The sequence below is a fragment of the Oncorhynchus tshawytscha genome, linkage group LG33 (genome assembly GCF_018296145.1).
Source record: "Oncorhynchus tshawytscha isolate Ot180627B linkage group LG33, Otsh_v2.0, whole genome shotgun sequence".
In the NCBI taxonomy this organism is placed as follows: Eukaryota; Metazoa; Chordata; class Actinopteri; order Salmoniformes; family Salmonidae; genus Oncorhynchus; species Oncorhynchus tshawytscha.
The window spans coordinates 4255889-4327977 of record NC_056461.1 but is presented as its reverse complement, the minus strand read 5'-3'; the positions used below and the strand labels follow the sequence as shown (position 1 = coordinate 4327977).

At 43.9% G+C, this 72089-nt stretch overlaps 2 protein-coding genes and 1 pseudogene across 2 annotated transcripts; all 3 read right to left on the bottom strand.

Moving 5' to 3' along the window:
• Window positions 1-12831: 12831 nt before the first annotated feature.
• Window positions 12832-19080, bottom strand: LOC112230778 (peptidyl-prolyl cis-trans isomerase A). Its single transcript, XM_024397063.2, has 5 exons — window positions 18911-19080; window positions 16514-16544; window positions 15694-15782; window positions 14994-15166; window positions 12832-13266 (listed from the first exon to the last, which is right to left on the bottom strand). Exons 1-5 carry the CDS (start codon window positions 18977-18979, stop codon window positions 13134-13136), a joined length of 495 nt encoding a protein of 164 aa, XP_024252831.1. The 5' UTR covers window positions 18980-19080; the 3' UTR covers window positions 12832-13133.
• LOC112231513 lies at window positions 15272-15371 on the bottom strand (annotated as a pseudogene).
• Window positions 19081-20235: 1155 nt separating the features above from the next.
• Window positions 20236-55618, bottom strand: LOC112230777 (zinc finger MIZ domain-containing protein 2-like). The gene is given in 23 exon segments (XM_042310986.1): window positions 20236-22008; window positions 22846-23082; window positions 28135-28250; window positions 28328-28566; window positions 28817-28885; window positions 28986-29053; window positions 29176-29333; window positions 29471-29576; window positions 29785-29937; window positions 30950-31028; window positions 31209-31359; window positions 31776-31829; window positions 31832-31858; window positions 31861-31951; window positions 32387-32473; window positions 33095-33280; window positions 33395-33643; window positions 34242-34413; window positions 36366-36556; window positions 36936-37050; window positions 38209-38299; window positions 38473-38525; window positions 55118-55618. Coding segments are annotated over 21 exon segments (2706 nt in total). The 5' UTR covers window positions 38259-38299; window positions 38473-38525; window positions 55118-55618; the 3' UTR covers window positions 20236-21900.
• Between the last annotated feature and the right edge of the window lie 16471 nt (window positions 55619-72089).

Below are 72089 nucleotides of genomic sequence, written 5' to 3'. Positions count from 1 at the left end.
TTACAGTGTGTGTGTAGAGGGCATGTGCTAGCATGTCTCGTCAGTGCGCTTTGTTCCATAAGGATTCATTTTCTGTTTTCTTTCTGATTATACTGGTTGAATGAGTTGCTTGATGTGGAATAGTTCCACGTAGTCATTGCTCGGTGTAGTACTGTGCGTTTCCCCGAGTGTTGTGGACTTGGACTGTGAAGAGACCCCTGATGGTATGTCTTGTGGGGTATGCATGGGTGTCGGAGCTGTGTGCACACACAGCTCAGTGCTTTCAACATGACAATACCTCCCACTGAGACGAGTCATGATGAAGTCAATCTGTCCCCAACTTTAAACCAGGAGAGATTGACATGCATGCAATTGATGTTAGCTATCTTTGTACATTTAAGGGCCAACTGTAATGTGCCTATGTCCCTCTTTGTGGCACTACTGCCCAGTAGTGACTAGGCAACAGTCAACAGTTTTTATTTAACCATTATTTAAACTGAGTCACATTGAGATTAAAAATCTCTTTTACAAGAGAGCCCTGTACACATTACAATAAAAACAGAATATTTAAATAGACGTGTATAAAACAATATAATTCAGCACAAAATTAACAAAAATAAACATTTAATAAAAGAAATCACATTCAACTACATAGAGGTCCTCAGTCAATCATTTAAACTGCCTGAGTGGCACCAGTACGTACGGCTAGCGGCAGTGAACCCTGCATATTGTTCCACAAATTAGGGGCAAAGAAACTAAAACGCAGATTTTCCTAAATCTGTGGAGACTGAAGGGATCTAGTGTTATCCATTCCTATGAACGTGTTTGGTAACTTATTATTCTTATCAAAATGAATGAAGTTTCATACGGAGGGAGTCTGTCAGATTGCTTTGTAAATAAATAAGAGAATGCAGCTCTCTTCTTGTAGAAAGATCCATCCCACATTTTTTACAGACTACAACGAGTCCTAAAATTGTCCCGTGATAAAACGTATTGCTGAATGGTAGACTGCATCTAAGGGTTTTAAAACAGAGGTTGCTGAATGGTAGACTGCATCTAAGGGTTTTAAAACAGAGGTTGCTGAATGGTAGACTGCATCTAAGGGTTTTAAAACAGAGGTTGCTGAATGGTAGACTGCATCTAAGGGTTTTAAACAGAGGTTGCTGAATGGTAGACTGCATCTAAGGGTTTTAAAACAGAGGTTGCTGAATGGTAGACTGCATCTAAGGGTTTTAAACAGAGGTTGCTGAATGGTAGACTGCATCTAAGGGTTTTAAAACAGAGGTTGCTGAATGGTAGACTGCATCTAAGGGTTTTAAAACAGAGGTTGCTGAATGGTAGACTGCATCTAAGGGTTTTAAAACAGAGGTTGCTGAATGGTAGACTGCATCTAAGGGTTTTAAAACAGAGGTTGCTGAATGGTAGACTGCATCTAAGGGTTTTAAAACAGAGGTTGCTGAATGGTAGACTGCATCTAAGGGTTTTAAACAGAGGTTGCTGAATGGTAGACTGCATCTAAGGGTTTTAAAACAGAGGTTGCTGAATGGTAGACTGCATCTAAGGGTTTTAAAACAGAGGTTGCTGAATGGTAGACTGCATCTAAGGGTTTTAAACAGAGGTTGCTGAATGGTAGACTGCATCTAAGGGTTTTAAACAGAGGTTGCTGAATGGTAGACTGCATCTAAGGGTTTTAAACAGAGGTTGCTGAATGGTAGACTGCATCTAAGGGTTTTAAACAGAGGTTGCTGAATGGTAGACTGCATCTAAGGGTTTTAAAACAGAGGTTGCTGAATGGTAGACTGCATCTAAGGGTTTTAAAACAGAGGTTGCTGAATGGTAGACTGCATCTAAGGGTTTTAAAACAGAGGTTGCTGAATGGTAGACTGCATCTAAGGGTTTTAAACAGAGGTTGCTGAATGGTAGACTGCATCTAAGGGTTTTAAACAGAGGTTGCTGAATGGTAGACTGCATCTAAGGGTTTTAAACAGAGGTTGCTGAATGGTAGACTGCATCTAAGGGTTTTAAACAGAGGTTGCTGAATGGTAGACTGCATCTAAGGGTTTTAAAACAGAGGTTGCTGAATGGTAGACTGCATCTAAGGGTTTTTGCTGAAAAGACTGCAGGGTTTTAAAACAGGGTTGCTGAATGGTAGACTGCATCTAAGGGTTTTAAACAGAGGTTGCTGAATGGTAGACTGCATCTAAGGGTTTTAAAACAGAGGTTGCTGAATGGTAGACTGCATCTAAGGGTTTTAAACAGAGGTTGCTGAATGGTAGACTGCATCTAAGGGTTTTAAAACAGAGGTTGCTGAATGGTAGACTGCATCTAAGGGTTTTAAAACAGAGGTTGCTGAATGGTAGACTGCATCTAAGGGTTTTAAACAGAGGTTGCTGAATGGTAGACTGCATCTAAGGGTTTTAAAACAGAGGTTGCTGAATGGTAGACTGCATCTAAGGGTTTTAAAACAGAGGTTGCTGAATGGTAGACTGCATCTAAGGGTTTTAAAACAGAGGTTGCTGAATGGTAGACTGCATCTAAGGGTTTTAAAACAGAGGTTGCTGAATGGTAGACTGCATCTAAGGGTTTTAAAACAGAGGTTGCTGAATGGTAGACTGCATCTAAGGGTTTAAAACAGAGGTTGCTGAATGGTAGACTGCATCTAAGGGTTTTAAAACAGAGGTTGCTGAATGGTAGACTGCATCTAAGGGTTTTAAACAGAGGTTGCTGAATGGTAGACTGCATCTAAGGGTTTTAAACAGAGGTTGCTGAATGGTAGACTGCATCTAAGGGTTTTAAACAGAGGTTGCTGAATGGTAGACTGCATCTAAGGGTTTTAAACAGAGGTTGCTGAATGGTAGACTGCATCTAAGGGTTTTAAACAGAGGTTGCTGAATGGTAGACTGCATCTAAGGGTTTTAAACAGAGGTTGCTGAATGGTAGACTGCATCTAAGGGTTTTAAACAGAGGTTGCTGAATGGTAGACTGCATCTAAGGGTTTTAAAACAGAGGTTGCTGAATGGTAGACTGCATCTAAGGGTTTTAAACAGAGGTTGCTGAATGGTAGACTGCATCTAAGGGTTTTAAACAGAGGTTGCTGAATGGTAGACTGCATCTAAGGGTTTTAAAACAGAGGTTGCTGAATGGTAGACTGCATCTAAGGGTTTTAAACAGAGGTTGCTGAATGGTAGACTGCATCTAAGGGTTTTAAACAGAGGTTGCTGAATGGTAGACTGCATCTAAGGGTTTTAAACAGAGGTTGCTGAATGGTAGACTGCATCTAAGGGTTTTAAACAGAGGTTGCTGAATGGTAGACTGCATCTAAGGGTTTTAAACAGAGGTTGCTGAATGGTAGACTGCATCTAAGGGTTTTAAACAGAGGTTGCTGAATGGTAGACTGCATCTAAGGGTTTTAAAACAGAGGTTGCTGAATGGTAGACTGCATCTAAGGGTTTTAAACAGAGGTTGCTGAATGGTAGACTGCATCTAAGGGTTTTAAACAGAGGTTGCTGAATGGTAGACTGCATCTAAGGGTTTTAAACAGAGGTTGCTGAATGGTAGACTGCATCTAAGGGTTTTAAACAGAGGTTGCTGAATGGTAGACTGCATCTAAGGGTTTTAAACAGAGGTTGCTGAATGGTAGACTGCATCTAAGGGTTTTAAACAGAGGTTGCTGAATGGTAGACTGCATCTAAGGGTTTTAAAACAGAGGTTGCTGAATGGTAGACTGCATCTAAGGGTTTTAAACAGAGGTTGCTGAATGGTAGACTGCATCTAAGGGTTTTAAACAGAGGTTGCTGAATGGTAGACTGCATCTAAGGGTTTTAAAAAGAGGTTGCTGAATGGTAGACTGCATCTATAGGGTTTTAAAGACTGCATCAAACAGAGGTTGCTGAATGGTAGACTGCATCTAAGGGTTTTAAACAGAGGTTGCTGAATGGTAGACTGCATCTAAGGGTTTTAAACAGAGGTTGCTGAATGGTAGACTGCATCTAAGGGTTTTAAACAGAGGTTGCTGAATGGTAGACTGCATCTAAGGGTTTTAAACAGAGGTTGCTGAATGGCACTGACTGCATCTAAGGGTTTTAAACAGAGGTTGCTGAATGGTAGACTGCATCTAAGGGTTTTAAACAGAGGTTGCTGAATGGTAGACTGCATCTAAGGGTTTTAAACAGAGGTTGCTGAATGGTAGACTGCATCTAAGGGTTTTAAACAGAGGTTGCTGAATGGTAGACTGCATCTAAGGGTTTTAAACAGAGGTTGCTGAATGCATGTAAACAACATCACCAACATTCAATACAGGAAGAAGTGTTGTTTAAACAATCTTCCTATTTTGAATACTAAGGCATAATTTATTTCGATATAAAAAAATAATCTTGGATCTTAGCTTCTTATATTGTTTTATATGCGTTACGAAGGATAACTTGTCATCAATCCAGACACCCAGGGAACTTATACTGAGAAACAAGCTCAAATTGGGCTCCATGTATAGAACAGATATGCAGGTACTCAGGGTCAACATTTTGTGACCTAGGGAACAGCATGAGCTTGGTTTCACTTGTATTTAACACCAATTTAGGATCTGTAAGGGATTTCTGAATGGAATCAAAGTCATGCTGAAGTTCACAAATGGCCTGCTGCACTGAGGTGGCACAGGAATACAAAACTGTCATCTGCATAGAGATGAATGGCCTGCTGCACTGAGGTGGCACAGGAATACAAAACTGTCATCTGCATAGAGATGAATGGCCTGCTGCACTGAGGTGGCACAGGAATACAAAACTGTCATCTGCATAGAGATGAATGGCCTGCTGCACTGAGGTGGCACAGGAATACAACACTGTCATCTGCATAGAGATGAATGGCCTGCTGCACTGAGGTGGCACAGGAATACAACACTGTCATCTGCATAGAGATGAATGGCCTGCTACACTGAGGTGGCACAGGAATACAAAACTGTCATCTGCATAGAGATGAATGGCCTGCTACACTGAGGTGGCACAGGAACACAAAACTGTCATCTGCATAGAGATGAATGGCCTGCTGCACTGAGGTGGCACAGGAACACAACACTGTCATCTGCATAGAGATGAATGGCCTGCTACACTGAGGTGGCACAGGAATACAACACTGTCATCTGCATAGAGATGAATGGCCTGCTACACTGAGGTGGCACAGGAATACAACACTGTCATCTGCATAGAGATGAATGGCCTGCTACACTGAGGTGGCACAGGAATACAACACTGTCATCTGCATAGAGATGAATGGCCTGCTACACTGAGGTGGCACAGGAATACAACACTGTCATCTGCATAGAGATGAATGGCCTGCTGCACTGAGGTGGCACAGGAACACAACACGGTGTCATCTGCATAGAGATGAATGGCCTGCTACACTGAGGTGGCACAGGAACACAACACGGTGTCATCTGCATAGAGATGAATGGCCTGCTACACTGAGGTGGCACAGGAACACAACACGGTGTCATCTGCATAGAGATGAATGGCCTGCTACACTGAGGTGGCACAGGAACACAACACTGTCATCTGCATAGAGATGAATGGCCTGCTACACTGAGGTGGCACAGGAACACAACACTGTCATCTGCATAGAGATGAATGGCCTGCTACACTGAGGTGGCACAGGAACACAACACAGTGTCATCTGCATAGAGATGAATGGCCTGCTGCACTGAGGTGGCACAGGAATACAACACTGTCATCTGCATAGAGATGAATGGCCTGCTGCACTGAGGTGGCACAGGAACACAACACTGTCATCTGCATAGAGATGAATGGCCTGCTACACTGAGGTGGCACAGGAACACAACACTGTCATCTGCATAGAGATGAATGGCCTGCTACACTGAGGTGGCACAGGAATACAACACTGTCATCTGCATAGAGATGAATGGCCTGCTACACTGAGGTGGCACAGGAATACAACACTGTCATCTGCATAGAGATGAATGGCCTGCTACACTGAGGTGGCACAGGAATACAACACTGTCATCTGCATAGAGATGAATGGCCTGCTACACTGAGGTGGCACAGGAATACAACACTGTCATCTGCATAGAGATGAATGGCCTGCTCACTCTGCAACACGGTGTCATCTGCATAGAGATGAATGGCCTGCTACACTGAGGTGGCACAGGAACACAACACGGTGTCATCTGCATAGAGATGAATGGCCTGCTACACTGAGGTGGCACAGGAATACAACACTGTCATCTGCATAGAGATGAATGGCCTGCTACACTGAGATGGCACAGGAATACAACACTGTCATCTGCATAGAGATGAATGGCCTGCTACACTGAGGTGGCACAGGAATACAACACTGTCATCTGCATAGAGATGAATGGCCTGCTACACTGAGGTGGCACAGGAACACAACACGGTGTCATCTGCATAGAGATGAATGGCCTGCTGCACTGAGGTGGCACAGGAATACAACACGGTGTCATCTGCATAGAGATGAATGGCCTGCTACACTGAGGTGGCACAGGAACACAACACGGTGTCATCTGCATAGAGATGAATGGCCTGCTACACTGAGGTGGCACAGGAATACAACACTGTCATCTGCATAGAGATGAATGGCCTGCTACACTGAGGTGGCACAGGAACACAACACGGTGTCATCTGCATAGAGATGAATGGCCTGCTACACTGAGGTGGCACAGGAACACAACACAGTGTCATCTGCATAGAGATGAATGGCCTGCTGCACTGAGGTGGCACAGGAACACAACACGGTGTCATCTGCATAGAGATGAATGGCCTGCTGCACTGAGGTGGCACAGGAACACAACACGGTGTCATCTGCATAGAGATGAATGGCCTGCTGCACTGAGGTGGCACAGGAACACAACACTGTCATCTGCATAGAGATGAATGGCCTGCTGCACTGAGGTGGCACAGGAATACAACACTGTCATCTGCATAGAGATGAATGGCCTGCTACACTGAGGTGGCACAGGAATACAACACTGTCATCTGCATAGAGATGAATGGCCTGCTACACTGAGGTGGCACAGGAATACAACACTGTCATCTGCATAGAGATGAATGGCCTGCTACACTGAGGTGGCACAGGAATACAACACTGTCATCTGCATAGAGATGAATGGCCTGCTACACTGAGGTGGCACAGGAACACAACACGGTGTCATCTGCATAGAGATGAATGGCCTGCTACACTGAGGTGGCACAGGAACACAACACGGTGTCATCTGCATAGAGATGAATGGCCTGCTACACTGAGGTGGCACAGGAATACAACACTGTCATCTGCATAGAGATGAATGGCCTGCTACACTGAGGTGGCACAGGAATACAACACTGTCATCTGCATAGAGATGAATGGCCTGCTACACTGAGGTGGCACAGGAATACAACACTGTCATCTGCATAGAGATGAATGGCCTGCTACACTGAGGTGGCACAGGAATACAACACTGTCATCTGCATAGAGATGAATGGCCTGCTACACTGAGGTGGCACAGGAATACAACACTGTCATCTGCATAGAGATGAATGGCCTGCTGCACTGAGGTGGCACAGGAACACAACACGGTGTCATCTGCATAGAGATGAATGGCCTGCTGCACTGAGGTGGCACAGGAATACAACACGGTGTCATCTGCATAGAGATGAATGGCCTGCTACACTGAGGTGGCACAGGAACACAACACGGTGTCATCTGCATAGAGATGAATGGCCTGCTACACTGAGGTGGCACAGGAACACAACACGGTGTCATCTGCATAGAGATGAATGGCCTGCTACACTGAGGTGGCACAGGAATACAACACTGTCATCTGCATAGAGATGAATGGCCTGCTACACTGAGGTGGCACAGGAACACAACACGGTGTCATCTGCATAGAGATGAATGGCCTGCTACACTGAGGTGGCACAGGAACACAACACAGTGTCATCTGCATAGAGATGAATGGCCTGCTGCACTGAGGTGGCACAGGAACACAACACGGTGTCATCTGCATAGAGATGAATGGCCTGCTGCACTGAGGTGGCACAGGAACACAACACGGTGTCATCTGCATAGAGATGAATGGCCTGCTGCACTGAGGTGGCACAGGAACACAACACTGTCATCTGCATAGAGATGAATGGCCTGCTACACTGAGGTGGCACAGGAATACAACACTGTCATCTGCATAGAGATGAATGGCCTGCTACACTGAGGTGGCACAGGAATACAACACTGTCATCTGCATAGAGATGAATGGCCTGCTACACTGAGGTGGCACAGGAATACAACACTGTCATCTGCATAGAGATGAATGGCCTGCTACACTGAGGTGGCACAGGAATACAACACTGTCATCTGCATAGAGATGAATGGCCTGCTACACTGAGGTGGCACAGGAACACAACACGGTGTCATCTGCATAGAGATGAATGGCCTGCTACACTGAGGTGGCACAGGAACACAACACGGTGTCATCTGCATAGAGATGAATGGCCTGCTACACTGAGGTGGCACAGGAATACAACACTGTCATCTGCATAGAGATGAATGGCCTGCTACACTGAGATGGCACAGGAATACAACACTGTCATCTGCATAGAGATGAATGGCCTGCTGCACTGAGGTGGCACAGGAATACAACACTGTCATCTGCATAGAGATGAATGGCCTGCTGCACTGAGGTGGCACAGGAACACAACACGGTGTCATCTGCATAGAGATGAATGGCCTGCTGCACTGAGGTGGCACAGGAATACAACACGGTGTCATCTGCATAGAGATGAATGGCCTGCTGCACTGAGGTGGCACAGGAACACAACACGGTGTCATCTGCATAGAGATGAATGGCCTGCTGCACTGAGGTGGCACAGGAATACAACACTGTCATCTGCATAGAGATGAATGGCCTGCTGCACTGAGGTGGCACAGGAACACAACACAGTGTCATCTGCATAGAGATGAATGGCCTGCTACACTGAGGTGGCACAGGAACACAACACAGTGTCATCTGCATAGAGATGAATGGCCTGCTGCACTGAGGTGGCACAGGAACACAACACGGTGTCATCTGCATAGAGATGAATGGCCTGCTGCACTGAGGTGGCACAGGAACACAACACAGTGTCATCTGCATAGAGATGAATGGCCTGCTGCACTGAGGTGGCACAGGAACACAACACTGTCATCTGCATAGAGATGAATGGCCTGCTGCACTGAGGTGGCACAGGAATACAACACTGTCATCTGCATAGAGATGAATGGCCTGCTACACTGAGGTGGCACAGGAATACAACACTGTCATCTGCATAGAGATGAATGGCCTGCTACACTGAGGTGGCACAGGAATACAACACTGTCATCTGCATAGAGATGAATGGCCTGCTACACTGAGGTGGCACAGGAATACAACACTGTCATCTGCATAGAGATGAATGGCCTGCTACACTGAGGTGGCACAGGAACACAACACGGTGTCATCTGCATAGAGATGAATGGCCTGCTACACTGAGGTGGCACAGGAACACAACACGGTGTCATCTGCATAGAGATGAATGGCCTGCTACACTGAGGTGGCACAGGAATACAACACTGTCATCTGCATAGAGATGAATGGCCTGCTACACTGAGGTGGCACAGGAATACAACACTGTCATCTGCATAGAGATGAATGGCCTGCTACACTGAGGTGGCACAGGAATACAACACTGTCATCTGCATAGAGATGAATGGCCTGCTACACTGAGGTGGCACAGGAATACAACACTGTCATCTGCATAGAGATGAATGGCCTGCTACACTGAGGTGGCACAGGAATACAACACTGTCATCTGCATAGAGATGAATGGCCTGCTACACTGAGGTGGCACAGGAACACAACACGGTGTCATCTGCATAGAGATGAATGGCCTGCTGCACTGAGGTGGCACAGGAATACAACACGGTGTCATCTGCATAGAGATGAATGGCCTGCTACACTGAGGTGGCACAGGAACACAACACGGTGTCATCTGCATAGAGATGAATGGCCTGCTACACTGAGGTGGCACAGGAATACAACACTGTCATCTGCATAGAGATGAATGGCCTGCTGCACTGAGGTGGCACAGGAACACAACACGGTGTCATCTGCATAGAGATGAATGGCCTGCTACACTGAGGTGGCACAGGAACACAACACAGTGTCATCTGCATAGAGATGAATGGCCTGCTGCACTGAGGTGGCACAGGAACACAACACGGTGTCATCTGCATAGAGATGAATGGCCTGCTACACTGAGGTGGCACAGGAACACAACACAGTGTCATCTGCATAGAGATGAATGGCCTGCTACACTGAGGTGGCACAGGAACACAACACGGTGTCATCTGCATAGAGATGAATGGCCTGCTACACTGAGGTGGCACAGGAATACAACACAGTGTCATCTGCATAGAGATGAATGGCCTGCTGCACTGAGGTGGCACAGGAATACAAAACTGTCATCTGCATAGAGATGAATGGCCTGCTACACTGAGGTGGCACAGGAATACAACACAGTGTCATCTGCATAGAGATGAATGGCCTGCTACACTGAGGTGGCACAGGAATACAACACAGTGTCATCTGCATAGAGATGAATGGCCTGCTACACTGAGGTGGCACAGGAACACAACACTGTCATCTGCATAGAGATGAATGGCCTGCTACACTGAGGTGGCACAGGAACACAACACGGTGTCATCTGCATAGAGATGAATGGCCTGCTACACTGAGGTGGCACAGGAATACAACACTGTCATCTGCATAGAGATGAATGGCCTGCTACACTGAGGTGGCACAGGAACACAACACGGTGTCATCTGCATAGAGATGAATGGCCTGCTACACTGAGGTGGCACAGGAATACAACACAGTGTCATCTGCATAGAGATGAATGGCCTGCTGCACTGAGGTGGCACAGGAACACAACAGTGTCATCTGCATAGAGATGAATGGCCTGCTACACTGAGGTGGCACAGGAATACAACACTGTCATCTGCATAGAGATGAATGGCCTGCTGCACTGAGGTGGCACAGGAATACAACACGGTGTCATCTGCATAGAGATGAATGTTACAAGAATGTGTTTCTATGTTCCTAATATACAAAGTGAATAATGGACCCAATATCAAACCTGAGGAACACCTTTTTGAACCTCAAGAAATAGTGATTTAACCCCATCTATCAAGATGGCCTAAGTTCTGTCGCTAAGATATGACTGGACAGTAGTCCAGGTGCGACAAAACTAAGGAGTGTAGGACTGGTTTTGTTGATAGCAATGTCAAGAAAGCCGAGCAGTGCTTTATTACGGACAAATCTCTCCATCGTAGCCACCATTGCAGCAATATGTTGACCATGACCGTTTACCATCCAGGGTTATACCAAGCAGTTTAGACTTGCTCAAGTTCCACATTACAAGATTTAGTTTAAACGGTTTGTCCCCAATACAAATGCGTTTCATTTTTTGAAATATTTAGAAATAGCTTCTTACTTGCCACCCACTCTAAAACTTACTACAGCTATTTAAGCATTGCCGTGATTTTAATTGCTGTGGCCCAATCCAGTAGATTCAGGTCACCTAAACAAGTGTAGACCATGTAGTAAGAGGTCGTCTTTATTGCAGTCCTGCTGTGCATCAGTTACTGAGAAGTGAAATCTTTATCACCCCCCAAAAAAAAAAAAAAAAAAGTTACCATAGTCAGCCAATGTACCATCAGATAAAGCTCTTGAATTTATGGTTAGAGACAAACCTCGTGGTTACCGGGAGGGTCAAATCATTAATACCGCACACATTTTCTATTTTGTGGAACCATTTACAAATATTTGGGGGAAGTTCACTGGGTTCACACCAGCTGTGTGATATTCCCAACCAGGGAAGCATGCAACAGTAACATGCTTTTGTCAGAGACCTCATTTGGGTTGTTGAATAACTTCACATTACCAGAACATTCTGGTGTGGTAGTTATGTATAGGGGTATGGTGACTAGGCATCAGGGTATATAAGAGTAGCAACAGCTACTATGATGGTATCTGAGTGTGTGTAGTCAGCATGAGTACATATGCACAAAGTGTGTGTGTGTGTGTGAAGTGTGCATAGTCAGTGATAAAAGACAAGGTCAAGGAATATAGCCTGATACCATTTTGTTAGCTATTTAGCAGTCTTATGGGTTATAGGGATAGCAGCTGTTCAGGGGCCTGTTAGGGTCAGACATGCTCCGGGAGCATTTGCCATATGAAAAACAGTCCACGGCTTGGGTGGCTGGAGACCAACAAGTCCAGGCCTTCCAATCACGCCGCCTGATAAGAGGTCCTAGATGGCAGGGAGCCCAGCCCAAGTGATGTACTAGGCTGTCCTCACCACCCTCTGTAGCACCAAGCGATTGATGGTGGTGCAGTTGACATACCAAGCAGTGATGCAGTCAGTCAAGTGCTCAATGGTGCAGCTGTAGAACTGAGGATTTGAGGGCCCATGCCAAATCTTTAACATTGAGTGGGAAGAAGCACTGTTGCACATTCACGACTGTTTGCATGTGGACCACTGAGTCCTTAATGATTTGGACACAGGAATATAAAGCTCTCGACACACACCACTGCTACCCTGTCAACGTGGATGTACCCCCAACCAAAACCTGGCATCAAGAAGATAACTAGCCACTTAAAATCCCCCACATGGCACCTTAATTGTTGCTAACCATACAGAGTCACAACACAGCCTTCTGCCCCATTGAAATGTGTGCATCATTTGTGACCTCAGCTCACCGGTCTATACTGGAGAAGGACACTTAAAAAAGGTACACATTTGATCCACTCTTACTCAATGACACACAGTTAAGGAATCTTTTGCCACTTTATTCAGAATTTGCTAAACAAATGTGGTCCTGATGGAACAATCCAAAAAATAAATTACAAAAAGCAAGCCAAATGAAACTAGTTCAGACAGGACAACCCGTTCAGTAAGGGAGAGGAATGGTTGAAAAAAAATCTCACTTAAAGGGAATGTTTCTGATTATGGGGGAGTGGAGAGCTTAAGGGAGGGGTAGAAGGAAGGAGAGCTGTGTGGAGGGAGGGACCAAGGGACGAAAATCTCAAAGCAGGGTGGAAAGGAGGGATGAAAGCGGAAAGAGCGAGAGGGTGCTCAGAGCTCTCCACAGTCAGCGATGACGACCTTGGCAGAGCATTTGCCACTGCTTGAGCCCTTCTTCTCCATGTTAGCGACAATGCTGAGCCCCTCCACGACCTTGCCGAACACTACGTGCTTGCCATTCAGCCTACAGAGGGAGAGAGTAAGATCAGTGCCTCTAAGGAGTAGTTCCTAACAGACAGAAGTAATCCTGAGGCTTGGGGCAACCAGGAACACAAAAATATGTTTGTAGTCACAGGCTGTGACAATCATGGACTTCTGGGTAAGGATGATTTGTTAGTCAAATGACGGGCATCGCTATAACCGTTCAAAACGCACTTCCTCCTGTCCTTCTGCCTGGCACTAGCAGGCGGCACTAGCAGGCGGCACGGCAGCGGGGCCATTAGGTAAAGTATACCGAACAAAAAACATTTTAAAAAGCAGCATGCAACCATTTCAAAGACATCACTGCGTTACAGTTCATAAGGAAATCATTCAATTGAAATGCATAGATTAGGGCCTAAATTCATCTATTTCACTGGGAATACAGAGACACATCTGTTGGACAGATGGATTAAATAATAATTAAAGTGGTGAGGATCAGAAAAGCAGTCAGTATCTGGTGTGACCATTTGCCTCATACAGCACGACACATCTCCTTCGTATCGAGTTGATCAGGCTGGTGATCGTTGCCTGTGGAATGTTGTCCTACTCCTCTTCAACGGCTGTGCGAAGCTGCTGCATGTTCCAGTTCCCACCCAACACGGCAACCAAGAGCCTCCCAAACATGCACAATGGGTGACATGTCTGGTGAGTAGGCAGGCCATGTATTAACAGGGACAGTTTCAGCTTCCAGGGATTGTGTACAGATCCTTGCAACATGAGGTGACGGCGGCAGATGAAATCCACAATGGGTCTCGTCACCATCTTTATCGATGGCAATTGTGCTCATTGTCCGTAGCTTTTGCCTGCCCATAACATAAGCCCACCGCCACTATGGGGCGCACAACATTGACAAACTGCTAGCCCACAACACCATACACATGGTTTGCAGTTGTGAGGCGTAAAAACTACACTGAAGCAGCTTATAGTATATAAATTAACATTCAATTATTTGGCAACAGCTCTGGAGGACATTACTGCAGTTAGCATGCCATGCTCCCTCAACTGGAGACCTCTGTGGCATCGTGTTAACAAAACTTTACATTTTATAGTGGCCTTTTGTCCCCAGCACAAGGTGCACCTGTGTAAACGATCATACTGTTTAAATCCGCTTCTTGATATGCCAAACCCGTCATGTGGATGGATTATCCTGCAAAGGAGAAATGCTCACTAACAGGGATGTCATTTTAATGAAATTGGAGAGAAGCTTTGTGCATATTGAACTTCTGGGAGATTTTATTTCAGCTCATGAAACCAACATTTTACATGTTGCATTTACATTTTTGTTCAGAGTATATCTACTTAAAGTAGATGTTATTTTCTTTTCTTATCCATCTTCATCAATGATCAGCTACACAATTACTGTACCAGACCCACCATTGGTAAGAACATATTCACAGACCAGTGGTGCACTGCCCTGAAGGGCACTACTTTACCAACCTTCCTCACACATCACTAGTGAGGATGCGTCTGAGTTTCCACAGTTTGTGTGCGCATGTATCAGAGAGAAAACATTGAAGGGTCTGAGGCGTGTTGGGAAAGGTGGACAGCATCAGTTGTTTTACCATTAGGCAGTGTCGTCACAACCACAAGGTTAGGAAGACCAGATAAACATCACATGCAGAGTATGCATGGAAATTATTCACTAGATCTCAAATGAACCAGTCTCACCAATTCGTGTCAACTTTGTGTGTGTGTGTGTTCGCCCCTCACCAGTCGGTGTTAGCAGTGCAGATGAAGAACTGGGATCCATTGGTGTTGGGGCCAGCGTTGGCCATGGACAGACAGCCCATGCCTGTGTGCTTCAGGGTAAAGTTCTCGTCGGGAAACTTGTTGCCGTAGATGGACTTGCCCCCGGTTCCATTGTGGTTGGTGAAGTCACCACCCTAGGGGAAGGCAAAGCATAGGGGACATCATTTATTTTGTATAGCTTTCCACTTTCTCTAACAAGGCCACTGACAAGGCTCTGGTATTCGACAAGAACCCCCAACTTTGAGGCATGTTGGGGACTGCTTCAGTGTTGTCGCCATTAGGCAGTGTCATCACAACCACAAGGCTCAGAAGGCCATTGTGAGAAAAACATCACTTGCGTGTAAATTAATCACTCAATGAATAATATGGCTGGTAGGGGCCCAGCATTGGGCCTGGTTACACCAGTCAGATGTAAATCAGATCAGGGCCCATACTCAGAAAGTCTCAGGGGATAACTACCAATCTAGGTTCAGTCCCCCCCCCCCCAATTTAATTCATTATTCTCTAAAAGGCAACAACTGATCCTAAATCAGCACTCCTTGTCTGAGACACTATGAATATCAGTGCAGATTGAGGAGCAGACGCACTAAGTTTAGCACTATTGAGTGGAGTCTGGAAACAGTGACCCAGATTCTGCTGCCACCCCCACCCCCCCACTCACCTGGCACATGAAACCGGGGATGATGCGATGGAAGCTGGAGCCCTTGTAGCCGAACCCCTTGTCCCCGGTGCACAGGACACGGAAGTTTTCTGGGGGGGGGGGCACACGACACAGGTACCTTGTTATTATCAGCGATGTGTGCATAGCTGCTTAAAGGGATATTTCCAAACATTGCCATTGAGGCCCTTTAGCAACTTCCCCAGAGTCAGATGAACTTGGATACATCTTTTTTTTTTTATATATCTGTGTCCACTATGACTAGCATTAGCGCAATGACTGGAAGTCTATAGGTATAAATGCTAGCATGCCGATACCACCAACTTCCTTCATACTGGACAGAGACAAAACTGGTATCCACAAGTTCAGCCGACTCTGGGGAAGTAGTTTAAGGGCCTCATTGGGATTTTGGCAAAGTATCCCTTTAAAGGCTGCATGAAGTCAAAATAGTGGTTCTGCACCCGATCACTGATATCTAATCAAGACTGACCAGGTAGACCAGGGCCACTCAATGCTACTTAATTACAAACAGGAAGCTGCCTTGCATCAGCTGTTGCATTGTATATGATATCTGATCATGCAGCGATGCGTTTGTCATGTCACGTAGATGGATCTAAATGCATGTTGCTTTGGGGACCAGGGCTCACAGATAAGGTGCCGTTGAAGGGGGTGAGGAGTGTGAGGAAGGTTGGACAGCATCAGTTGCTGCCATTAGTGGGTGTCATTCCAACCACAAGGCTTGGAAGACTATCGTGAGATAATCACTTGTAGAGTGTGTGTTTATTAATTATTCAGGAATTGTCAATCATTGAAGCGGTCTTACCTGCAGTCTTGGGGACCACATCAGCAAAAAGCTGAAAGACGAGGGTTTTTCATTAGTATACTCAATCAATCAAAGAAGGGGAAATGGCATGCAGATCAATGGAATTGGAGCTCAAGTTGTCACTAATGAATAACGTTATTATAAAAATCAGGGTAATAAAAGACTACCGCTAAAGTATTGACCACAGGACCCAAAGCAGACGGAGTCTAACCCTCTTCGGTTCTAGGTGTTGCTTCTAGACTTGTTCTGTTCCAATCTAGAACAACTCCCATGTGAGAACCACGAGACAGTAGGCAGGTTTCCATTGACTAAGGTTAATTAGACAAACACAACATCAAATTGTGACTTGTGTAATGGAATCAGCAGATAGAAATGGTTGCTCTTTAGAATCTCTGTTCAACCAACATAATTCTGACAAATTAAAGTGTTCTTCCAATAAATGATTGCTATCACGTAACTATAAACTCTACTTCACATTTAATTCTAAATGCCTCCTGCTTGCAAAATCCATCTATAAAAACCGTTATTCGCAGGACGAGGATTGTCCCAACTTTCTCAAGAATGACTGAATTGCTTACTTTTCTGGTAAGCTGACAAGTTTAAACCAATTATTTCAGCTCTACAGGTGTCACCATAGCACAGACCTTGATGTGTTCCCACAAATATTAGATTGCATTCTATGCTGGCTTTCTCAGGCTACCAGAGGTATGAAACACAGATGGCAGGGCATACAGGCTACCACCAATTTATTATGGCACTCTTCCCTCAAGGCACTGATTAAAGATCAGTTCACACAAAAGCCTTTTAAATCCCATCCCTCCTAATGCATTTATGTTAGAGCCAATTGGGCTATATTCTATTCCTGCCAAGTGTCAACCACCTGTGAAATGTGAATGTTGACATATAGGCCCTTTACAACATGCCTTTCCCTCCACCAGGTTCCAGCTGACACAGCCACTATTCTCACTTCCCTCCTCCAGCCTGACACACCCCAGTACTTTTCCACTCCTTAGATGAGGAACAACTTTAGGAAAAAAGGAAGTCACCACTGCAGTCATTGGGCCAACGCTGTAGAGGCTGGTCTGAGGTCAGTTTTGAGTCTCACATGCCCTAATGTGGAAGGTAAAGATTTAGGGAGCATAGACTTCTCCTGGATCTGTGATTTTGCCCAACCTCTGTACTACACTAGGCTGGATAGGCTAATGTTTATCTTAGCAAGCAGTACCAGAGCTACTGGCACCATGGCCTATGGGTCATAAACAATGGAATCATCTGCACGGCCACGTGCTCCCTCCCACGTGATGACAAAAGGCTTGAAGATCAAATTGTCACTACAGTCCATTTTGCTATTTGGAAGCTACTGTGTAATGGTTCATCTTAAAAAGGGAAAGGCAAATTAGCGTTTTATCATCCTGGATTTCGCGCTGGCCTTAAATGCTTTTCGTGTCCGCCACAGCACCTAGTCAACAAAATCTGAGATGAATACCATTCACAATATCCTCATTATTTAGGAGGGAACGGGCATCCTGGCTCTCTAGTGCCACATGCTGTTTGAATGGAAAACATGATTGCAGTAGCTAACAGCAGCAAGGTTTTACCGCATAGAGAGAAATGCCAGGCAGCTGAATGTAGGACCTTTACAGCATATTTCATAACAATAAACAGCATAACGTTACACCGCAGTACATTTGGTTTGCAGAGGGACCATGGTCCACATTCTCCCTGGTGCCTTAGAATGCTAATGGAGATGGGTGAATTACCAGATTATTCAATTCATTGATCGAAGCCAATACTTTGATTTGGTGCAATGTGCTTTTGAGGTACATTGGTTCCCGGCCTTCCAACCCCACATCCCTTCTTTCTCAAAATGGCATCTAACGCGATGAAAAAAATACGCTGAAAATGGCGACTGGTTTAAAAATGTCATGTCCGGAAAACACCAGTGAAACAGAAACTAACGTTATCTAGCCATGTTAATATAAACAACGCAATTGATCATTAACGCATTTTGGAGTTCCAAGATCGCAGTAATTATCGAAAACTATGGCCCGTTATTTTACGTCACGATTTAGATACCGATAAGAAAACAATGCCAAAGTAAAACGTAAGATGAGCAAAAAAACAAGGCACAATCCTTGTGGAACATTTTTGCAGATCAACTGAAGTTGGAGCAAAATTGGGGAGCTTTCAATGAAACAAAATACAATAGCAAGTTAACATTTGCTAGTTAATCAACATGTCAAAGACGAAAGCACGTGGACCCGAGTCTGACAGCATCCCGGTTGCATGCAACTACTGGGCAGCTAGTTAAAGCAGACCCTAACGAGAAGTAAGCAATCCTTTTAAAGTTAAAAAGCACCTTTACCCCCAAACAAGACCAGTTGTTCTGCTCCTTACCTCAATTTCAATCCTGCCGGCGGGGGAATCGCCGATAGTGATGTCGAAGAAAACTCTGGGGTTAGGCATGATTGGGATTAAAGGATTTTAATTTCGTGACAATACACGCGTACAGGCCAAGTTAACTGGACCGTGCCGCAGCTGACTCGGAACAGAAACACTGCTGTGTACACAAAATATATATGCGCACCCCAGGGAAGCCTCAGGAGCCAATGCAAACCAATTAGAAGACTGGGACCACTGAGTGGCATGAGTTTAAACCAATTAGATGTCTCGGGGGGAATAAATTAGAACAATGGTCCCTTCCCTGCACGCCGGTTTGATCAGCGAGGTTTGGGGACGTACTCGTGATTGGCTCATTATGGTGCATACAAATGACGATAACACATACTGCCCAATGTTCTGCCAGGGAAAGTCTAGGCGTGGACTGTCGCTGGCTGGATTGTACAGGGCGTCTCCCGTGGAATAACGTCGCCACTATGGCTCAAATATAAAACGGAGTTACTAATGGCATTGTATGGCGCAATGTATACGAACTGGCAAGTGTTTGTCTTTCACCACTGGACAAAGCGCTCGTGGAATGTATGCGGCATGATCACGAATTATTGCAGGTTTAATAAAATACACCGCTATTTTGTATGTATGCCGGATTAGCAAGTGTTGTTTGTGTGTCTGGGAAACTACCGTGTGTGTGTGTGGGGGGGGCACGCCTAAAATGTTGCGGTTGTAGCGTGTTGGTAATATCTAGATGGGATGCAGTTGATCAAATTTACGCTCAAGTTTTGTTTATTTGCATTTTAGCTAACCTTAACCGGCCGCTTAAATTCTAAACCTGCAGTAGAAATTAAATTATGACAAAAGCTGGATCCTTTCTAGCCATGACCGTTATATTGGCTAGAAGGGTTTTGTTTACTTTTGTGAAACGGATGTCGCTGGCAATTCATGTGTAGTCATTTGTATTATTATTTTTTGCTTCATTTATTTTATGCTTCATAAGAAAATATATTTGTAGCGATGTCCTGTTTTGTGTTGTAATATATAAAAAAGGGATGCTGCGAATATCAAAGTAACAGGTTCGAGTCGCGTCAGAGTACATTTTTGCATTTTAGCAAACCCCAAACCGTTTCCTAACATAATTCTCCTAACCTGCAACATAAATTCTCCTAACCTGCAACGAAGTGTCATTGCTGCATCCTATCTAGAAAAACCCTGGTTTCTGCTCTGTGGTTCTACTTGCACATGGGATACGTAAAGGGTGTTTTTTCCTGTAGCTTGCACCTGCTAGCTAGGAGGACCAAATACAGTAAAGAACTAGGGAAACATGATCAGAAGTGACATTTTTTACTTATAAAACATAATGGAAATATTTCACATTTTTAGAAAAACTGGGGTGCAGTTAATAGGACAATTTAACAGTGTATTAATTGTATTCACTGACATGGGCCTCTTAATCATCATCTAGACAATAAAACATGAACAATTGTTACCTAGCAGATGTGGTGTTGTCTCTGAAATCCCTTGTACAGTCTCGTATAGTAACCAGGGCCTGTATTCACAAAGCATCTCGGAATAGGAGGGCTGATCTAGGACCAAGACCCCCCCCATATAATTGTATTAATTATGGTCTGAAAAGGAAAACTGATCCTAGATCAGGACCTTGAGACATTTTGTGAATGCAGGCCCCCGTAAGTTGACTGACATCATGAATTTGACATATTTCTGAACTCATGACCTCTGCTAGTTTAAACAAATATCAGACAGATGTGCACAGCTTCACCACCTCTGGAATTACTCTAATAACAATATGGTCATGATTATAAAAATTTATATCGTACAGATTTTAAAAAACATTGCACATCCAACTTCTGGTGCCATGAACAGTAAGGCCTATCATACAAACACTTTACAAACCAATGACAACCTCAGAAAGGAGTGGGGACAGGTAGATAAAGACCAAGAGAGAGGAAGCAGAAAGGTCGTTTAAACCGTGGTATTCTTTCAAATGTGTGTTACGGGGCTGGAAACAGATGGGCTGGAGAGGAGGAAGAGAGAGAATACACATTCACTCCCTGACATAAGGGAAACAACTTCTCCCCCTCTCCATCAACGCACAGGACTTTACTGGGGATCCCTTCTTGAAAGTGTATGTGTGTACAATTGTGCATGTTTAAATGTCTCAGCAGTATAGTTGTTATCTTGAAGGAGGGAGAGCAAGAGAGAAGGGAGGATTACCAGAGACAGGGTGTGAATGGAGGTGAGAGTTCCCCATCTGGCTTCGGACTCATCCGACTAACCCTCTTCTCCTCCCACCCCCCTTACCTTCTCTTTGTGCCCTACCCAGTAGAAAAATAACACCTCTCTCTCTGTATCTCTTGCTCTACAAGTCTAGATCAGTGTAAGTAAGTATAGGTACAGTAAGCCGAGTACTGTATGTCCTGCCCAGGTGTGAGGCTGCATATCCTGATTTCAGCATTCATAACTCCCCTTTAGGATGAACACCACCTCTTACTTTCTTTATGACAAGTCATGTCAACAGAGATCCACAATCATAAATACACAATGGAAAGTCAACATTACACTTTCTTTTTCTCATTTCTAAAAATATCCTTTAAAAAGTTAAATCCTTCGGCTTGTGATTTTTTGAGAACATTGAATTACAATTCTAGCGGCTGGCCTGTGCAGGCAGTCCCATGTGTCAGACAGTCATTCTCTTTCTCAGAATTTTTTAAAAACGTACTTGATGGATCCAGAGTGCAATGGGACGCTTTACATTAAGTCTAAAAACACTATAGTCTTGACAGAGTTCCCAGACAGAAACAGTCATGTCTCTCTCACTACCTACACCTTCCTTTGGAAAGCCTGTTGGTCTGGTCCACAGAGACACAAACATGGATCCCTCGGTCTGTACCCGCTCTCTTCTTTTAGCCCCCCTCTCCTCTGCTCTTCCCCCTCTAGAAGGATGAAGCTGTCCCTTAACGAGAAGGGCGTCTTCAGTTGTTCTCGAACAGAGAGAGCAGGTCATCGTTGTTGTTGCTAGGTAGATCTGGAGGACCTAGGTAGGACAACAGCTCATCTGGATTGGTCAGCTCAGGGAGAAGCTGGAAAGGGGAAAGAGAAGAGGGAGAGAAAGTGTTATTGTTGTCATTGTTTGCTTTGACATGTTCCTTCGCTTTTCATGCCAATAAAGCCTCTAGAATTGAAATGAATTAATTTTAGAAAAGCAGAGAGAAAGGGGTAGAGAGGGAGAACAAAGAGAGGAAGGTTTGTTTGTGGCACATGGATGTGGCAAAAAACAAGCTCTTTCCAAGAGTGAAGGTAGCTTCAGATAGCTTCAGTTCCACATGCCCAATATCACTCAATCCACATTATCGCTGAACGAGCAGCTAGCTGGCTCTGTGTGGTTGCCTTACAGTTGTCTAACGGTTGTCTTACGGTTGTCGTAGTAGATTGATCTGTGGAAGTTCCTCCCCTGCACCCGGTTCGCCCCGTCCCCAGTAAAAGAGGGAGGGTGGGGGTTAGTATAAGACCACCCACATGGGCACAGGGCCACAGTCCAATATCCACACTAGTAATATCACTTAGGATGCATGCGCAGCATGCCCAATATAGGACTTCAGTCTAAGTGATATTGCTAGAGTGAATATTGGAACAGAGCCCACGGCTAAAAATCATAATGGCATCGCATGCATCATATGTACACTCTTAACTCACACCTGCATGAATTATCACCACTTCGTCATTGGTGGTGAATCTTCAAACTGGTTGTGTAAATTTGCAAAAAAGTGACTGTTTTCTATCGCGGCTGTTGCCCGAATATCACAAGGGAAAAATGTGGTTGTGCCATATCTGTATTAGCTACCATGGTCAAGAACATATCAATATCGGACCGCATTTCCATATGGGTGTGTCTAGACAGGGCTGAGGTGGTGACTTACATCCAAGGCGTGATCCGCTCCCTCTCCTCCTCCCGCTACCCCCGTTCCTCCTGGACCCCCCTGGCCGAACGAGCCCTCCGCCTGTAGCCGGGCATTCTGGGTATTGGAGTTCCGCTGCTGCATCTGTCCGCCAACGCTGCTTCCGAGACTCTGGTTACCGTGGACACCCTGCTGGTGCTGCTGTTGTTGTTGCTGCAGGGCATTATGGGAAGGGTCCATTCGGCCAGAATGGGACATCTGATGGTGAGAGAAAGAGGCAGAGAGAGACAGGAGAGCGAGCAAGAGAGTGATAGGAAGGGGGAAAATAAAGGGAAGAAAAAGAGACGATATAGAGTTTCACATTGTATGACGTTACATGGAGGTTAAGTTCACCATTGCTGAACAGTTGTGAACGCGTTCAAAATGGTGCAACAAAGTGCAATCCTGTTCGACTCCAGTGTGTGTGTGTGTGTGTGTGTGTGAGAGAGAAGTGAAGAGAGGGAATGGTGGACATTTTGTGTTCCTCTAAAAAGCTTTCTTGTACAACTGAGCGCCTGTGTGTGTGTAAGAAGGTGTGTGGGTATGAGTGTAAATGCTGTCTCCTCCAGGCCCTGTCAAAAGGCTCTTTACTGTGCATACGAGCAAGGGCATGACAGTCACTCTTACATAACTAACATAGATGAATACATCACTTTATATAAAAACAACACAGTAAGTGGCTTCAGGAAAATGAATTTAATAACATGGTCAATCAGCTGATGCTTTTATTCAAAGTCACTTATGGTGAACACAGACACACAATCTTCGCCCTACTCAGAAATCCACCCAACTGGTGTTGCTTTAACCAACTGTGCCACTGGAACCAAAGGAAGACAAAATGTCTCTGACTACTCTGTCCTTGACACAGTAATGGCTGGATCCCAAATGGCACCCTTTTCCCTATATAGTGCACTCCTTTTGACCAGGGCCATAGATCTCTGGTTAAAAGTAGTGTACCTTTGGGAATAGGGTGCCATTTGGGACATAAACAATGTGAGTAATTGGAAGCAGGAGACGGTAATCTGATATGGGACACATTCCTAGCAGTAACTCCCTTACTATACTAGCGTGTTTCTACCCTATGTGAAGTGCCACTTTTACTCTACTGTTAGGCACTTCAAGATGCCCAATATGTTCATATTTTAAAAAGTGTACTATGCAAATATAAAATATAGAGGATTCTTAAACCCTAACAAGTGTGCATCTGATAAGGGAACAATTCAATTTAGGTTTTGGGTTGTGTGCCAGTATCCATGCAAATATATTATTTCATGCATCTGTATAATTATATGCTTCGGTTAAGTGACTGTATCACTAGGGTTTATTATGCACATAATTTAAAATACCAGGTAAAGAATCAAAATAGTACCGTAAAATGAAGCTGAGGTACCCAAAATATTGTGGTTTGGTTCACATTCCCAACACAGGAACAAATGTGTATGTTTTACTTATTTCAGTACAGATAACTTTATTTGCATTTGAAATGTAACTAATTCCATTACCTGGGCAGATCACGATGGGAAATAAATAAAAAGATTTCAAGTGCTTGAGGATGAAAATGTAGCCAATGCTTTCCGAGTACTCCAGAGTCCATTTGCACATGTTGACCATTAAACTTTTATCTTTAATTTTTTTAAGTGACCTACTTGGAGTCTGTGATTTGTCTCTATAAAGAGACCTGAGAAGCCCGATGTAAGAGCATCAGGTGAGTACTTTGGCCCTGTATGTGTGCTCATTCCCTCCCTTTCTCTGACCCTGACTGACTAGAAATGGAATTGACCCCTGAACAGAGTCACTGTATGTGTTTGTGGTGAGCTGATCAACCACATGTGAGCTAAAACTGCAGTGTCTCTAGTCATAAATCAGATCAAGCCCCAACTTTGTAATAGGGAGTTGTATTCTACATAGTTTAGCGCAGAAAGGGTGGTAATTAACTACACTGAACAACAATAATAATGCAACATGTAAAGTCTTGGTTCTGTTTCATGAGCTGCATTTCAAAAGACACCAGAAATGTTCCATAAGTGCGAATTTCTCTAATTCTGTGCACATCCTTGTTAGTGATCATTTCTACTTTGCCAAAATAATCCATCCACCTGACATCCACCAAAATTGCCCTCACTAGAAGCCTGTGTTTCAGACATAATGAAGTGGATGGCTGCAAACTTTCTACTTTTAAAACTCGGACAAAACAGAGATGCTTGTTCTAGGTCCCAAGAAACAAAGAGATCTTCTGTTGAATCTGACAATTAATCTTGATGGTTGTACAGTCGTCTCAAATAAAACTGAAGGACCTCGGCGTTACTCTGGACCCTGATCTCTCTTTTGACGAACATATCAAGACTGTTTCAAAGGCAGCTTTATTCCCATCTACGTAAAATTGCAAAAATCAGAAACTTTCTGTCCAAAAATGATGCAGAAAAATTAATCCATGCTTTTGTTACTTCTAGGTTAGACTACTGCAATACTCTACTTTTTGGCTACCCGGATAAAGCACTAAATAATCTTCAGTTAGTGCCAAATAAAGCTGCTAGAATCCTGACTAGAACCAAAACATTTGATCATATTACTCCAGTGCTCGCCTCCCTACACTGGCTTCCTGTTAAGGCAAGGGCTGATTTCAAGGTTTTATTGATAACCTACAAAGTATTACATGGGCTTGCTCCTACCTTTCTCTCTGATTTGGTCCTGCCGTACATACCTACACCTACACTATGGTCACAAGACGCAGGCCTCCTAATTGTCCCTAGAATTTCTAAGCAAACAGCTGGAGGCAGGGCTTTCTCCTATAGAGCTCCATTTTTATGGAATGGTCTGCCTACCCATGTGAGAGACGTAGACTCGGTCTCAACCTTTAAGTCTTTACTGAAGACTCATCTCTTCAGTGGGTCATCAGTGGGTCATAAGATTGAGTGTAGTCTGACCCAGAAGTGTGAAGGTGAACAGAAAGGCTCTGGAGCAACGAACCGCCCTTGCTGTCTCTGCCTGCCCGGTTCCCCTCTTTCCACTGGGATTCTCTGCCTCTGTCCGGGGGTATCATCGGATGGGGCCACAGTGTCTCCTGACCCCTCCTGTCTCAGCCTCCAGTATTTATGCTGCAGTAGTTTGTGTGTCGGGGGGCTAGGGTCAGTTTGTTATATCTGGAGTACTTCTCCTGTCTTATCCGGTGTCCTGTGTGAATTTAAGTATGCTCTCTCTAATTCTCTCGGAGGACCTGAGCCCTAGGAGCATGCCTCAGGACTACCTGACATGATGACTCCTTGCTGTCCCCATTCCACCTGGCCATGCTGCTGCTCCAGTTTCAACTATTGTGCCTTCTTGCCCTTTGTGCTGATGTCTGTGCCCAGTAAAGTTTGTACCCTGTTTTGTGCTGCTACCATGTTGTTGCTACCATGCTGTGTTGTCATGTTTGCTGCCATGCTATGTTGTTGTCTTAGGTCTCTCTTTATGTAGCATTGTCTCTTGTCGTGATGTGTGTTTTGTCGTATTTTTTTTATTTAATACATTTATATTTTAAATCCCAGCCCCCATCCCCGCAGGAGGCCTTTTGCATTTTGGTAGGCCGTCATTGTAAATAAGAATTTGTTCTTAACTAACTTAGCTAGTTAAATAAAAAGTTAAATAACAAAATACACAGGTGCACCTTGTGCTGGGGACAGTAAAAGGCCACTAAAATATTATGCTTTGTCACAACACAATGCCACAGATGTCTCAAGTTAAGGGAGTGCTCAAATTGGCAAGGTCCACCAGAGTTTCTCATTTCTCTACCATAAGCAACATCATTTCAGAGAATTTGACAGTACGTCCAACCGGACTCACTACCTCAGACCACGTGTCACCACGCTAGGCCAGGACCTCCACATCCAGCTTTTTCATCTGCAGGATCGTCTGAGACCAGCCACTGGGAAAGCTGATGAAACTGTGGGTTTGCACAACCGAAGAATCTCTGCACCATCTGTCAGAAACCATCTCAGGGAAGCTCATCTGCATGCTCTTAATCCTCACCAGTGTCTTGACCTGCAGTTCAGCGTCATAACTGACTTCAGTGGGCAAATACTCACCATTGATGGCCACTGGCACGCTAGAGAAGTGTGCTCATGGATGAATTCGGGTTTCAACGTTGTGAACAGAGTGCCCCATGGTGCGGTGGGGTTATGGTATGGGCAGGCATAAGCTACGGACAACAAACACAATTGCATTTAATCAATAGCAATTTGAATGCCGAAAGATACCGTGACGAGATCCTGAGGACCAATGTAGTGCCATTCATCCACCGCCATCACCTCATGTTTCAGCATGGTAATGCATAGGCCCATGTCGCAAGGATCTGTACACAATTCCTGAAGCTGAAAATGTCCCAGTTCTTCCATGGCCTGCAGTCATCCATTGAGCATGTTTAGGATGCTCTGGATAAATGTGTACGACAACGTGTTCCAGTTCCCGCCAATATCCAGCAACTTTGCACAGCCATTGAAGACGAGTGGGCAACATTCCACAGGCAACAATCAAAAGCCTGATCAATTCTATGCGAAGGAGATGTCATGCTGCATTAGGCAAATGGTGGTCACACCAGATACTGACTGGTTCTCTTATCCACACCCCTACTTAAAAAAGAAAAAAAAGAAGTCAATTAGGGCCTAATGCATTTATTTAAATTGACTGATTTATTGTCCCCAGCACAAGGTGCACGTGTGTAATTTATTTTATGTAACTAGGCACGTCAGTTAAGAACAAATTCTTATTTATAGTAAAATCTTTGAAATTGTTGCATGTTGCGTTTATATTTTTGTTCCGTGTATAATGACCATAATCCATTGCCCGCCTACTTGTCCCGTCTGTTTCTTTTACGCCTGCTACCTAAAAGAGAGAAAATTACTGGATATAAAGCAGATAGAGATCAGTTGATTCGGGATGCATCTCTACCTGAAAATACACGATCTAAGTGATTGATAGTTGGTATTCAGCAGTCATAAACGAAGGCCGAAGTGATTGTCAGGCTCAAATGTAACTGAAATATTAAAGTAATGTGAATATATTATGGTTAATAAGCAGTAATGGGCAGTCTCTACCATCATGGGACTTGTATTAATTGTTTTATTCTGTGTTGTAACAGCATTCAATCCACATAAAACATTTTTAAAAAGTGCACATTTTTTAAATAATCGAACCGACCTCAAAAAGCACTAAATCGCTCAGCTCAGCACTACTGCCTGTTTATTGCTGTGAGTGTTTTCCTGTGCATTAGTGTGTGCCTATCTGTGGGTGTGTTACCTGGTCCTGTTGGTAGATGTTAGGGGGCCCGGGGGAGGTGAAGTCTCTCAGGGTGGGAGTTCCAGGGGTGTTGGGGAAGTCAGAGAAGCCTGACTGGCTGGAGTATCCTGTGCCTGCTGGATGAACAACACAAATATAAAGGACACTTTTGTGTGCGTGTGTGCGCACGTGCATCTGTCTGTCTCCTCCCTACCTTGGCTGCTGTAGTCAGGTGTGTTCCTGCCCCCTGGTGGTTGACCCTGGTAGGGTGAGGCTGGTCCCAGGGAAGCGATCATCTCCATGACGCTGGGCATCATCATGTGACTGGGGCTGACCGTCCGGCAGCGCTTCAACACCGGTCCGTCTGCTTCCTCCTTTATGTGGATATCTGGTTTGACGGGCACCGGCCTCCAGCCACACACTGGGTCAATGGTGATCTCCTCATAGTCCGAACTGAGGGAAGAGGTTAGACAAGGAAGAGCAAGATAAGGCAAACTGTAGACCTAATTATGGTTAAGCTAAAGAAAAACTAAATATGAACATAGTAGGGCAGGCAAAATCAGTTGATTTTCATTCTTCCCCTCGACATCAGATGGGTTCCATTAATCATCAGGTAGAACAGAAAACCAGCGAGCAGTACTCCGGACCTCCAGGCTCAGATTTAAATACCCATGTAGTAGCGGATTTGCAGACAGACACTTACTTCTGTATGTATATTAGAATGCCCAGCATGTACTGGTCCACTTCTAGGCCCTCCAGTAGCGCCGTCTTACTGTGGTGGAGAGACACACATGGTCCGGATGACTAAAAAAACAACAGGTCTTTGTCTACGGCAAAGGCTAAAAGATGTGTAAATTGTTGCGTTAACATACTTGCACACAGGGCATCTCCAGGTCCCTCTCTCACAGTTCAACTGCAGGTACGACTCCAGGTCAAAACACTGCCGAAAGAGAAAGAGACAGAAAGAGGTTTAGTGTGTGTGTGCGCACGTTTGTCTCTCACAATATGTTAAGAGTGATGATATGCACGTGTGTATGCGAGTACGTGTGCCTAGTCTCTCACCTGTATGTGTCTACAGTCGTGTCCGCGTGCAGGCAGCTGGATGCGCCTGAAGGTGATCGGACATTTCAGGGAGACTTTGATTGCCGTCTGTTCCACACCGTCCTCTCCGTTCAGCCCTGGGGTCCCGGGGATGGTCCCACTACTGAAGTTCCTCTTAACTGAGGAGAGAAAGAGAGGGAGAGGAATAGACAAGAGAGCAGGGAAGAGAACAGGTGAGAATTGCAGTAAGAAGAAGTCTATATTTTTCTGAGAACCAACCAGCCAGTCAGACGTGTGTGTGTTCTGTTCCACTCACTCTTAGTGACACAGTGCTCTGCAGGCAGTAGTCTCTTCTTCATTAATCCCTGAAGAACCGAGCGTACTGATGGCCTGTGGACCAGCTGCAACACAAACAGGTGGGACTAGATAGGGTGAGAGAGAGAGAAATTGGATTACAAACTAGTAAATATGTCCTTTTCATGACAAGATAAAGATATGGGAAAGAGGTCATATTTTGGTTGCTATCAAAAACCAGAACCAGATGAAGACTTAACAAAACATTATTATACAACCAGCACGCAACCAGACTAGGACTTCATAAAGCATTTTTGCCTGTATGGTTCTACTTACGCAGCAGCAGGCGGTGACAGTGATTTGGATGGTGTTGCGTCCCGGCTGACACACCTGCTTGAGGTAGAGGGGCTTGTGGGACGTCTTGTTGTCGCCCCTCTCGATGGTGAGCGGTGTGGCGTTCACACTCACCTGTAAGCAAGGACCAGACACCTACATGACAGACAGGTGAATGGAGGATCGGCTAACACGATAGTCACAGTCGTCACACTGGGCTCAGAGTAGGAGTTCTGACCTAGGATCAGACCCCCAAGTCCATATAAATCTTATTTGACACAGTCGTCACACAGGGCTCAGAGTAGGAGTTCTGACCTAGGATCAGCCCCCCCCGTCCATATAAATCTTATTTGTTATGATTCAAAAGGCACAATTAATCCTAGATCAGCACTTCTACTCGAGACGCTTTGTGAATACATGCCCTGGGCCACCTTTCACATAGGGTGCAATATTGTGGAATGTTCAGATAGAAATACGTTGTGTAGAAAAGACATGCAGAATGGATATTATTTTATTTTACCTTTATTTAACTAGGCAAGACAGTTAAGAACAAATCCTTATTTTCAATGACGGCCTAGTTCAGGTGCAGAACGACAGATTTTTACCTTGTCAGCTCGGGGATTTGAACTTGCAACCTTCCGGTTGCTCTAACCACTAGGTTACCCTGCCGCCCTCAGTTCTATTGATGGGATTGATCCTCTGTACAGCACTTTGATATATCAGCTGATGTAAGGGCTATATAAATACATTTGTTTTCTACCTAAATCGTTCAGTATGTTGCACCCTCCTGAACACAACCCTGGCTAGCCAATCAAGTTCATAGTCATCACCTTACTAACCCAGATATAAGGCTGGATCTCCACTAGTTTTAAAGGCTTCATGACTTCACCACCTGTATGGAGGGCTCCACACAGAGATGTCAGTGCATGGTAGAATTTGTGACTTTACGCAAAAGAGCAGTGAGAGCACTTGGGGGAGTGTAAACCCAGCCTAACCCATTGTGATAGGGGTGTGTGTAAATGCACAAAGATCAGGTTGTATGTCCCCCCAAAAAATACATCTAAACCCACATCTTGGCAAAGTTCTGTAATATTGTGTTTGATGTTGCATTTACTTCTGTGTGTGTGTGTGTGTGTGTGTGAGTGGGTACCTGTAAGTGTGATTGTACCTGTACGGAGGCGGGCCAGTTAGTGTTCATCTGTCTGTCCTCATGGTGATAACACTTAAACTGCAGCTCCAGGTCAGGCCTAGAGGGCACACATGCAGTCAACAGATCCACACAGGCAGACACATGAAAACACACAAACAGACAGACACACCAGAATCGTTGATTAATAAATATGGAAAATATCCAAACTATGGTATTAAAACACTGGATCACGTCACAGTAACTGCTGCTTTGATTGGCTGAGTCGGTGGGCTCGGACCTCATCATGAGGGTCTTGTAGACAGAGTCTCGCAGCTGGAAGGCATGGTTGCTGACCGCCAGGTTATGCTCCAATCGGAACGGCTCAAGCACCACGCCGTCACGCACCGGGAAGGTCAGCCGCAGGTCATCGCTAGGGTTACCTGGAGGGGAGGGTATTTAAAGTACGCATTAGGCCCAGGGTCCTCTACATCAGGGAATGCAACAACAATAAAACGTTCTCTTATTGGACAAGTCCCGTTTCAGTCCTTTTTTCTTCCATTTGCTGTCTAATGAACACGACTCAGGTCTGATGACTCAGGTCTGATCCCTATATACATTTCCATCAATCCAATGAGTTAGGGCTCTATTCAATCCGTATCGCGGAACTTCAGCGTTACAGCGCCATTGAAATGCAATGTTCCCGTGTTAGTGGATACTGCATTCACGGTAAACGCTGCATATGTCATCTCAAGCGGGGGGAATGACCTTTACATTTCTCCAGCGCAACCTGTAACACTTCAGCGATACAGATTGAATAGAGCCTTTCATAAAGGGGTGTTGAAGTAAGTGGGTCTCACCAGTGGGGGCTGAAGGGAGTTGATGTTGGGCTTGACGTCAGGGCCTTGGGGGAGGTAGGGGGCTTGGTGTCTGGTCCTGGCCCACCGGGGAGAGGTAGGGGGGCATGCTGCCCGGAGTCATGGGAGGGGTGGGGTTACCACCCAGAGGAGAACTGGGGTACCCCGGCATCACCCGGCTACCCTGCTGAAAGAGGGAGGGAGGGAGAATTTGAAACATAGAAAAACATCATCCTATATAAAGGCCACAAAGACGTACGGACACATGAAATTCTACATTAATTAATCAATTGTCGGTTTTTGTCCGTCAAAAGTTCTCCAGTTAACCATTTTCGGACATGTTACATTGGGCATGAGGGCAGACATAGTTTGACGGACAATCATCTCCGTCCATTATATGTCAACGGATGTCAACATTTGTGTCAATCCGTAATTTGTGGACACAAAAACCCTGTGTGGCCATAGCTTAATTAATAAATGTACTTAATTTGGGTCCACAAATTACAATACATTTGCAAAGGACCCCAAAATTACAAAGGTCATACAGAAGCCTGGACAATGTCATGGAAACAAAAAGCACCATCTCCTCCACACTGCCAAGGCACACACCAGGTTGGCTTACCGCATTGACAGCAGCCTGTGTGAAGGCATTGTAGCTTCCTGATGCTCCTGCTGGCATGTTACCCTGCTGCCCGTTATACTGCTGCTCCTGCTGAAAACACACACACACACATTAACAGGCAAAACTGATCCTAGATCAGCACTCCTATTCTGAGATGCTTTGTGAATACAGGCCCTGGTCAGATTTGATGCTAGATCCTGTCTCTACACTACAAACATGTCAGGGAGAAGTCTCTTTGGAGCCGGGTTCATACTGGCAGTGTGTTAAAAAGGCTATAATCCTTTGAAATACACATTCATAGCTTAACGCTGCAATCAGCAGTAGGAACAATAACAAAGCATTTATCCTTGCCCATTTTGTTAAAAGCTGAAGGCTGGAGAAATGTTACCACTCAAATTCACAGACAGCGCTATAGATGCAAGGACTGACCATCCATGACATCAAATTATAGTTTTAACCAAGTTTTGAGGATATATAGTGTTTGTTTACATTTACTTTGTTTATAGACATTGGAGTAAATCAAGTTTATATTTTGATGGGGTACAACAGTTGAACTAAGACCGTGGGGCATTTAGAAGTCATGTTCTTCAAGAAACAAATGGGTACCGGTACATAGCATTTCAAAAAAACATATATTTTTTTAAAAGTATGTAGCAACTGCTGATTGCTCCTTTAACTAGTGTTTGTGTGTGTGGTCTCCCTGGTTACCTTGTAGTACTGTGCAGGATTGGGTGGACCTTGCTGGTACTGCCCCATTGGGGGCATACGCTGGCTGGGGTGGTAGGAGGGGGACTGGGGCTGGTGCTGCTGGGGGCCAGGGGGATACTGGAGGGGCTGGCCACTGTGGTACGGAGACATCCCCCCTGAACCATACTGCTGCTGCCCTGGGAAACCCTGGGGGAGTGACAGAGGAGAGATGGAAGGGATGAGTGTGTGGCAACTAGTAAACAATTTATGTGAAGTGTGTTAGTGTGTTTGCAAGCACCCATGTGTTTTCCAGCTTTGTACCTCTGATTGGTAGGGGCGTTTGAGCCCTTGTTGTTGGCCTCCTGGGTAGCCTGGGTGTTGCTGGGGCATCCTCTGGCCCTGACCCTGGGAGGGGTGTGAAGGGTATACCATGCCCCCCATGGAGGGGTGCTGCCCGGGCCGAGATTGGACCATCCCACTGGGGCTCATGCCCGGGGGGCCGCGGGGGCCACCCTGCTGGGGGCCCTGGTGGGACAGGAACTGGGTACTGTAGGAGGGGCCTCCACCCATCTAAAGAGAGAGAAGAGGAGGAGAAAGAGAGGAGAGAGAGGCTAGATGCTATAAAAATGCAGAGCACACACACCCAGTAGCAGAATTGGTGTTCGAATTGAAGTCAGTTAATTCAGGAAGTAAACAGAAATTCCAATTCAAATATAGACAAAAAGCGCATATATTTTCAATTAATTCTCAAACTGAAAAGGAGAAGCTATTTATTTGAAATGTGTAAGCATTTTTACATGAAAATCATGTGTGACTTCAATTAGAACTGACACCAACCCTGATACACAAAACTGTGGCAGGGAGAGGGAAAGATGGAAGACTCCTTGTAGGATTTACAGTGTGGTTTCTTCCTAGAGACCGAGTGTAGATGTGTAAACAGTCTGCTAGAAAAGACTTATGTTCTCTCTCTAATCAAAGCCATGTCTCTGGAGTCTGAAGTGTGTGTGTGTGTGTGTGTGTGTGTGTGTGTGTGTGTGTGTGTGTGTGTGTGTGTGTGGCAGAGCTAGTGAATGATATCAGCAAAATGTTGTGGTCGTGTCGATAATTTGGGGTTTATCGTCCCAACTATAACACGCATGCGCACACACAAGGCGGCTTAGCCGCATACCTGGCCATAGTTCAGTTCCTGGTTCTGCTTCTCCTGGATGGCAGCAACGGTAGCCGTAGCAGTGGCGGTCGCCGTGGCTGCGGCAGCGGCAACCGCGGCGGCAGCAGCCTGGGTGAAGTCAGAGGGAGGCCGTTGGCCCATACCTCCTCCGCCACCACCATTATTAGAGTAACTAAGATACACAGACAGAGAGATAGAATTATTTGGAACTCACTCCCATTTCCTTGATTCCTTGATTCCTTGAGTCCTCTCTCGTCACCTCCTTTTCCAAACCCATTGGATGAGAGGGTCAGAAGGGACCTCAGCTTCTCAACGAATGGTTTTGGGAAAGGATGCAAATTGAGAGAACGTAAGGAATTAATTAAATGCAATTGACATTATCCCCATGTGCATGACTGACTGAATGGAGCCCTGGGTTGTTTTCATTCAGCCAATGAAAATGAACAACTTTAGCAAAAATGTTTGCAAACAAAAATTTGAGTTTCTTATATACAGTTGAAGTCGGAAGTTTACATACACTTAGGTTGGAGTCATTAAAACTAGTTTTTCAACCACTCCACAAATTTCTTGTTAACAAACTATAGTTTCGGCAAGTTGGTTAGGACATCTACTATGTGCATGACACAAGTAATTTTTCCAACAATTGTTTACACAGATTATTTCACTTATAATTCACTGTATCACAATTCCAGTGGGTCAGAAGTTTACATACACTACGTTGACTGTGCCTTTAAACAGCTTGGAAAATTCCAGAAAATGATGTAATTGCTTTAGAAGCTTCCGATAGGCTAATTGACATCATTTGAGTCAATCGGAGGTGTACCTGTGGATGTATTTCAAGGCCAATCTCTTTGCTTGACATCATGGGAAAATCAAAAGAAATCAGCCAAGACCTCAGAAAAATATTGTAGACCTCCACAAGTCTGGTTCATCCTTGGGAGCAATCAACAAATGCCTGAAGGTACCATGTTCATCTGTACAAACAATAGTACGCAAGTATAAACACCATGGGACCATGCAGATGTCATACCGCTCAGGAAGGAGACGCATTCTGTCACCTAGAGATGAACACACTTTGGTGTGAAAAGTGCAAATCAATCCCAGAACAACAGCAAAGGACCTTGTGAAGATGCTGGAGGAAACGGGTACAAAAGTATCTATATCCACAGGAAAACGAGTCCTAGATCGACATAACCTGAAAGGCCGCTCAGCAAGGAATAAGCCACTGCTCCAAAACCGCCAAAAGGGGGAGGCTTGCAAGCCGAAGAACACCAGCCCAACCGTGAAGCACGTGGGTGGCAGCATCATGTTGTGGGGGTGCTTTGCTGCAGGAGGGACTGGTGCACTTCACAAAATAAATGGCATCATGAGGTAGGAAAATGATGTGGATATATTGAAGCAACATCTCAAGACATCAGTGACAGTTATGGCTTGCTTGCAAATGGGTCTTCCAAATGGACAATGACCCAAGCCTACTTCCAAAGTTGTGGCTTAAGGACAACAAAGTCAAGGTAATGGAGTGGTCATCACAAAGCTCTGACCTCAATCCTATAGAATTTTTTTTGGCAGAACTGAAATAGCGTGTGTGAACAAGGAGGCCTACAAATCTGACTCAGTTACACCAGCTCTGTCAGGAGGAATGGGTCAAAATTCACCCAACTTATTGTGGGAAGCTTGTGGAAGGCTACCCGTAACGTTTGACCCAAGTTAAACTATTTAATGGCAATGCTACCAAACACTAATTGAGTGTATGTAAACTTCTGACCCACTTGGAATGTGATGAAAGAAATAAAAGCTGAAATAAATCACTCTACTATTATTCTGACATTTCACATTCTTAAAATAAAGTGGTGATCCTAACTGACCTAAGACAGGGAATTTTTACTCTGATTAAATGTCAGGAAATGTGAAAAACCGAGTTGAAATGTATTTGGCTAAGGTGTATGTAAACTTCTTACTTCAACTGTATGTTCAAGTAGTCTGACCCTCTTTCAGTCCATTTTCTACCATTTCGTGCCTAGTGAACATTTCCCAGGTAGTACGTCTACATTTCACTCTGTTTGGTGCCCAATAAACAAGACCCTGGTGAACATATACCACAAAAACAAGTCAAAAGATGTTTACCTCTGTCCATATGGCGGTGCTTGGTTATAGGCGGTGTTGGGGCGGCCGTAAAGGCCTGGTTGTCCGTAGCCCTTATCACCGTAGCTCTGGTACTGGTGGCTCATACCGGGACTCATCCCCCCACCTCCACTGCTGCTCTGCATCATGTGACCTCCAGAGTTCCCGCCCGGACCCATGGGCGCTCCAAACACCTAGACGGGGAAACACAGAAAGTGAGGTAGTGGAAACAGTAAAGTGTTAGAGAAGAAGAAAAAGGCCATGTGACATCCCAGACTGTGTGCTTTACATATTAAACAATTAATGAATGTCATGTCATATATTGCAATAACCATTGATGCGGATTCTGATAGTTATACACTTCATTCAGGCCTTGTGAGTTTTGGTGCACAGCTGCTATGTAGGCAACCTACACGTGGCAAAAGAGATTTGCTCTCCTTGATAAATTAAGGTTAAATAAATAAATAGATGGACTGGTTGAAAGGAGGGGATGATAGAATGATGGATTAGAGACAGTTATGAAGGATGGGTGAGAGAAAGGAAGGATGAGAGCCATGATTGACTGGTTGTTACCTGGCTGTGCGAGGGATTGGTCACGCCCCAGACAGTAGTTACCACGGAGAGTGCTCCTGGCTGTTGATTGGTGCCTTGTTGCCAGGAGGCAGAGTCATACAGGAAGTTACCGTCACTAAGGAAGATAGAGCCAAGAAGCAAAGGCATTATGGGATGGATTCATGTACAGCAGTAATGTGCATTGCAATAGTGAATCTGGCTTCCTCTCCATCTGCACTGATCATGAAAGACCCGGGCCTTGTGCTTCAAGCATGTCAGAATCCAGGTGCTGATTTAGGATCAGCTTTGCATTTCATTATTAAATCAAAATGAATAACATGGGGGGGGGGGGCTGATCCTAGATCAGCACTCAATACTCTGAGACGCTTGATACATACAGACACTGGACAGGGGAAGCAAATACCTGGTAGGTGGAAGTATACATACCATAGTACTCACACCTATACAGTTATTTTCAGATTAGTGCAGATAGCACAAACTTAGTCCAGATTTCAACTTTCTCTTGAAAGTGGTTTTATTAGAAAACACTAGTATAATCCTCATCGTGTTAGTCATAGCAGACCTTAGAGTTATTTATAACTTGTCAGAAAATGTCCAAATCAACTAGCCCATGTCAGTTAACGTTTTTTTAGCCCATATATTTTGCTGTAATGTTAGTCACTCAACACATGAATACACATTAGACCATGCAAAATATATAGAATTGCAAGAAAATTTGCTTTAAATCTACAACATTTTATCTGCACCTCCTGACAAAATGTGTGTTGCAGGAAGTAAGCTTAAACACACGCAGAAAGTTCTCTCCAGCAACAAGATGGGTGTGAACAGTTTGTGTCATGAACAGTGCTGGAAGGGAGGCCTGAGTGAAAAACTTTAGGAACCCCTGCATTAGACTATTTGTTTGTTGAAGAGGAAAACTAGTGGGAGTCTTTGTACGTGTTGAATGACTTGTGCCACAGCACATCCTCAAGAGGCACAGCATGTCCATAACAACAAAGCAGCCACGTAGAAACTGGTAAGGGTAGCCCTGCTAACAAGAGGAGGCCCCTGAGTGTGTACGTGTGTGTGTGGGGGGGGGGCTGAGGTTACCCTCCACTCCCTCAACTGAAATCACAGGACGTAATCTCGCTCCACCACCAGCAGCAGCCATTGAGTCCCAGAGCCCAGCTAATAGCGGGAGAGGTGAAAGCCAACCAGAAGACAACTAACGATTTGTCTGAGGACAATGCACTCAGCACTTCCTCTCGGAGTCATTCAGAGTGTGTGTGTGTACCTGTGCGGAGTGGGAGGCAGACCGGGTTTCATGGAGTTGAGGGGGTTCATCTGAGGAACGGAGGGGGATCAACGAGACCCTGACAGGCAGCCTGAGAGAGAGAGAGAAGTATTGAAACGGTATGTTGTGTTCTTATTATTTTAATCGTGCAATCATTCATTACACCATGTATTATCGTGTTCTTGTTATCATGTAAATAAAGCTGATCGACTCATTGAACTGAAGCAGTGACTTCACCACCATCATAGCCACACACACGCTTACCTTCCTCTCCCCTTTAGCTTCTGCTCTGTGTGTATCTCGGTCTGTCTGTTGGTCTGTGTGTGAGAGAGCGAAAGAGTTAGCCTATTACTGCCTGGCATAATGGTTCTCATAGAAGGGAGGGGCAGGCAGCAGGGTCTAAATTTAGCTCTTTGATTTCTACAGGAATTCAAGAGAACAGCAAATGAAGCGGCTGCCTACACACCGTAATAGCCTGCTTTTGGGTCAAAAAATATATTAAGAGCTGATAAATAAAATTGCCACCGCCAATTGCCAGGGAGAAGAAAATAAATCCCATTGCAAAAAATAGATTTTTGCCTATTAATTGATTGAAATACCAGTCGATGTAGCGCGAGAGCTGCTGCTACGGTTTGTTTACTGCTGGAGAATGAAACGTGCTTTTATTAGCCCCTTCATTGCGCAACAACTCTAAATGCAATCGTGTGTTAAAAACACTGATGGCCATGATTGAAGAGAGCTACTAGTTTTATTTCTCAACTGGTAATTGAAACTCGCTTCCCATTTGCCATTCAAGTGCTTAGGCAAAGGTAGGCAGGCTTCAGCTCATCACACAACATGTTGCAATGAGCTGGAGGAAGTATGCATTTTCAAAGCAAACTTGTTTGAAATCTGAACGTTTTGGGGCATGGCTTACCTTGCTTCAAAGTAGCCTAGACAAAATACAACCAAACGTGAAGGAAATTATTTTATAGGCTGGAGAATGCCATTGAAACCAGTATAGCCTAGTTCTCTCATGTTCTATTGGTTTTCAAATCAACTTCCATTGTCCAGTAGCCAAAGGCACAATCCTAGTCCTATTAGAAACCCATGCTAGTTGTCGCACCTGTAGAGCTCCCCTTTATCCAAATTTCTAAACAGATATTTTCATCTCAGTCTCATGAAACAACTCGCATGGTGCCGTTCGCTTTTGACAAAGTTTTCCCGCTAATTGCATTATGGAACTAACATTTATGCGTAGCCAATTTACTGCCTTGTGCCAACACTTGTGCACACCGCTGCGCTTATAATGTAAATAAATCATAGTTTATCAACATTTTAAGCTATATGTTCTGATCTGTTGCATGAGCCTCATTGCTTCTTCCGGTTTTGTTTAGTTTTACTTAGCTCACTGGTTGTAAGAATATGGGCTCTATCGTCCCACAACTGTCCAGAGTTTGTTTGAATCGGTTATTTCTTCCTCGCACAGAACAGCAAGCTAACCAATAGAATATATACACGTTTCTACTATGGCGGATGGTAGACCGACATTGACATCGGCTAGTGATTTTGCTGTTCCTTACTCTTATTGGCTGAGGAAAAGTAAACGTGGACAGATATTCTAATCTCTAAAATTGCGCAACAGAATTCGTTGAATGCACACGTTGCGTGTGTCTGGCGCAACATTTTACTACTCATAGAAACCCTGACACACATACAGCTCGTTAACTGCCGAGAGATCACAGGCTTTCAACACAATTTCAATCACCCTCTCCATCCCGCTCTCTGTTTCGCAGTAAATTACGTTTCATCTCAGAGTAAACTCCTATGAGGGAAAAGTCCATAGTTGTGTTTTTTTACGACACTCCGCTAAAGTGACGGCAGGTAGAGCTTTGGGACAGTAACGTGGATGTGGAATAAGGCAGCACCCCGCACCTCTGATTCAGCGGGGCTGGGTTAAATGCGGAAGACATTTCGGTTGAATGCATTCAGTTATTCCCTTTCCCCCGAATTAAAATTATACAAATATAAAAGTAACTTCTATTGCCAACTATGTCAAATAGCCTACAAATCAAACAAAGACATTGCAGCCTGCAGGTAGAAAATATCCTGATAAAACAAATCACATTGGCTACGCCTGGCCTGTCTGCAAAGAAAATGAAACTATCAATTTGGTCCAGCCAGTTTATGCTAACAAACTTGCAACATTGTATAAAATATTGTGGACCCTCAGTTTTCTGCACCACTGTGCTCCATACAGACACAGCTGTATTTGAGCGAGGGATGAGTGGCGCTTTTTTATGACATTTCCACCAGATCAGAGCATGACATTTTTCCCCCTTTCAAATGGAGTGGTTATTGAAAGGGAGAGAGCTCTAAAACATGTTTCTAATAGGCTACATTGAGGAACTATTGTCATTCAATGGAGGTAAAAACAGAGTTAATTTACTTGCTATTTGAGGTGAAGAAAAAATTATTATTCTCATTTTCGGTGGTGAGTTAAGAAAATCAGAAATACAATTACTATCAGATCCCCATCAAATGGGCACATTTATAAAAGCCTACATTTGCGTGCAGGCCAGGTAGCCTCCTTAATCAACATCGACAGGAGCGCTCAAAACAAAACAAATAAATTGACAACTTGTAAATGGAATGAAATAAACCAAAACTTGTTTCTCACAAGTGTAGCCGAGGTTGTTGCTCTGCAAACAATGTGTCCACTACGAAAAAGACTAATAACGCCCGACCCCCCACATTCTGATTTTGCATTTTTGTCCCCCCAGTTATCACACATCGAATGTGATACAAAACGAGGCAACAGTGTGCTTTGCGACCATGCAGACGCAACAGAGTGGTCAGGGAGGTTGTTTGGTGTGTTTATCCGACTGGATAAAATATATATATACACACAAAAGTTGACACATTCAAGGGTTTTTCTTTATTTTGACTATTTTCTACATTGTAGAACAATAGTGAAGACATCAATACTATGAAAAGACACATATGGAATAATGTAGTACCCCCCCCCCAAAAAAAGTATTAAACAAATCAAACTAAATTTTATATTTGAGATATTTTAGAGTAGCCACCCTTTGACTTGATGACAGCATTGCACACCCTTGGCCATCTCTCAACCAGCTTCATGAGGTAGTCACCTGGAATGCTTTTAAAAAGTAAAATGTGTGGAATTTCTTTCCTTAATGCGTTTGAGCCAATCAGTTGTTGTGACAAGGTAGGGTTGGTATAGGGATATTGAAGGTTACATAGGTAACCACGGTTATGTGAGCTATTTGGATCACTCCAATGAACTCAGCAAAGAAAATGTCCTCACTGTCAACTGCATTTATTTTCAGCAAATTTAATGTGTGTAAATATTTGTATGAACATAAGAGTCAACAACGGAGACAAACTGAACAAGTTCCACAGACATGTGACTAACAGAAATGGAATAATGTGTCCTGGAACAAGGGGGGGGGGGTCAACATCAAAAGTATCTGGTGCATTAAGTTACATTAAGTACTGCAGTGAATCTCCTCCTCATGGACTGCACCAGATTTGCCAGTTCTTGCTGTGAGATGTTACCCCACTCTTTCACCAAGGCACCTGCAAGTTCCCGGACATTTCTGGGGGGGAATGGCCCTAGCCTTCACCCTCCGATCCAACAGGTCCCAGACGTGCTCAATGGGATTGAGATCCGGGCTTTTCGCTGGCCATGGCAGAACACTGACATTTCTGTCTTGCAAGAAATCATGCACAGAACGAGCAGTGTGGCTGGTGGCATTGTCATGCTGGAAAGTCATGTCAGAATGAGCCTGCAGGAAGGGTACCACATGAGGGAGGAGGATGTCTTCCCTGTAACGCACAGCGTTGAAATTGCCTGCAATGACAACAAGCTCAGTCCGATGATGCTGTGACACACCGACCCAGACCATGACGGACCCTCCAACACCAAATCGATCCCGCTCCAGAGTACAGGCCTCGGTGTAACGCTAATTCCTTCAACGATAAACACGAATCCGACCATCACCCCTGGTGAGACAAAGTGTCAGTAGAAAGCCATCTAGTGTCCTAAGTTTTCAAAATTGACCTTAATTGCCTACCATCTGTAAGCTTTTCGTGTCTTAATGACCGTTCCACAGGTGCATGTTCATTAATTGTTTATGGTTAATTGAACAAGCATGGGAAACAGTGTTTAACTTCTTATGGCTGGGGGGCAGTATTGAGTAGCTTGGATGAATAGCGTGCCCAGAGTAAACTGCCTGCTACTCAGGCCCAGAAGCTAACAGGAAGTGGGAAATCTGAGGTATGTCGTTTTTTTAACTCAGCCCCTATCGAATTCACTGTGGGATATGGGTTATTTTCCACTTCCTTAGGCTTTCACTAGATGTCAACCGTCTTTAGAACGTTTCAGGCTTCGACAGTGAAGGGGGGCCGGATGAGAGCTGTTTGACTAAGGGGTCTGGCAGCAACCTCGTTCTCAGTCACGCGCGTTATGAGAGGTAGCTCTCGTTCCATTGCTTTTCTACAGACAATGGAATTCTCCGGTTGGAACATTATTGAACATTCATGATGAAAACATCCTAAAGATTGATTCTATTCTTAGTTTGACAAGTTTCTTCGACCTGTAATATAACTTTTTGAACTTTTCGTCGGACCTGAACGCGCGTTTGGATTTGTTTACAAAACGCCCTAACAAAAGAAGCTATTTGGACATAAATGATGGACATAATCGAAACAAAACAAACATTTGTGGAACTGCGATTCCTGGGAGTGCATTCTGATGAAGATCAAAGGTAAGTGAATATTTATGATGCTATTTTTGACTAATGTTGACTGCGCAACATGGCGGATATTTCTTTTGGCTGGTTTGGGCTCTGAGCGCCATACTCAGATTATGCTTTTTCAGTAAAGTTTTTTTTAAATCTGACACAGCGGTTACGTCAAGGAGAAGTGTATCTAAAGTTCCATGTATCTAAAGTTCCATAACACTTAAATGTTCATCAACATTTATAATGATACCCAATATTTTCCAAAACAACAAACGCTACCGATAACCGATATTGAACATTTTTTCTGCCTTTTAAGCATTCAAGTACAATTGAATAGTTAACGCACACACACGGGCGCAGCGGTCTAAGGCACTGCATCTCAGTGGAAGGTGTCATTACAGTCCCTGGTTCAAATCCAGGCTGTATCACATCCGGACGTGATTGGGAGTCCTATAGGGCGGCGCACAATTGGCCCAGCGTTGTCGGGGACTTCATTGTAAATAAGAATTTGTTCATAACCGACTTATGAACAAATTATGAACACACACTACCAGTAAAACATAATCAAAACCTATTGCTTTCACTAACTTGCGCTGCTGTTTCGTTGTTCATTTGTTCAGTCGTTTCATTCTTAACCAGGATTTCTTTGGAACGCCTTTGGGTCTTTGTATGTCAAAAAAGAAACACATTAAATAACACAATGTGACATGTCAAATAAGTTTCTTGACCAATCGGGACCCGAATATGACTGCAAGTCACATAATACCAGTAAAACATACTGTTAGACTTCAGTGTGGCTTTGACATTATTGATCATAGTCTGCTGCTGGAAAAACTTGTGTTATGGCTTTACACCCCCTGTGGATAAAGAGTTACATGTCTAACCAGCAGCATACCACCCTGCATACCACTGCTGGCTTGCTTCTGAAGCTAAGCAGGGTTGGTCCTGGTCAGTTCTGGGATGGGAGACCAGATGCTGCTGGAAGTGGTGTTGGTGGGCCAGTAGGAGGCACTCTTTCCTCTGGTCAAAAATAATATATATATATCCCAATGCCCCAGGGCAGCGATTGAGGACACTGCCCTGTGTAGGGTGCTGTCTTTCGGATGGGACGTTAAACAGGTGTCTTGACTCTCTGAGGTCATTAAAGAGCCCATGGCACGTATCGTAGGGGTGGAAACCCCAGTGTCCTGACTAAATTTCCAATCTGGCCCTCAAACTGTCACAGTCACCTAATAATCCCCAGTTTACAATTGGCTCATTCATCCCCCTCCTCTCCCCTGTAACTATTCCCCAGGTTGTTACTGCAAATGAGAATGTGTTCTCAGTCAACTTACCTGGTAAAATAATGGATAAAAAACATAACAGAGGGTGTTATTTAATGGAAGTCTATCAAATATAATCCAGTTAGAATCAGGAATTCCCCAGGGTAGCTGTTAGACCCCTTGCTTTTTACTAACGACATGCGACTGAGTAAAGTCAGAGTGTCTATGTATGCGGCTGACTCAACACAATACACGTCAGCTACTACAGTGACTGAAAAGACTGCAACACTCAAAGAGCTGCAGTTAGTGGGTGGCAAGGAACAAGTCAGCCATAAACATTTCTAAAACTAAAAGCAATGTATTTGTAACAATACACTCACTAAACCCTAAACCTCAACTAAATATTGTAATAAATAATGTGGAAATTGAGCAAGTTGAAATTACTAAACTGCTTGGAGTAACACTAGATTGTAAACTGTCATGGTCAAAACATATTGATGCTATAGTAGCGAAGTTGGGGAGAAGTCTGTCTATAATAAAGCAATGCTCTGCCTTCTTAACAACACTATCAACAAGGCAGGTCCTACAGGCCCTAGTTGTCGCACCTTGACTACTGTTCAGTCGTGTGGTCAGGTGCCACAAAAAAGGACTTAGGAAAATTGCAACTGGCTCAGAACGGCAGCACAGCTGACGTACACAGAGAGCTAATATTAATAATATGCATGTACATTTCTCCTGGCTGAAAGTGGAAGAGAGATTGATTTCATCACTACTTTTATGAGAGGTATTGACATGTTGAATGCACCGAGCGGTCTGGCTAAACTACTGGCACAAGGCTCGGACACCCATGCATACCCCACAAGACATGCCACAAGAGGTCTCTTCACAGTCCCCAAGTCCAGAACAGACTATGGGAGGCACACAGTACTAGAGCCATGACTACATGGAACTCTATTCCAGATTAAGCAACTGACACAAGCAGTAAAATTAGATTTTTAAAAAACAGAAAAAAACCCACACCTTATGGAATAGCAGGGACTGTGAAGCAACACAAACATTGGCACAGACATGCGCACACACACATTTAGTACTGTGGATATGTGTTGGTGGTGGAGTAGGGGCCTGAGGGCAGTGTTGTGAAATCTGTGAATGTAGGCAGCAGCTAATGGGGATCTATAATAAATCAAAATAGTTTAATGCGATTCTTACATTTTTTTAACGTAGTTATTACACAGTAACTCATATGTCACAACGATTCATCCATACGTATGCTATGATGCTGGTAAAGTTGTCTCGCGCATCTACAGTGCTGGTCATAAAAAAAGCTAGCTGATGGGTGCAAACAATGTTCTTCCCCATAAACAGCAAAACAACATAATCTGTTTCAGTAGCTATAGTTACCTAGCTAACTACATAGCTTGGTGTCATTTAAAATAACCCTAATTTATAAGATAGTTCTTAGATGATTAATGGTGGTCGGACCCATCTATGTAAAGCTTGCCACAAGTATTAGCTACAATAGTGGACTTTGCGGTTAGCCTTCAAAATAAAAGTATGGCATAATTCTACTATTTGTATTAATTTGCGTCATTGTCAATGACATACTTTTATTTTGAAGGCAAACCGCAAATTCCACTGTTGTGTCTAATCCTTATAGTGGCTAGCAACACAACACAATACATAACCCGGTCCGGTCGAGCCTCACTAGCCAGAAGAAGCAAGCTGGCTGCTTATAACATTAGCTTTGGGCAACGGGGTTAAGTAGCTGGCTAGCTGTTCAATTTCAATAGGCTAACAACAAGTAGAAACCTAGCTAATACTTACTCACAAGGATTCCTAAATCATTGCTAAGAATATTGAAAATGACTGCAGTTTCTACTGGTCATTGTTTTCAGGCTGGCTGTACTGGTGCTATCTAGGTACCAAGCTAAAGCTAGCTACCCCAGAAGTTGCGGTCGAACAACTAATGCTTTATTACGAATGCGGTATTGTAAACACATCGTTCGTGGCCTGGGTTTGGTTGTTTGCAGACATTTTTGTACAGCTTTGACAGTGCTACAATTTTGACACGCAAAGACCCAAACAGCGTTCCATATATGTCGTGAAGCTAATAGCAGTGACGCTATTACTGTGTAACTCCGGTAGGGCAACATCTAAAAAATAGTGCACGGGGTAGTGTATACCGGTGCTCGACCAGTCGGCGAAAGACAACGTCACCCACGACAGAGTACGGTTGATTGTCAAGGGCAATAAATCCCATTATCTTGGTGGACTTCGCCTTTGAGTTGTCTCGCTGAAATGTTCTTACTCTTTGAAGTGACTGCTCAACTTGTTGCCTGCTCGATCCACACAGCAAACATCATGGGCTAGGCTAGGAATGATGTGTTGCACGTGTACATCATGTACCTACGTTATATAAGTATGCACTGTAGCTTTGACATCAGTTTTTAATATCGGGCCGCTACCGATGTTGGCATTTTTAGCTAATGTCGGCCGTTTCCGATATGTTCACCGATTTATTGTGCATCCCTAATAAATAAAATATACACACTTTTGTACTTATTGACATCCGGCGCCGACAGAGATGGCCGCCTCGCTTCGCGTTCCTAGGAAACTATGCAGTTTTTTGTTTTTTTACATGTTATTTCTTACATTAGTACCCCAGGTCATCTTAGGTTTCATTACATACAGTCGAGAAGAACTACTGAATATAAGATCAGCGTCAACTCACCATCAGTACGACCAAGAATATGTTTTTCGCGACGCAGATCCTGTGTTCTGCCTTACAAACAGGACAACGGAGTGGATTCCATGCAGCGACCCAAAAAGACGACTCCGAAAAGAGGGAAACGAGGCGGTCTTCTGGTCAGACTCCGGAGACGGGCACACCGTGCACCACTCCCTAGCATTCTTCTTGCCAATGTCCAGTCTCTTGACAACAAGGTTGATGAAATCCGAGCAAGGGTAGCATTCCAGAGGGACATCAGAGACTGTAACGTTCTTTGTTTCACGGAAACATGGCTCACTGGAACGACGCTATCCGAGGTGGTGCAGCCAACGGGTTTCTCCACGCATTGCGCCGACAGAGACAAACATCTTTCTGGTAAGAAGAGGGGCGGGGGCGTATGCCTTATGACTAACGTGACATGGTGTGATGAAAGAAACATACAGGAACTCAAATCCTTCTGTTCACCTGATTTAGAATTCCTCACAATCAAATGTAGACTGCATTATCTACCAAGAGAATTCTCTTCGATTATAATCACAGCCGTATATATCCCCCCCCAAGCAGACACATCGATGGCTCTGAACGAACTTTATTTAACTCTCTGCAAACTGGAAACGATTTATCCGGAGGCTGCATTCATTGTAGCTGGGGATTTTAACAAGGCTAATCTGAAAACAAGACTCCCTAAATTTTATCAGCATATCGATTGCGCAACCAGGGGTGGAAAGACCTTGGATCATTGTTACTCTAACTTCCGCGACGCATATAAGGCCCTGCCCCGCCCCCCTTTCGGAAAAGCTGACCACGACTCCATTTTGCTGATCCCTGCCTACAGACAGAAACTAAAACAAGAGGCTCCCACGCTGAGGTCTGTCCAACGCTGGTCTGACCAAGCTGACTCCACACTCCAAGACTGCTTCCATCACGTGGACTGGGAGATGTTTCGTATTGCGTCAGACAACAACATTGACGAATACGCTGATTCGGTGTGCGAGTTCATTAGAACGTGCGTTGAAGATGTCGTTCCCATAGCAACGATTAAAACATTCCCTAACCAGAAACCGTGGATTGATGGCAGCATTCGTGTGAAACTGAAAGCGCGAACCACTGCTTTTAATCAGGGCAAGGTGTCTGGTGACATGACTGAATACAAACAGTGCAGCTATTCCCTCCGCAAGGCTATTAAACAAGCTAAGCGTCAGTACAGAGACAAAGTAGAATCTCAATTCAACGGCTCAGACACAAGAGGCATGTGGCAGGGTCTACAGTCAATCACGGACTACAGGAAGAAATCCAGCCCAGTCACAGACCAGGATGTCTTGCTCCCAGGCAGACTAAATAACTTTTTTGCCCGCTTTGAGGACAATACAGTGCCACTGACACAGCCTGCAATGAAAACATGCGGTCTCTCCTTCACTGCAGCCGAGGTGAGTAAGACATTTAAACGCGTTAACCCTCGCAAGGCTGCAGGCCCAGACGGCATCCCCAGCCGCGCCCTCAGAGCATGCGCAGACCAGCTGGCCGGTGTGTTTACGGACATATTCAATCAATCCCTATACCAGTCTGCTGTTCCCACATGCTTCAAGAGGGCCACCATTGTTCCTGTTCCCAAGAAAGCTAAGGTAACTGAGCTAAACGACTACCGCCCCGTAGCACTCACATCCGTCATCATGAAGTGCTTTGAGAGACTAGTCAAGGACCATATCACCTCCACCCTACCTGACACCCTAGACCCACTCCAATTTGCTTACCGCCCAAATAGGTCCACAGACGATGCAATCTCAACCACACTGCACACTGCCCTAACCCATCTGGACAAGAGGAATACCTATGTGAGAATGCTGTTCATCGACTACAGCTCGGCATTCAACACCATAGTACCCTCCAAGCTCGTCATCAAGCTCGAGACCCTGGGTCTCGACCCCGCCCTGTGCAACTGGGTACTGGACTTCCTGACGGGCCGCCCCCAGGTGGTGAGGGTAGGCAACAACATCTCCCCCCCGCTGATCCTCAACACTGGGGCCCCACAAGGGTGCGTTCTGAGCCCTCTCCTGTACTCCCTGTTCACCCACGACTGCGTGGCCACGCACGCCTCCAACTCAATCATCAAGTTTGCGGACGACACAACAGTGGTAGGCTTGATTACCAACAACGACGAGACGGCCTACAGGGAGGAGGTGAGGGCCCTCGGAGTGTGGTGTCAGGAAAATAACCTCACACTCAACGTCAACAAAACTAAGGAGATGATTGTGGACTTCAGGAAACAGCAGAGGGAACACCCCCCTATCCACATCGATGGAACAGTAGTGGAGAGGGTAGCAAGTTTTAAGTTCCTCGGCATACACATCACAGACAAACTGAATTGGTCCACTCACACAGACAGCATCGTGAAGAAGGCGCAGCAGCGCATCTTCAACCTCAGGAGGCTGAAGAAATTCGGCTCGTCACCAAAAGCACTCACAAACTTCTACAGATGCACAATCGAGAGCATCCTGGCGGGCTGTATCACCGCCTGGTACGGCAACTGCTCCGCCCTCAACCGTAAGGCTCTCCAGAGGGTAGTGAGGTCTGCACAACGCATCACCGGGGGCAAACTACCTGCCATCCAGGACACCTACACCACCCGATGTTACAGGAAGGCCATAAAGATCATCAAGGACATCAACCACCCGAGCCACTGCCTGTTCACCCCGCTATCATCCAGAAGGCGAGGTCAGTACAGGTGCATCAAAGCTGGGACCGAGAGACTGAAAAACAGCTTCTATCTCAAGGCCATCAGACTGTTAAACAGCCACCACTAACATTGAGTGGCTGCTGCCAACACACTGACAATGACACTGACTCAACTCCAGCCACTTTAATAATGGGAATTGATGGGAAATTATGTAAATATATCACTAGCCACTTTAAACAATGCTACCCTATATAATGTTACTTACCCTACATTATTCATCTCATATGCATACGTATATACTGTACTTTATATCATCTACTGCATCTTTATGTAATACATGTATCACTAGCCACTTTAACTATGCCACTTTGTTTACATACTCATCTCATATGTATATACTGTACTCGATACCATCTACTGTATCTTGCCTATGCTGCTCTGTACCATCACTCATTCATATATCCTTATGTACATATTCTTTATCCCCTTACACTGTGTATAAGACAGTAGTTTTGGAATTGTTAGTTAGATTACTTGTTGGTTATTACTGCATTGTCGGAACTAGAAGCACAAGCATTTCGCTACACTCGCATTAACATCTGCTAACCATGTGTATGTGACAAATAAATTTGATTTGATTTGATATAAAAAATAATGCCCCCCCCCCACTTCAAAAACCAATGTTGTGCCCCAGATTCAATGCATTAACAGAAATTATGGTAATCAAACAAACATTGTAGATTACAAGTGGGAATTCACGGTAAATGTACTACTGGTGATACTGGTGTGCCATCCCTTCGGCCTCCACAATGGATTAGCTCACTGAGACAGGTGTGAATCAAGACATGGCATAAAAAAAAAAAAAGTGTTTGCAACTGCTCTGACTAAAGAAATTCTCGGTCAACCAACAGCCTAGTGACCAAATAATCTACAATTGGTTCAGATTTGGTCTGGACCAACCAAATTGGGTCTTGTTTGGGGGCAGAGCTCATTAAAATAGCCAGTTTGTAGTATAACACCCAAATATACTAAGGAAGATATTGCATATTTCTACCTTGTGTATATATTTAGGATACATTACCATGAAGAGAATTATTCATGTTAATAATTATGTATTTGTATGTGGTACAGATCAGGGACCCATCATGAAATTCCATAATGAGTTCAATAATGAAGAGAGATCGAGAGAGAGTCAATGTGTCATGTCATAGCCGACACCCCATTCTTTCTGCAGACATCATTGAAACCTAACCGTTAAATATCTGCTACGAATTATTAAAAGGTGTTACTTTTTTACGTGGAGACTAAATGTATTTGACCAAAATTCCAGCAAATGTTTAACGTTTTCAATTTTAAAATTGTTAAGTGTACTTCTGCATAGAGTTGTATGTTTGATAAACTTTTAAATCAATGTTTGTTTGGCACACATTTTAAGTAAAAAGAATCGGAGTCTCAGAGCAATTCCGTTACCATGGAATTGCCCCCCCGTCAACCTTGTGTCAGTGTGCGCTTGTGAGGGAATAGTAGCTCAGATTGTTCCAGCACTGTGATGAACAGAACACTCTGTTCACTCTCCTTCCCCCTCTCCTCACACTACCATCTCTCCCAGACCAAAACACCACCTGACTGTCCAACCACTGCCTCTTGTTTTCCCTCTTACATAGACAACGTGTGCACCTCCATCAGCTGTGTCACTCTTTCTGGGGGGGTTTTGCATGGAGACAGAACAGCTACGTGTCAGAGACGGAGTCCCACCCACATTTCTGACTCACTGACCGAGCCGCACACACACACACACAGGTTTGAATATTTATAATATCCTGTCTGTCACTCAGTGTGAGTAGAGCTACTAGCAGCAGTAAGTCCTCAATACACAATTCATTCACTCGTCGGGAGAATTTAAATTGGGTATCTTAATGTCATTACGTATCTAAGGGTATGCAGCCGGTGGAAGGGCAATCAGAAATGACCTCAGAACACTGATAGACACAATGTCAGGAACCTGGTTAGCGAGATTTACCACCCAAAACCACTCCCTTCCCAGGATAAATAACTGAGAAATCGGTCAATTCGAATAAATTATGTGAACAGCACGAGGTCAAATGGAAGGGAACTGTTATTGTAAGCAATGTTTAAATGTAGCTTTTCTTCTGCCTTCTCTCTAAGTGATGAATCATCAAAGCTCAGGGTGGGGACAGACAGCCCATCTCAGTATGGAGCGCAGTTCACAATACATGTAGACCCATCATCTCATCATGGTAACTTTGTGACAGTTAGGCCTATGCTACTGACATGACGTGGCCCTCTTTGGATGTAGCAAGCACCAACTCTCTCTCTCGCCACCTCTCTCTTCCCCCTACACCCAGGCTCTGTTATCTCAGGTCGTAAATTCATGGAGGAGACCCTCTTCCCCCCGGGCCATGCAGTACAGAGAGAGGGTTCACAGTAGAACAAAGGAACTTCTACCTCACAAAACTTGAAAACTGAACAATATCCATGTTTTGGAGAATGTGTAAACGGTCGGTGGAGAATCCAGCTATGACCGGTCCATTTTGTCTAATGTTTGTGACCGCATGAGACAACACAGCCACATTACCATAACTCTGTTTATACAAGAGTCTCCATTGAGATTTGCATCTAATTATTGTATAAAATGAATGAGTAAAGATGAAACTATTTGTGAAATTATGTAATGTGATTTTAAACTGTTTAACCTCTAGTGACTCCCCATCCCGCATGCGGGAGCGTAATCATCGACTGACACTAATTAGCATAACGCAACAGACATAAATATTCTTAGAAAATATTCCTATTCATGAAAATCACAAATTAAATATATTGAGACACAGCTTAGCCTTTTGTTAATCACCCTGTCATCTCAGATTTTCAAAATATGCTTTACAGCCAAAGCTAGACAAGCATTTGTGTAAGTTTATCGATAGCCTAGCATAGCATTTTGTCCAGCTAGCAGCAGGTAACTTGGTCACAGAAATTAGAAAAGCAATCAAATTAAATTGTTTAGCTTTGATGAGCTTCGGATGTTTTCACTCACGAGACTCCCAGTTAGATAGAAAATGTTCCTTTTTCCAAAAATATTATTTTTGTAGGCGAAATAGCTCCGTTTGGCTGAGAAATCGCCCGGAAATTGCAGTCACGAAAACACCGAAAAATATTCCAAATTAGCTCCATAATATCAACAGAAACATGGCAAACGTTGTTTATAATCAATCCTCAAGGTGTTTTTCAAATATCTATTCGATAATATATCCACCCGGACAATTCGTTTTTCAGTAGGACCGATTGGAATAATGGCTACCTCTGTATTTTAGGCGAGAGTCACTCTGGGAGCCATCGGGTGACCACTTGCGCAATGTAGCCGCTTATGGGTATTCTTCAACATAAATGCGTAAAACTACGTCACAATGCTGTAGACACCTTCGGGAATACGAGAAAGAGTAATCTGGTTGATAGGCCATTCATAGCTCAATAGGGATGCATTGGAACGCAGCGCTTTCAAAATATGAGGCACTTCCGGATTGGATTTTTCTCAGGATTTCACCTGCAACATCAGTTCTGTTATACTCACAGACAATATTTTTACAGTTTTGGAAACTTTAGAGTGTTTTCTATCCTAAGCTGTCAATTATATGCATATTCTAGCATCTTGTCCTGACAAAATATCCTGTTTACTACGGGAACATTATTTTTCCAAAAATGAAAATACTGCCCCCTAGTCACAAAAGGTTTTAAGGTCTGAAAGGCACTTGCCCATTTTTGGTTAAATAATATTATCTCATAGATATTCTGGAGTTTCTGCACCTAAATATAAACAGTGTCAGCACCCATGAGCATGCACTTATTTCAGTCCAAGTCTAGCATTGAGCAGAAAGGTATACAGTATACAGTGCAATTCAGCACAGGCCTACAGATTACAAAATCATTGTATCATATTGACGTGGTTCCTGAGTTCAACACTTATGCAGGCATTGTAAAGATCTGATATTCCACAAAGCCCTGTACAGAATGTGTGTATATGGAATATGCCTAATCTCATCCACCTCCGGGTTGAACTCCATCTAGCAGGTCAGCTGATAGGCACCTATGCCATCTGTTGTCACCTAGTCTCACCTTTAACCTCTGATAGCCAGCCGCCTCACCTAGCTGCAGCTGGACCCCAAATCACTTGGAGCAGCATCCCTCAACCCCTCAGTCTCTGAACCAGCACTGGTCCCTGGGATGGTGCTGACCGGTCATTCAGATGGTTGTCTTGTCTGACTCACTCCAATTCAGTCTGTTTTCAACTCTTAGTCTAGTTTGGTCCTACGAGTAGGAAGATCCCCTGGTCCACAGGATACAACTGATGTTAAACCATTTCCCCGAGTGTTGTTATTGGTGTATCGTTATACTTGTAGGTCTGGGTATAAGTGTGCAAACACCACCATTTACATATACAAATTCCTCACTAATAATATTATTTGACTGCGTTAAAAACAATTTTTTAAAGGAGCTAAATTACTACTATTCTCATGATGGGTGAAGCTTTTTGGCGCTAGCCTACTTAGCATCTCAGATCTCATCATGACAAGAGATGGATCACAAGATACACACTGACAGTTTATTTGTTGTAGCCTAATACGAAAACATTCAACCTAATCCACACACAGCTGAAAAACATCGACCTCGCCTACTGTGGTTACACTTTGCACAGATACAACGTGGTTAATGCACAGACGTGTTTCTACTGAAAGCGTACATCGCTTAACGTTACAGATGTCAGAGAATTCCAAAGCAGTCAGTGCTACATTGTAGCCACCATGTTAAACGTGCTGCTCGGCTTGAAGTAACAATGGAAGACATTTTGTTTCACCTTGCAATTCCTTTATCTGGAGGCTGCCCAGAGGTGTTGCAACACGGTTTGTTTAGGCCTACAACCAGCCTCTATCTTCCTGTCATGTATTTCCCCATGCGATAAATTAGGCTAAAGTAACGTATGCCGTGTTCGCCGAGGAACGATCAACTCTGTTCTCATATCGAGGCGGAGTTGAGTTTTGATAATTGGTCGCAAGATTTATTTGCAGCAACATTGGGTCACCATTCAGTCGATACTTTTGAAAAATGACATTTTTATTACGCTTACCTGGACCTATCTTTTGTCCTGTACAACAGCGGTCCTTCCGTGGGGTGCTGAAATTCATACTTTTAATATAAACTTAGCGAATAAACCACCGACTTTTTCCTAACTTGTGTTGCTCAACTTGCATAATGAACGGTAGGTAACGTTAGGTAACAAGGCATTACTAAACAATTTATAGTTAGATGTGTAACGTGTACTGAGCGCTTGTAAAAACCAACCGAAATTCACACTGCTCTAACATTATACAACCTTTTGACTGCATATTTAGGCTGGGATATATTAGCAAATAGCTTAAGCTAGTGGCTAAATTAGCCTATTCAACAATGCTAGCCTAGCCATCTGGTTTTATGCTGGGAGGCTTACCTTTGACTCTACCGTGGTTAGAATTGTGTATTTGATTCCGTATTCTTCAGCTGCTAGATAGCTCCAATAAAATGTCGGTGGGTACCAAGAAAATTAGGCTATGTTCGTTATTTTTCCTTGTATCCGCAACAGTTTGCCTAGTCTATCTTCAAGTTGTAGCGCCCATGTCTGCAATTGTGGCGAATCGTTTCCCTTTCAAAACCGTAGCTGGCAGCGTATTCCAATGCAACTCAAAAAAAGATTCGTATCACTCACTACTTGATCCGCCTAGAACCGATCGTCACTACTCGGAATGTAACCATGCACAAAACTGAGACGAATCGCTGTGTTGTTAGTCCTTGCTCTGAGTGGCCGTGTTCGCCTAGAAACTGGATTGCATACCTCCCTGACTATTGCACAATGGCCAACCAGCTATAATAAATTCAAGAGATCACGAGTCTGGTTTCTCTGACGGGAGAAAGGCATTTTTCACACACCCTCCACAAGGCTCGCTCCCGGCTGACTTCTCGCCCCTAGACCAGAGTAGCTGATCATTACAGGAGTCATCGATAGAGACGTCACCCCTGCCTCCACGGTGACTTCGGTTCTGTAACGATCGTTAATCAGATTCCCACTGGCGATTACGTTTTGTTTAGGCCTATCGTATATTATACCTATTTGAGAATAATCTAATGGTAATGCTTTTTATGCTTTTTATAGAGCTAAATACTAATGGTCTTTTTGAAGGCACTACCTCCGCCATGGTTCGTTGACAAAGAATATGGGGGAAATTAATGGCGTTTTTGAAGGGCTTTGAATAAACTCTGAAAATAAGGTCTGTGGTAAACACACGTTTATGAGATTTTATACGATTTGTTCTATGAGATAATCTTCATCAGCTAATGTATTTTTTTTTTGTGAATTCTCATAATATTCATCAAGGTCATGTTAACAGACTGATTATATCATAGAACAAAACGTATACATCCCTGCTCTATTGAATATAGCCCTATAAATATAGATTTTATTTATTTAACTAGGCAAGTCAGTTAAGATTTTTATTTATTTTCAATGATAGCCTACCAGAAGGCAAAAGGTCTCCTGCAGGGACAGGGGCTATGATTAAAAATAAACAATTAAATAAAAAATATAGGACAAAACACACACCACAACAAGAGAGACACTACAACACTACATAAAGAGAGACCTAAAACGACAACATAGTATGGCAGCACAGGAAAACACAGCATGGTAGCAACACAACATGGTAGCAGCACGAAACATGGTACAAACATTATTGGGCACAGACAACAGCACAAAGGGCATGAAGGTAGAGGCAACAATACATCACACGAAGCAGCCACAACTGTCAGTAAGTGTGTCCATGATTGAGTCTTTAAATAAAGAGATGGAGATAAAACAGTTTTTTTGCAACTTGTTTCAGTTGCTAGCTGCAGCGAACTGAAAAGAGGAGCAATTCAGGGATGTGTCTGCTTTGGGGACCTTTAACTTAACAGAATGTGACTGGCAGAACCAGTCACATTCTATACCATCCTCAACCATTTGCGACAAAGCTTTAACAAGACTGATGTCTTGAGATGTTGCTTCAATGTATCCACATAATTTTCCTACCTCATGATGCCATCTATTTTGTGAAGTGAACCAGTCCCTCCTGAAGCAAAGCACCCCCAAAACATGATGCTGCTTCACGGTTGGGATGGTGTTCTTTGGCTTGCAAGCCACCCCCTTTTTCCTCCAAACATAACTATGGTCATAATGGCCAAACAGTTCTATTTTTGTTTCATCAGACCAGAGGACATTTCTCCAAAAGGTACGGTCTTTGTCCCCATGTGCAGCTGCAAACCGTAGTCTGGCTTTTTTACGGTGGTTTTGGAGCGGTGGCTTCTTCCTTTCTGAGCAGCCTTTCAGGTTATGTCGATATAGGACTAATTTTACTGTGGATATAGAAACTTTTGTACCGGTTTCCTCCAGCATCTTCACAAGGTCCTTTGCTGTTGTTCTGGGATTGATTTGCACTTTTCGCACCAAAGTGCGTTCATCTCTAAGAAACAGAACGTGTCTCCTTCCTGAGTGGTATGACATCTGCGTGGTCCCATGGTGTTTATACCTGCGTACTATTGTTGGTACAGATGAACGTGGTACCTTCAGGTGTTTGGAAATTTCTCCCAAGGATGAACCAGACTCTACAATTTTTTGGGCTGATTTCTTTTGATTTTCCCATGATGTCAAGCAAAGAGGCACTGAGTTTCAAGGTTGGCCTTGAAATACATCCACAGGTACACCTCCAATTGACTCAAATTATGTCAATTAGCCTATCAAAAGCTTCTAAACCCATGACATAATTTTCTGGATTTTTCCAAGTTGTTTAAAGGCACAGTCAATTTAGTATATGTAAACAGTGAAATAACCTGTCCGTAAACAATTGTTGGAAAAATGACTTGTGTCATGCACAAAGTAGTTGTCTGAACAGACTTGCCAAAACTATAGTATGTCAACAAGACATTTGTGGAGTGGTTGAAAAACGAGTTTTAATGACTGCAACCTAAGCATATGTAAACTTCCGACTTCAACTGTGTATCATTGTTTCTCAACAAACTTGTTCTCATGAACCGCAAACCCATAACTGTTTAATTCCATAGATTCAGTGAATGAGCTAATCAGCGAGCCCTAAATTAGCTGAATCAGGTGCTAGTGGTGGAAGTTAACAGTTACATATGTGAAACGACTGGGAGTTCCTGACGATTACTTTGAGAAACACTGCTGTAGTAGAGAACACAGGCTTTAAAATGTGTCAAGATGGAAACAAAACATCTTTCCTTCCTTTCTGTCCCTTCCCTCTTCCTTTGGTCTAATGTGGTTGGTATGTTCCATCAGTTCCACCCTAAGGCAATCACATGTCAGGAGAGAGAGGGGGGAGGAGCGTTGTAGCGGGAGAGAGAGGGCAGAGGGGTGTAGAAAGAGAGGTGGTGGAGAGGCAGAGGGGGGGGGTGGATAGGGTGGGAGGGAGGGAGAATGTGCGATGGACAGGGAACGACAGAGAGGGGGTCGTGAGGGAACGACAGGAAGAGGAGTGGGAACGACAGGAAGAGGAGTGGATAAATAGAGACAGAGGGCGGTGAGGACTGAGGAGAACAATAGATGAGATGTGCTGTTAAGCATAGCTGACCTCATGATGTCAGGTCAGAGCAATACACATTTGTTTATGTTATTTATTTATTTTTTATCTAGGGCACACTAAGTCAGCTAAGAACAAATTCTTATATACAATGACAGCCAACCCCGGCCAAACTTGGAAGATGCTGATAAATATCGAATGGAATAAATGTAGATAAACCTGCATTTTTTTGCAAGGAAATATACAGGACACTAACCTCAACATTATTTAACTTCTTATGGCTTAGATCCCGCTCCCAGGATCGATATGACAACAGCCAGTGAAAGTGCAGGGCACCAAATTCAAACAACAGAAATCTCATAATTAAAATTCCTCAAACATACAAGTATTTTACACGATTTTAAAGATAAACTTGTTGTTAATCCGATTTCCGATTTCAAAAAGGCTTTACGACGAAAGCACACCAAACGATTATGTTAGGTCAGTACCTAGTCACAGAAAACACAGCCATTTTTCCAGCTAAAGAGAGGAGTCACAAAAAGCAGAACTAGAGATAAAATGAATCACTAACCTTTGATGATCTTCATCAGATGACACTCATAGGACTTCATGTTACACAATACATGTATGTTTTGTTTGATAAAGTTCATATTTATATCCAAAAATCTCAGTTTACATTGGCGCATTACGTTCAATAATGTTTTGCTTCCAAAAATTCCAAAATTTTGCAAAGAGCCACATCAATTTACAGAAATACTCAACATAAATGTTGATGAAAATTCAAGTGTTATGCATGGAACTTTAGATACACTTCTCCTTAATGCAACCGCTGTGTCAGATTTCAAAAAAGCTTTACGGAAAAAGCACACCATACAATAATCTGAGTACGGCGCTCAGACACAAAACAAGCCATACAGATATCCAACATATTGTGGAGTCAGTAAAAGTCAGAAATAGCGTTATAAATATTCACTTCCCTTTGATGATCTTCATCAGAATGCACTCCCAGTAATCCCAGTTCCAAAATAAATGTTTGATTTGTTCGATAAAGTCAATCATTTATGTCCAAATACCTCCTTCTTGTTCGCGCCTTGAGTTCAAATTCACGACGCGCAGGTCAGACGAAAAGTCTAAAAATTCCATTACAGTTCGTAGAAACATGTCAAACGAAGTTTAGAATCAATATTTAGGATGTTTTTAACATAATTCTTCAATAATGTTTGAACCGGAGAATTCCTTTTGTCTTTAGAAATGCAATGGAATGCAGCTACCACGGGAGCACGACTGAATGAGCTCATGGCACTCTGCCAGACACCTGACTCAATCAGCTCTCATTCCCCCTCCTTCACAGTAGAAGCCTCAAACAAGGTTCTAAAGACTGTTGACATCTAGTGGAAGCCTTATGAAGTGCAATCGGACCAAATTTACACTGTATCTTGGATAGGCAAAGAGTTGAAAAACTACAGGGCAAACTACCTGCCCTCCATGACACCTATAGCACCCGATGTCACAGGAAGACAAAAAAGATCAAAGACAACAACCACCCAAGCCACTGCCTGTTCACACCGCTACCATCCGGAAGGCGAGGTCAATACAGGTGCATCAAAGCTGGGACTAGTTTCTCAAAGCACTTCATGATGACAGAAGTGAGTGCTACATGGTGATAGTCATTTCGTTCAGTTATCTTTGCCTTCTTGGGTACAGGAACAATGGTGGCCATCTTGAAGCATGTGGGAACAGCAGACTGGGATAGGAAGCAATTGAATATGTCCGTAAACACACCAGCCAGCTGGTCTGCGCATGCTCTGAAGCTTTGGCTAAGGATGCCGTCTGGACCAGCAGCCTTGCGAGGGTTAACACGTTTAAATGTTTTACTCACGTCGGCCACGGAGAAGGAGGGGGGGTACAGTTCTTGTTAGCGGACCGCAACAGTGTCACTGTATTATCCTCAAAGTGGGCAAAGAAGGTGTTTAGTTTGTCTGGAAGCATTACGTCAGTGTCTGTGACATGGCTGTTATTCTTTTTGTAGTCCGTGATTTCCTGTAGACCCTGCCACGTGCGTCTCTTGTCTGAGCCGTTGAATTGCGACTCCACTTTGTCCATGTACCGGCATTTCGCTTGTTTGATTGCCTTGCCGAGGGAATAACTACACAGTTACTATTCAGCCATATTCCCAGACCTCTTTCCATAGTTAAATGCGGTGGTTCTCAGCTTTCAGTTTTGCGTGAATGCCGCCATCCATCCATGATTTCTGGTTAGTGTAGGCTTTAATAGTCACGGTGGGAACAACATTTCAATGCCTTATAAATTCACTCAATCGAGTCAGCGTATAGGTCGATATTATTCTCTGAGGCTGACCGGAACATTTCCCAGTCCGCGTGATCAAAACAATCTTGAAGCGTTGATTCCGATTGGACAGACCGGCATTGAATGGTTCTAGACCATCCAAATAATGTTGGCTCCTGGACCCTGTCCACGCATTTCAAAACTGTGTTGAATCAATGACTGGAAAATCAATCAATCAAATGTATTCATAAAGCCCTTTTTACATCAGCCGATGTCACAAAGTGCTGTACAGAAACCCAGCCTTAAACCCCAAACAGCAAGCAATGCAGATGTAGAAGCACAGTGGCTAGGAAAACCTCCCTAGAAAGGCCAGAATCCAGGAAGAAACGTTGAGAGGAACCAGACTCTGAGCAGTGGCCAGTCCTCTTCTGGCTGTCCCGGGTGGAGATTATAACAGAATATGGCCAAGATGTTCAAACGTTCATAGATGACCAGCAGGGTAAGATAAAAATCACAGTGGTTGTAGAGGGCACAACAGGTCAGCACCTCAGGAGTCAATGTCAGTTGGCTTTTTATAGCCGATCATTCAGAGTTAGAGACAGTAGGTGCGGTAGAGAGAGAGTCCAAAACAGCAGGTCCAGGATAAAGGTAGCACGTACAGTGAACAGGTCAGGGTTCCATAGCCACAGGCAGAAAAGTTTAAACTGGAGCAGCAGCATGACCAGGTGGACTGGGGACAGCATGGAGTCATCAGGCCAGGTAGTCCTAAAGCATGGTCCTAGGGCTCAGGTCCTCCAAGATGAGAGAAAAAGAGCGAGAGAGAAAGAGAGGGAGAGAGAGAGAGAATTAGAGGGAGCATACTTAAATTCACACAGGACACCGGATAAGACATGAGAAATACCCCAGATATAAATGATCCAAGACCTGATCAGTTAATCCCTACCATTGTGACAATGAGTCGTCATAATGCTGCATCAAATGTACATGATCTTAAGGGCATTGAAACACACAATGTAAGTAATTTAATTTATGTACCCATAATTGCACCTAATACATCTGTTTATCCTACAGCTATTGTAAGCAGTAATCAGAGCCTATAAAGCAGAATTACACTGTTAGAATTACACTGTCAGAATTAAATATTTACTGGCTATCATCATGCTGCCCACTCAAGAAAAAACATCAAACTGTAACCAGTGCCTGCAACCTGGTTCAGGTTGTCAGTCAACCTACCAGGGTAGTTACAAACAGCACAGGAATTAAATAATCAACATGTATTGATCACATCTTTACTAATGCTGCAGAAATTTGCTTTAAAACAGTATCCAAATCCATAGGATGTAGTGATCACAATATAATAGCCATATCTAGGAACACCAAAGTTCCAAAGGCTGGGCCTAATATAGTGCAAAGAGGTCATACAGTAAGTTTTGTAGGGATTCATATGTTGATGATGTAAAGAATATTTGCTGGTCAGTGGTGTGTGTAATGATGAGCAACCAGATGCTGCACTTAGTGCATTTATGAAACTACTTATTCCAGTTACTAATAAGCACGCACCCATTACGAAAAGAACGGTAAAAACTGTTAAATCCCCCTGGATTGATGAGGAATTGAAAAATTGTATGGTTGAGAGGGATGAGGCAAAAGGTATGGCAATTAAGTCTGGCAGCCCAACTGATTGGCAAACGTACTGCAAATGAAGAAATCATGTGACTAAACTAAAGAAAAAGAAACTACACTATGAAACGAAGATAAATTATATAAAGAATGATAGTAAAAGCTTTGGGCACCTTAAATACAATTTTGGAGAAAAAAAGCCAACTCAGCTCCTTCATCAATTGAATCAGATGTATCATTCATCACAAAGCCCACTGATATTGCAAACTACATTAATGACTTTTTCATTGGCAAGATAAACTAATTTAGGAATGACATGCCAGCTACAAATGCTGACACTACACATCCAAGTATATCGGACCAAATTATGAAAGACAAGAATTGTACTTTTGAATTCTGTAAAGTCAGTGTGGAAGAGGTGAAGAAATGATTGTTGTCTATCAACAATGACAAGCCACAGGGGTCTGACAATCTGGATTTAAAATTACTGATGATAATAGCAGACGATATTGCCACTCCTATTTGCCACATCTTCAATTTAAGCCTACTAGAGAGCGTGTGCCCTCAGGCCTGGAGGGAAGCTAAAGTAATTCCTCTACCCAAGAAGAGTAAAGCCCCCTTACTCGCTCAAATAGCCGACCAATCAGCCTGTTACCAATCCTTAGTTAACTTATTGGAAACAGAATTTCAGCATGTTTATAGGGAAGGACACTTAACAAACACAGCACTTACACAAATAACTGATGATTGGCTGAGAGAAAGTCCTGATAAAATGATTGTGGGGTCTGTCTTGTTAGACTTCAGTGCAGCATTTGACATTATTGATCATAGTCTGCTGCTGGAAAAACGTATGTGTTACGGCTTTACACCCCCTGAGGGTGTTCTTTAATGGAAGCCTATCAAATATAATCCAGTTAGAATCAGGAATTCCCCAGGGTAGCTGTTTTGGCCCCTTGCTTTTTAAAATTTTTACTAACGACATGCCACTGACTTTGAGTAAAGCCAGAGTTTCTATGTATGCAGATGGCTCAACACTATACACGTCAGCTACTACAGCGACTGAAATGACTGCAACACTCAACAAAGAGCTGCAATGCTCTGCCACACACACACCTTACATATACAGTCCTAACCTTATGTTCAACACAAAGTTAGTCAGTGGCAGGTACATAACTGTTCATAGCCCATCACTGGCAGAGAGATTTAGAAGCAAGGACACACTGCTCAGTATGCACTGACTGAGGTAAGTCTGTGTGTGTGTGTGTGTTGTGACGGCCTTGAATTTTTCTGAACCGTCTCAGTGCTTCTCCTTCCAATAGGGCGCTTTCCCTTTAATTCCCAATTAAATAGCCAGCATCAGCTGCGCAAAGTGGGGTGGCCCTCATCTTACATGTGCTACTGTCCTGTCAAACAGATGAGACATGCAGTTCCAGCTTCGTGATCAGGTGTGGCTTCGCTCTCATCCTTACTCGAAAGCTGAACAATTCTTCTTGGCTGTAGACCACTTGCAGACAGAACTCTCTAATTGGAGGACATGGCCTCCATTAGGCACAACTCCTTCCACAGAGTTTCTCTGGTGTCCACACGAAGAACAGAGAGGTGTAGTCCATTAAAGGGAAAGCGCCCTATTGGAAGGAGAAGCACTGAGACGGTTCAGAAAAATTCAGGGCCGTCACAGTGTGTGTGTGTGTGTGTGTGTATGTGTGTGTGTGTAGAAGTGTCTGCAGTATTCTGCTAGAGGGCAGCATAGCGTGAAGAAAACACTCCGACCTGCAGTTTTCCGTTGCCCTGGAAACAGGTAGATATCCTTTCCTTTTCTTCATATTTCTCTCTGCTATCCATATCAGTGCACCCTCCTCCTCCTCCTTCCATTCCTCCCTACCCCCTTCTCCAACTCCCTCCTGTGCCCCCTCCCCTCACAACCTGCTGCAGCGCGAACACACACACACATACACCACACACACCACCTCCTCACCATTCCAGTCCACTGCAGTAATATAGCAATGTCATGGGAACTCGTCCTGTCTTCCACTTCACAAACTAACACACGGATTGAAACCACACACTCAAGCATGTACAAACACACACAAACACACACATACACAAACAATCTGAAATGGTCCACCTACACAGACATGGCAAATGCAAGGCTCTTCAGAGGGTGGTGCGGTCTGCAAAACGCATTACCGGGGGCACACAGCCTGCACTCCAGGACACCTACAGCACCCCATGTCACATGAAGGCCAAAAAGATCATCAAGGACCTCAGACACCTGAGCCATGGCCTGTTCACCCCGCTATCATCCAGAATGCGAGATCAGGACAGGTGCATCAAAGCTGAGACCCAGAGACTGAAAAACAGCTTCTATCTCAAGGCCTTCGGACCAATAGCCATCCATAGCCAGCCTCCACCCAGTACCCTGTCCTAAACTTAGTCACTGTCACTAGCCGGCACCAACCTGGTTACTCAACCCTACACCTTAGAGGCTGCTGTCCTATGTACATAGACATGGAACACTGGTCACTTCCAAATTTCATATGTATGAATGAAACTGTATTCTAGTCAAGGCCATCCTATTGCTGTACATATACTATTCTATCCTACGTATTCTACAGATATACTACATATTCTATTCACATGGTCCATAATGTCTATACATCCCATCATACATACTATATATATATATATATATATATATATATATATATATATATATATATATATATATATATATATATATATACATACATACATTCCTACATACTCCGGACTCCGACATTGCTCGTCCTAATAGTTCTATATTTCTTAATTCCATTCTTTTACTTTTAGATTTGTACGTATTATTGTGTATTGTTAAGTATTACTGCACTGTTGGTGCTAGGAACATTTCGCTACAACCGCAATAACATCTGCAAAATATGTGTATGCGACCAATAGCATTTGATTTGATTTGAAACAGGACACAGGGTCAAATAGTGCTTCAGTATTGATCTGACTTTCCTGACTTTCTCCTTTGTGTGTGGGGTCGAGACATGAGGATCACTGCTGCGGCAATCGGACCTCTAGCTAATCTCTAAGCAGAGAAGAGATGGAGGGAGGGAGAGGAGAGGGAGGAGAGAGAGAAAGAGAGAGGTGGGGGAGAAAAAGCAGGGACAAAAGAGAAAAGAAGGAGGAGAGAGCGTGTGAATGCCACTGGGTGCATGTGATGATGTCTGTCTGCACTGCTATTGGTGGAACTGATGACGGAGACAAAGGGAAGGAAAGCTCTGCTCTTGAGCAGTCGGTCTCCCCCCCCCTCTCTCTCTCTCTCTATCTCTCTCTCTTTCCATTTCTCTTTCTCCTGTGCTAAGCTTCTGTCTCTTAAACCCTCTAACATTATTTTACAAATGATAGATTGACACACACACAAAGTATTTCTTCATTTTCTAGCCTTTTTTAGTCCGTGTTTTTCTGGTTTCTCAGTACATTCCATTGTGGTGACTCCTCTCTAGCCAAGGGTGGAACATTCCACAGAAATGGCTGACCCACAATAACACACACACACAAACACACACGCACACACAGAGTAAGGCAGGAAGAGTAAGCCTACATACAGAAATACACGCATACAGTGCATTCGGGAAGTATTCAGACCCCTTGACTTTTTCCACATTTAGTTATGTTACAGCCTTATTCTAAAAAAAAATCCCAACACAATGCCCCATAATGACAAAGTGAAAACAGGTTTTCAGAAATTTGGGAATGGTTGTGTATCAGTGGAATGGTAGTGTTTCACAGTATTACTTACCAGCCAGTGTTGTGATTGGCTGTGATATTTGCCTATTGATTTCTCCGCTGAAGTCTGTTGTCAAAATCACTTTGTGGCTGTGTTTTTTAGTGAAAATCGCTCTGTTATTTCCTGGTTGCAAAGATTCTACACTGTTTTCACATAAATGTCAGTTTATGTGAGAAAACAAGCAGTGAATAGTGTAGGGAATTATACCATCTAAATTTCTGTGAAATATCTTTTAAATAACAACAAATATCGTCTTGAAAGCTGTTTGAAGCTGGTGGACCAAAACAAAGTTACTTTTTTGGTCCATCAGCTTCAAACAGTGGTTTTGGTCCATCAGCTTCAAACAGTGGTTTTGGTCCATCAGCTTCAAACAGTGGTTTTGGTCCATCAGCTTCAAACAGTGGTTTTGGTCCATCAGCTTCAAACAGTGGTTTTGGTCCATCAGCTTCAAACAGTGGTTTTGGTCCACCAGCTTCAAACAGTGGTTTTGGTCCATCAGCTTCAAACAGTGGTTTTGGTCCATCAGCTTCAAACAGTGGTTTTGGTCCATCAGCTTCAAACAGTGGTTTTGGTCCATCAGCTTCAAACAGTGGTTTTGGTCCACAAGCTTCAAACAGTGGTTTTGGTCCATCAGCTTCAAACAATGGTTTTGGTCCACAAGCTTCAAACAGTGGTTTTGGTCCACAAGCTTCAAACAGTGGTTTTGGTCCATCAGCTTCAAACAGTGGTTTTGGTCCACCAGCTTCAAACAGTGGTTTTGGTCCACAAGCTTCAAACAGTGGTTTTGGTCCATCAGCTTCAAACAGTGGTTTTGGTCCATCAGCTTCAAACAGTGGTTTTGGTCCATCAGCTTCAAACAGTGGTTTTGGTCCATCAGCTTCAAACAGTGGTTTTGGTCCATCAGCTTCAAACAGTGGTTTTGGTCCATCAGCTTCAAACAGTGGTTTTGGTCCATCAGCTTCAAACAGTGGTTTTGGTCCATCAGCTTCAAACATTGGTTTTGGTCCACAAGCTTCAAACAGTGGTTTTGGTCCATCAGCTTCAAACAGTGGTTTTGGTCCATCAGCTTCAAACAGTGGTTTTGGTCCATCAGCTTCAAACAGTGGTTTTGGTCCATCAGCTTCAAACAGTGGTTTTGGTCCACAAGCTTCAAACAGTGGTTTTGGTCCATCAGCTTCAAACAGTGGTTTTGGTCCATCAGCTTCAAACAGTGGTTTTGGTCCATCAGCTTCAAACAGTGGTTTTGGTCCATCAGCTTCAAACAGTGGTTTTGGTCCACAAGCTTCAAACAGTGGTTTTGGTCCACAAGCTTCAAACAGTGGTTTTGGTCCATCAGCTTCAAACAGTGGTTTTGGTCCATCAGCTTCAAAAAAGTGGTTTTGGTCCACAAGCTTCAAACAGTGGTTTTGGTCCATCAGCTTCAAACAGTGGTTTTGGTCCATCAGCTTCAAACAGTGGTTTTGGTCCATCAGCTTCAAACAGTGGTTTTGGTCCACAAGCTTCAAACAGTGGTTTTGGTCCACAAGCTTCAAACAGTGGTTTTGGTCCATCAGCTTCAAACAGTGGTTTTGGTCCATCAGCTTCAAACAGTGGTTTTGGTCCATCAGCTTCAAACAGTGGTTTTGGTCCATCAGCTTCAAACAGTGGTTTTGGTCCATCAGCTTCAAACAGTGGTTTTGGTCCATCAGCTTCAAACAGTGGTTTTGGTCCATCAGCTTCAAACAGTGGTTTTGGTCCATCAGCTTCAAACAGTGGTTTTGGTCCACAAGCTTCAAACAGTGGTTTTGGTCCACAAGCTTCAAACAGTGGTTTTGGTCCATCAGCTTCAAACAGTGGTTTTGGTCCATCAGCTTCAAACAGTGGTTTTGGTCCACAAGCTTCAAACAGTGGTTTTGGTCCATCAGCTTCAAACAGTGGTTTTGGTCCATCAGCTTCAAACAGTGGTTTTGGTCCACAAGCTTCAAACAGTGGTTTTGGTCCATCAGCTTCAAACAGTGGTTTTGGTCCACAAGCTTCAAACAGTGGTTTTGGTCCATCAGCTTCAAACAGTGGTTTTGGTCCACAAGCTTCAAACAGTGGTTTTGGTCCATCAACTTCAAACAGTGGTTTTGGTCCACAAGCTTCAAACAGTGGTTTTGGTCCATCAGCTTCAAACAGTGGTTTTGGTCCATCAGCTTCAAACAGTGGTTTTGGTCCATCAGCTTCAAACAGTGGTTTTGGTCCATCAGCTTCAAACAGCTGTAAAAATTATATATTTTTTGTTATTTTGTTACATTACAGCCTTATTCTAAAATGGATTAGATTAACATGTTCCCTCATCAATCTACACACAATACCCCATTCATGACAAAGTGAAAAAAATGTATTTTATATTTATTTTGCAAATGTATTAAAAATAAGTATTCAGACCCTTCCCTATGATACTCGAAATTGAGCTCAGATGCATCCTGTTTCCATTGATCATCCTTGAGATGCTTCTACAACTTGATTGGAGTCCACATGCAGTACATCTTATTGATTGGACATGATTTGGTAAGGCACACACCTGTCAATATAAAGTCCCACAGTTGATAGTGCATGTCAGAGCAAAGATCAAGCCATGAGACCTCAAACTGGGGCGAATGTTCACCTTCCAACAGGACAACTTCAAGGTCAAACGTCCTCCACTCATCACTGTCAAACGCTCCCTGAAACACTTCAGCGAGCAGGCCTTTCTAATCGACCTGGCCGGGGTATCCTGGAAGGATATTGATCTTATCCCGTCAGTAAAGGATGCCTGGATATTTTTTTTAAATTCCTTCCTAACCATCTTAAATAAACATGCCCCATTCAAGAAATTTAGAACCAGGAACAGATATAGCCCTTGGTTCTCCCCAGACCTGACTGCCCTTAACCAACACAAAAACATCCTATGGCGTTCTGCATTAGCATCGAACAGCTCCCGTGATATGCAACTTTTCAGGGAAGCTAGAAACCAATATACACAGGCAGTTAGAAAAGCCAAGGCTAACTTTTTCAAGCAGAAATTTGCTTCCTGCAACACTAACTGGGACACTGTAAAGTCCATGGAGAATAAGAACACCTCCTCCCAGCTGCCCACTGCACTGAAGATAGGAAACACTGTCACCACTGATAAATCCACCATAATTGAGCATTTCAATAAGCATTTTTCTACGGCTGGCCATGCTTTCGACCTGGCTACTCCTACCCCGGTCAACAGCACTGCACCCCCCACAGCAACTCGCCCAAGCCTTCCCCATTTCTCCTTCTCCCAAATCCGTTCAGCTGATGTTCTGAAAGAGCTGCAAAATCTGGACCCCTACAAATCAGCCGGGCTAGACAATCTGGACCCTTTCTTTCTAAAATTATCTGCAGAAATTGTTGCCACCCCTATTACTAGCCTGTTCAACCTCTCTTTCGTGTCGTCTGAGATTCCCAAAGATTGGAAAGCAGCTGCGGTCATCCCCCTCTTCAAAGGGGGGGACACTCTTGACTCAAACTGCTACAGACCTATATCTATCCTACCATGCCTTTCTAAGGTCTTCGAAACCAAGTCAACAAACAGATTACCGACCATTTCGAATCTCACCATACCTTCTCTGCTATGCAATCTGGTTTCAGAGCTGGTCATGGGTTCACCTCAGCCACGCTCAAGGTCCTAAACGATATCTTAACCGCCATCGATAAGAAACATTACTGTGCAGCCGTATTCATTGATCTGGCCAAGGCTTTCGACTCTGTCAATCACCACATCCTCATCGGCAGACTCGACAGCCTTGGTTTCTCAAATGATTGCCTCGCCTGGTTCACCAACTACTTCTCTGATAGAGTTCAGTGTGTCAAATCGGAGGGTCTGCTGTCCGGACCTCTGGCAGTCTCTATGGGGGTGCCACAGGGTTCAATTCTTGGACCGACTCTCTTCTCTGTATACATCAATGAGGTCGCTCTTGCTGCTGGTGAGTCTCTGATCCACCTCTATGCAGACGACACCATTCTGTATACTTCTGGCCCTTCTTTGGACACTGTGTTAACAACCCTCCAGGCAAGCTTCAATGCCATACAACTCTCCTTCCGTGGCCTCCAATTGCTCTTAAATACAAGTAAAACTAAATGCATGCTCTTCAACCGATCGCTACCTGCACCTGCCCGCTTGTCCAACATCACTACTCTGGACAGCTCTGACTTAGAATACGTGGACAACTACAAATACTTAGGTGTCTGGTTAGACTGTAAACTCTCCTTCCAGACCCATATCAAACATCTCCAATCCAAAGTTAAATCTAGAATTGGCTACCTATTTCGCAACAAAGCATCCTTCACTCATGCTGCCAAACATACCCTTGTAAAACTGACCATCCTACCAATCCTCGACTTTGGCAATGTCATTTACAAAATAGCCTCCAAAACCCTACTCAACAAATTGGATGCAGTCTATCACAGTGCAATCCGTTTTGTCACCAAAGCCCCATATACTACCCACCATTGCGACCTGTACGCTCTCGTTGGCTGGCCCTCGCTTCATACTCATCGCCAAACCCACTGGCTCCATGTCATCTACAAGACCCTGCTAGGTAAAGTCCCCCCTCATCTCAGCTCGCTGGTCACCATAGCATCTCCCACCTGTAGCACACGCTCCAGCAGGTATATCTCTCTAGTCACCCCCCAAACCAATTCTTTCTTTGGCCGCCTCTCCTTCCAGTTCTCTGCTGCCAATGACTGGAACGAACTACAAAAATCTCTGAAACTGGAAACACTTATCTCGCTCACTAGCTTTAAGCACCAACTGTCAGAGCAGCTCACAGATTACTGCACCTGTACATAGCCCACCTATAATTTAGCCCAAACAACTACCTCTTTCCCTACTGTATTTAATTAATTTATTTATTTAGCTCCTTTGCACCCCATTATTTTTATTTCTACTTTGCACATTCTTCCATTGAAAATCTACCATTCCAGTGTTTTACTTGCTATATTGTATTTACTTTGCCACCATGGCCTTTTTTTGCCTTTACCTCCCTTATCTCACCTCATTTGCTCACATCGTATATAGACTTGTTTATACTGTATTATTGACTGTATGTTTGTTTCACTCCATGTGTAACTCTGTGTCGTTGTATGTGTCAAACTGCTTTGCTTTATCTTGGCCAGGTTGCAATTGTAAATGAGAACTTGTTCTCAACTTGCCTACCTGGTTCAATAAAGGTGAAATAAATAAATAAAACAACGACCCTAAGCACACAGGCAAGACAATGCAGGAGTGGCTTCGGGACAAGTCTCAATGTCCTTGAGTGGCCCAGCGAGAGCCTGGACATGAACCCGATCGAACATCTTTGGAGAGACCTGAAAATAGCTGTGCAGCAAACGCTCCCCATCCAACCTGGCAGAGCTTGAGAGGATCTGTAGAAAAGAATGGGAGAAACTCCCCAAATACAAGTGTGCCAAGCTCGTAGCGCCATACCCAGGAAGACACAAGGCTGTAATCACTGCCAAAAGTGCTTCAACAAAGTACTGAGTAAAGGGTCTGAATACTTATGTTAATGTAATATTTCAGTTTTTGATGAGAAAAGCAAAACAATTGAATTAATTTAAGAATAAGGCTGTAACGTAACAAAATGTGGAAAAAGTGAAGGGGTCTGAATACTTTCCAAATGCACTGTACACACACACACACACTCAATTTGTGCATGTAAAGACACAGACAGTACTGCTCACACAATATCCTGCAGAAGCACATGGGTAGTCCCTGGTTTTCCCCCCTCATATCTGCAGACCACATGCCTAAGGTAAGCCGATACAGCTGCCATCTGCCTCTCTGCCTCTCTACACTCACTGCTGCAGACGGCCCTACTGACCCTACACACCTGTGTCGGTGTTTTCACACACACACACACATACAGGTAGACGCCCACACATGCGCGCGCACACACACACACACACACACACACACTCACGCGCACACACACTCACTCACTCAGTCAGCCACACGCGCACACGCACACACACACACACAGCCGCTCCATCTGCTCAGAAACATGTTGATGAAAGACAGATGCTGTGTCCTAATAGCCCATCCTTTCCTTGTCTCATATTCTGTGTTTTCAGATCAGCACAAATGGGACGCTGCAGTATGAGGAAGCGCGTGGCCTGTGGATTACTGTACTTCACTGCCACCTTCT

Coding starts and splice junctions, on each gene's coding strand:
- LOC112230778 (XM_024397063.2), bottom strand. CDS start 18,979: ATGCCTAACCCCAGAGTTTTCTTCGACATCACTATCGGCGATTCCCCC. Junction 16,545..18,910: donor CCGGCAGGATTGAAATTGAG/GTAAGGAGCAGA, acceptor CTCGTCTTTCAG/CTTTTTGCTGATGTGGTCCC. Junction 15,167..15,693: donor TCCCCGGTTTCATGTGCCAG/GTGAGTGGGGGG, acceptor GCCTTCCCCTAG/GGTGGTGACTTCACCAACCA.